This window comes from Setaria viridis, chromosome 8 (assembly GCF_005286985.2).
Source record: "Setaria viridis chromosome 8, Setaria_viridis_v4.0, whole genome shotgun sequence".
NCBI classification, from domain to species: domain Eukaryota; kingdom Viridiplantae; phylum Streptophyta; class Magnoliopsida; order Poales; family Poaceae; genus Setaria; species Setaria viridis.
In genome coordinates this window covers 27,762,621-27,834,709 of record NC_048270.2, presented here as the reverse complement: position 1 = coordinate 27,834,709, position 72,089 = coordinate 27,762,621, and the positions used below count along the sequence as shown (strand labels likewise).

The 72,089-nt window shown below is 46.0% G+C and overlaps 2 protein-coding genes and 3 pseudogenes across 2 annotated transcripts in view; 4 read left to right on the top strand and 1 right to left on the bottom strand.

Moving 5' to 3' along the window:
• The first annotated feature begins 15,471 nt into the window (after positions 1-15,471).
• Positions 15,472-19,963, top strand: LOC117834438 (bisdemethoxycurcumin synthase-like; annotated as a pseudogene).
• A 14,981-nt stretch (positions 19,964-34,944) lies between these two features.
• LOC117833629 (bisdemethoxycurcumin synthase) lies at positions 34,945-36,558 on the top strand. Its single transcript, XM_034713200.2, has 2 exons — positions 34,945-35,315; positions 35,421-36,558. The coding sequence occupies exons 1-2, from the start codon at positions 35,117-35,119 to the stop codon at positions 36,431-36,433; spliced, it is 1,212 nt and encodes a 403-aa protein (XP_034569091.1). The 5' UTR covers positions 34,945-35,116; the 3' UTR covers positions 36,434-36,558.
• A 24,821-nt stretch (positions 36,559-61,379) lies between these two features.
• LOC140220163 (uncharacterized) lies at positions 61,380-62,787 on the bottom strand (annotated as a pseudogene).
• A 5,014-nt stretch (positions 62,788-67,801) lies between these two features.
• Positions 67,802-69,475, top strand: LOC117834437 (uncharacterized; annotated as a pseudogene).
• Positions 69,476-70,899: 1,424 nt separating this feature from the next.
• Positions 70,900-72,089, top strand: part of LOC117834705 (bisdemethoxycurcumin synthase) — a 1,453-nt gene continuing 263 nt past the window's right edge. The window contains exons 1-2 of the mRNA XM_034714234.2: positions 70,900-71,275; positions 71,352-72,089. The exon at positions 71,352-72,089 is cut by the window's right edge and continues 263 nt beyond it. Of these exons, the coding sequence (XP_034570125.1) occupies positions 70,900-71,275; positions 71,352-72,089 (1,114 nt within the window). The remainder of the gene's footprint in view (positions 71,276-71,351) is intronic.

Sequence of the window (72,089 nt, the reverse complement as noted above, 5' to 3'; positions counted from 1 at the left end):
CCATTATTAAAATCTTTATCTAATACAAAGTGATGAGGACACCACGAGTACATCTACACCAGCAGCACCTCAGTCGCCTCCAGTTGCTCCTCCACCTCAGGCGCCTACAGTTGCTCATCCAGTTGGGCCAATCACTCGAGCTCGTGCGAGAGAATTAAACTTCATCATGCTGTTAAGGAACGAAGGCCCATCGGAATAAGAAGATGGCCCAACAGGGCAGCCCAGGTGGGGCGCCTAGGGTTGGGCGCGCGTGACCCCTTCGGACTCCAGGGGCTGCACCCCCTTTATTTAGTCCGAGTCCTTTTTGTTTACGACTTGAGTTTTGTTTTACATCTAGCTTTAGCTACTCTTGAACACGCGCAAATACGCGCTGTCCTTGTGTGATTCAGAACTCCACCTTCGAGTGATATTTAGATTGCTCGCCTCTTTTTCTTGTTCGTTCTTCGATTGCGGACAGGAATCGATCTTCGTGATCAGGCTGATCTCGCACCGGCGAGGTTGGTAACCATCGGGAGTTGGTTCAGCGATTGCATTGGCGCTTCGGGTTCGCTCGTCGTAGTCGGATCGTGAGGGTCTACTTCCACCAAGTCGAATTTATCTCCACTCACCGAAAGATCGGGCACTCCGACTCTATCAAGTGGTATCAGCTTTCCAGGTTGATCGGTGAGTTTTATCGAGTGTTTTTTCCTTCCTACAGTCCACAAAAACCAAAACAAAATTTTCAGGTTAGACCCTTGTCCCAACAACCGTTTAGCCTCGCACATTCTTTCAATAAGTGTCTTTGTTGAATTTGTGTGCCTCCTCGTTCAATTGTTGTTGGTTCCTTGTGTTTCATCTCTTGTTTCTCGTTTTTCCTCTAACCCTAGTTTTCGCCGCCGCCGCCGTTCCGCTGCTCGCCAACCACGCCGCGCCCACCGCGACAACCGCGCCGCGCCATCCCACCCTCCGATCGCCCCCTCCCCTGTCCACAAAAAAAAATGATAGAAAGCTATAAAAAAAACGAAAGTGCAAAAAAAAGGGAAAGAAGCAAAAAAAAAAAGAATCCAACAGGGAGAAGGAAGGTGATTCGGATTTGTTTCGGTGGAAACTCCCTTTGTGCGCGCCGTGACTCCCCCTGGGTCACGACTCTCTGGGGCAAATTCCCCCCCCCCACGCATTCCGTGCCAGCCTTTCATATCCGTATCTCTCTTTCTTGGTCCTTTTTTATTCTGAGGTCCGCCTTACTCTAGAGAGAGAGAGGTCCGCCATCTTTTTTTTACCGGAATACCCCTGTACTTTCGGAAAAAGTGTGTGCCACAATTTGCTGTTTGAGATCCTCTGTGTTCATATTATCAGTTTTGGGGCACCCTCTGTGAAAAAAAAATAGAAAAAAAAAGAGGTGCGCCCTCTCCACCTTTGCCTCTGTTCTTTCGATTTCCCTTGTTACCAGCAACTCTTGTTACGTGTTTGGCACTATCTTTCAACTTTGCATTATTGTTTGATTGTGCTAATCCTTCATTTGAGTGCAGCCTTCCCAGAACTCCACATAGTTCTACGACGAGCATATTTTGTTTCTCCAGGCAATCGCTCCTCCAATCTTTTGTGAGTTCCACCGGTTGGTTGCAGTTCGCCCCTGTGTGCGTGGTATGAACGGATAAGAATTTGATAACAGCACTAGTGTGAGCGCCTTGTGAGCCGTTACACCCCTGTTTTGTCATCACTTTGGTTCTTGTATTTGCGCTAACCATGGCAGATGATGTCGACGCGGGGGCTAACCAGCTGCAGGGCATACGGGCACAAGTTGAAGGGCTTGTCACCGACATTCAGACGATTCATGAACGGCTGGACTCGACGATCTCCTCGTCGACCGAGCGGTGTGATCAGCTCGACCTTGCACAGACGGCCGCTAAGGCCACACTCGACTCAGTTGTGGCAAGACTCGATGCATTGCACACAACAGTCGCAGAGTTGCAGCAGGGTTATGGTGGTGACTCGGACCAGGACGATGGCGACCGTCGAGGCCGTGCTTGCCGCGTGCCACGCCGTCCTGGTAATGATTCCTTTTCCAAGATTAAATTTAAAATTCCACCTTTTAATGGCAAATATGATCCTGCTGCATATCTTGATTGGGAATTAGAAGTTGAACAGAAATTTTCATGCCATGATATTCTTGCTAATTCTCAAGTTAAAGCTGCTATTAGTGAATTTACTGATTTTGCTTTAATTTGGTGGCGTGAATATAAACACAAACATCCCAATACCATTCCAACCACTTGGGAGCAATTAAAAACTGCTATGCGCCATAGATTTGTGCCTTCTTATTATGCCCGAGATTTGCTTAATAAAATGCAACGTTTTCAGCAACGTTCCAAATCTGTTGAGGAATATTTCCAGGAATTACAAATAGGCATGATTCGTTGTGGGTTATTGGAGGAAAATGATGCTGCTATGGCACGTTTTCGTGGTGGTTTGAACCGCGAAATTCAGGATATACTTGATTATAAGGACTACACAGATATGACAACATTATTTGAATATGCTTGCAAAGCTGAACGTGAAGTGCAGGGACGCCGCTCGAAGACATATTCTAACTCTTTTGCAGGAAGAAGCTCGACATCCAACTCCGCACCCGCTCTCCCTGCGCCACCCGCGCCCACCACTACACCGCGCGAGCGCACGGCCAAACCTGCAAGCGCTGCCCCTTCCACAGGCGCCGCCCCTCCCACAGGCCGTACACGGGATATTCAGTGCCATCGTTGCAAAGGATTTGGCCACGTGATTCGGGACTGTCCGAACAAGCGCACTTTGCTTCTTCGTGACGATGGTGAGTATTCTTCCGCTAGTGATTCTGAAGATACTCGACATGCGATGCTTGCCACTGACCATCCAGCTATGGAGGTACATGTCAACCCGGGCGACGCCGATAGGTATGAAAGTCTTGTTGTGCAGCGTGTTCTTAGTACACAGGTCGCCCCGTCCGAGAAGAATCAGCGACACACTCTTTTCCATACCAAGGGTGTTGTGCAGGAGCGGTCGATTCGCATCATCATCGACAGCGGCAGCTACAATAATTTGGCGAGTACCACGCTGGTTGAAAAGTTGTCTTTACCCACTCGTAAGCATCCACATCCATATCACATTCAATGGCTTAATGATGGTGGGAAAATTAGAATTACTCAATCAGTCCGTGTTCCTTTTTCCATGGGTGCTTATTCTGATTTTGTCGATTGTGATGTTATTCCCATGGAAGCATGCTCTCTGTTACTTGGGCGACCTTGGCAATATGATACTGATAGCTTGCATCATGGTCATTCAAATCACTATTCTTTCATGTTTAAGGGTCAGAAAATAATTATACATCCAATGACACCTGAACAAATTCTTAAAGATGATCTTGCTAGAGCGGCTAAAACTACTAAACAACTTGAACCATCGACATCTATTAATTCTGAAATCAAGTTGAATGCTCCTGTTTTGCTTGCCACACGTGCTGATTTTGATGAGTTACGCGATGCTCCTTTGCCATGCTATGCCCTTATATGCTCTAGTGTGCTCGTTTCACTTGATGATGCACCATCTTTGGATATTCCCCCTGCGGTTGCTAACATTTTGCAGGAGTACGCTGATGTCTTTCCAAAAGATTTGCCACCGGGACTTCCACCACTTCGTGGCATTGAGCACCAGATCGACCTCATTCCCGGCGCACAGCTTCCGAACCGCGCACCGTACCGTACAAATCCGGATGAGACGAAGGAAATCCAGCGCCAGGTACAGGCGTTGCTTGACAAGGGTTATATTCGTGAGTCTCTTAGCCCTTGCTCCGTTCCTGTGTTACTTGTTCCAAAGAAAGATGACTCATGGCGTATGTGTGTAGACTGTCGTGCTATTAATAACATTACCATTCGCTACCGATACCCTATACCACGCCTTGATGATATGCTAGATGAGCTTAGTGGTGCCATTATTTTCACTAAGATTGATTTGCGTAGTGGCTACCATCAGATTCGCATGAAATTAGGTGATGAATGGAAAACGGCTTTTAAAACGAAATTTGGGTTATATGAATGGTTGGTTATGCCGTTTGGTTTGACAAATGCTCCCAGCACATTTATGCGTTTGATGAATGAAGTTCTGAGGCCCTTCATAGGATTGTTTGTAGTTGTCTATTTTGATGATATCCTCATTTATAGCAAGTCTATGGAAGAGCATTTAGAACATTTGCGTGCTGTTTTTGATGCATTGCGTGCGGCCCATTTATTTGCTAACCTCGAAAAATGCATGTTTTGCACACAACGTGTCTCGTTTCTTGGCTATGTTGTTACTCCACAGGGCATTGAGGTGGATAGCAGCAAGATTGATGCCATTCGGGAGTGGCCTACACCGATGACGGTCACACAATTCGAAGCTTTCTTGGCCTTGCAGGTTTCTACCGCCGGTTTGTTCGTGATTTTAGCTCCATTGCAGCGCCTCTACATGAGCTTACAAAGAAGGATGTTCCCTTTGCTTGGAGTGATTCGCAAGAGGTTGCGTTCAGCACCTTGAAAGATAAGTTAACCAATGCTCCTCTTTTGCAGTTGCCTGATTTTACTAAAGTGTTTGAGCTTGAATGCGATGCTAGCGGTATTGGGCTAGGTGCTGTTTTGTTACAAGAAGGAAAACCGGTTGCTTACTTTAGCGAGAAATTAAGTGGTGCTAGCTTGAATTATTCTACTTATGATAAGGAGCTTTATGCTTTAGTGCGCACTTTGCATACTTGGCAGCACTACCTTTGGCATCGCGAGTTTATAATTCATTCTGATCATGAGGCTTTAAAACATATTCGTACCCAAACAAACCTGAACCGTCGTCATGCTAAATGGGTAGAATTCATTGAGTCTTTCCCTTACATTATTAAACACAAGAGCGGGAAGGAAAATGTCATTGCTGATGCTTTGTCTCGTCGCTATACCATGCTGTCACAGTTAGATTTTAAAATCTTTGGCTTGCAAACTGTGAAGGATCAATATGTGCATGATGCTGATTTTAAAGATGCTTTCGCCCACTGTATTCATGGCAAACCATGGGGCAAATTTCACATACAGGACGGGTTCCTGTTTCGCGCTAACAAGCTGTGTGTTCCAGCTAGCTCGGTTCGTCGTTTGTTGTTACAGGAAGCGCATGGAGGCGGTCTCATGGGGCACTTTGGCGTCTACAAGACGCGTGAAGTGCTGGCTGCCCACTTCTTTTGGCCCCGGATGCGCGCTGATGTTGAGCGCCTTGTTGCACGCTGCACTACTTGCCAGCAAGCTAAGTCCCGATTGAACAACCATGGTTTGTACATGCCTTTGCCTGTTCCTACTTCCCCTTGGCTTGATATTTCTATGGACTTTGTTTTGGGATTGCCTAGAACTAAGAAGGGGAGGGACAGTATTTTTGTGGTTGTTGATCGTTTCTCCAAAATGGCTCATTTTATACCTTGTCATAAGACTGATGATGCTAGCAATGTTGCTGAATTGTTCTTTCGCGAGATTATTCGTTTGCATGGTATTCCAAATACAATAGTCTCTGATCGTGATGCTAAGTTTCTTAGTCATTTTTGGAGATCACTGTGGAATAAAATGGGAACTAAATTGCTGTTTAGCACCACTTGTCACCCTCAGACTGATGGACAAACTGAGGTGGTTAATCGAACCTTGTCCACTATGCTTAGGGCTGTTTTAGATAAACACTTGAAACGTTGGGAAGATTGCTTGCCTCATGTTGAGTTTGCTTATAATCATGCAACGCATTCTTCTACAAAGATGTGTCCTTTTCAAGTTGTTTATGGTTATATTCCTCGGGCGCCTATTGATTTGTTTGCACTTGATGCCGAGGACACCCCACACCTAGATGCCGCTGCACATGTTGATCAAATGATTAGCTTGCATGAGCAAACTCAACAAAACATTGCTGCTGCTAATGCTAAATATCAGGTTGTGGGTAGTAAAGGGAGAAAACATGTTACTTTTGCACCGGGTGATCTGGTTTGGTTGCATTTGAGGAAGGATCGTTTTCCTACCTTACGTCGTTCTAAATTGATGCCACGTGCTACTGGTCCTTTTAAAGTGCTAACCAAGATTAATGATAATGCTTATATCCTTGACCTGCCTGCGGAGTTTGGTGTTTCCACGAGTTTTAATGTTGCAGATTTGAAACCGTATGTGGGCGAAGATGAGGAGTTGCCGTCGAGGACGACTTCAGTTCAAGAAGGGGAGGATGATGAGGACACCACGAGTACATCTACACCAGCAGCACCTCAGGCGCCTCCAGTTGCTCCTCCACCTCAGGCGCCTACAGTTGCTCATCCAGTTGGGCCAATCACTCGATGAAGATGAGTTTTTGTAGATACTACAATGGGCGAGACTGATGAAGATGAGTTTTTTGAAGACAGCCCTACTGATGATCTTGGTCAGGTGCTACGGGATGCACACAGAGATTGCAAAACTGAGAAGGAAGCAGAAAAGTTGCAACACATGATAGATGATCACAAAAAATTGTTGTACCCAGATTGCAAGAAGGGCCATAAAAAACTGGGTACCACACTAGAATTTATGCAATGGATGGCCAAAAATGGTGTCTCTGATAAGGCATTTTAAGGGATGTTGAAAATTGTCAAGAATATTCTTCCCAAGAATAGTGAAGCTAAACACATTGTTTGCCCTCTGGGATTGGAGGTTCAGAAGATACACGCATGCCCTAATGACTGTATCCTCTATTGTGGTGATGAATACGAGAAATTGGATGCTTGTCCTATGTGCGGAGCACTGCGGTATAAGATCAGGCGAGATGATCCTGGTGATGTTGAGGGGTAGCCTCCCAAGAAGAGAGTTCCCACGAAGGTGATGTGGTATTTCAATATTATGACGCACCTCCTGGTTCACCTAGTAAAAGAGATTACTATTCTCGATCTAGTATTTCTGCAACAATAATCCTTTGTGGCTTCGTATATCGTGCAACACAAGCAGATTCTATTTTCCGAACACCCGATGAAATCCAATACCTGGATTATATGTCATCACATGGATACTTTTCCCTCTTGGTTGTATCAACACCTTATGGGAAGGACATGTGCATCAAGTTTTCTATGATGAACTATTCGTCCTTACCGATGATGTGGATCAGGTTTTCTATGTGAAGGACATGTCTAACAAACCAAAGAAAAATTCACAAGAGCCATGGGAGCCAAAACACCACATAGTTCTTCCAGGTAAAAGAAAAATTGTGGGAGTCGAGGACAAAACAGACCAATTAGATGATTATGATTAGTTTGATGGCATGCCTCCATTTGCTATTGAAGTTGACCCAACCATCACGCTAGCCAAAGAAGAGGCTCCGTACTTACGCCGCAACCATGACAAAGGAACTTTCGTGAAGAAGTTTTTTAACGTTACATTGTAATGCACTAAATACGCTTCACCTTTATTTAAGGTTACATTGTAAAGTTCTATGATTTCATGTACTACTTGATACAATTTTTAATTTAACGTATGTATGATTTCATGTGTGTTTAAATTAGTTGAGGTGAAGATTTATTCGATCAATATGAACAATGTTAACCACATACATCAATTGAATTTTTTGTGTGTTGAAACTATTTAATTGAATAGTTTCTTCATGATAGTGATGCAGTAAAATAATTATTTTAGAGACTAAAAGAACTAGTATAGAATTAATGACTCATTCAAACTTATTGTAAATATACTTGCTAATTTAATATATTTTTGCATGTTCGAAAAATGTAAAGTTCTTATTTTTTCCCACCTAAAATCCAGTGAAAACATATATAAAATCTATTTGCAAAAAACATGCAGGAGACAAAAAATCAAAAAAGGGCCTTTGTCCCGGTTAAAAATTGCAACCCATACTAGAGGCCCCCACTTTAGTCCCGGTTGCAATTTGCAACCGGGACAAAAGGGTGCTTTTCGCCTCCCGCGCGCAATGCACCCTTTTTTACCGGTTGCAATTTGCACCCGGGACTAGGGGGGTGGTTAAAAGCAATAGTCGTCTTCTCCCCCTTTCCCTGTTCAACACTTGGCAAAATTTGACCGTCATCTCAAAAATTCCGCACCCGTCCGCCTCCGTCACCGCCCGTTGCCGGCTGACGTGCTCCTCGTCGCCTGCCGCCCCGGGAGCCGCCACCCCGGCTATCCGTGACGCCGCCTCGCCACCGCCCACCGCCTCCATCTCCGTCGCCCCGGTGCCGTCGTCGCCCACCGTCTCTGTCGCCGGCCGCCTCCGTCACCCACCCTGGCCGCCCCGTCCGCCTACGCCCCGGCCGTCCGCTGTCCGCTGCCATCTGTCGTTCGCCATCCGCCGTTCGCCATGCCCGCCCAGCATTGCCGCTACCGGACTCCGCCACTCCACCGTCACCCGCCCTGGCCGTCGTCCGCCTGCCGCCCCACCCCAACACCCGCCGGACTCGGTATGGTCGCCGCGCGCGGCGCGCCCTCTCCCGGTCGGGGCCCTTGCTGATGCAAGGACCCCTTTTTTTATTTTTAGTTAGAAAAATTGTTAGGAAATTACTTTGATTAGTAGAAATTAGTAGAAAATCAATAGGAAATTACTATGATAAGTAGAAAATCAGTACAAAATCAGTAGGAAATTACTAAGATTAGTATAAAATCAATATAATTTACTTCAAATGCTTAGTATAAGTCTGTATACATTTTGTATAATTTTAAGAAATTACTATGTTTTAGTATAATGTTTCAAAAATTAGTAGAAATTTGTAGAAATGTTTAGACTTATTTAGTATAAATGCTTAGTATAATTATGTATACATTTAGTATAATTTTTAGTACATTACTATGATTTAGTACAAATGCTTTGAAAATTAGTAGAAATTAGTAGGAAGTTGTAGAAATTCTTAGAAATTAGTAGAAATTTGGTAGAAATGCTTAGAAATTAGTAGAAATTTGGTAGATATTCTTAGAAATTAGTAGAAATTATTAGGAATTTGTAGAAACACTTCAAATTTGGTAGAAATGCTTAAAATTAGTAGGAATTAGTAGAAATTTGGTAGAAATTTTATAGAAATTTGTTGAAACACTTCAAATTTCGTGTAAGTTTCATTCAAGACTTTCATGTAACTTTCTTGTAAGTTTTCATATAAGTTTCATTCAAGACATTCATGTAAATTTCTTGTAAGTTTTCATGTAAGTTTCATTTCGTGTATGGTTTCATGTGTACATTTCAATCAGTTTTTTTCATGGTTGTTCTATGATTTAATGTATATACCTTAACATACATGTATCTATGATTTCATGTGTGTTTAAAGTAGTTGAGAAGGTAGACGACGAGATCGTAAGGTATATAATGGAGCAGATTATTGCTGGTGGTAGTGGCTCCAACCTGCCCGTAACGTACATCGATGAAGACGGTAGCCAGGCGGACATATTCCTCAACATGTCTGGCGATGTCAATGAAGAACCCGAGCCCGAGCAAAACCTTGCCGTGACGGAAGGTTCCGGCGAGGTATATATCATTTCCATTGTTTTGCCCCATCTATAATGTCTTATTCGTTATCACTATGTACTAATTAACTAATCTTGAACTGTTAACCCTCTGGATCAAGGAACCGTCAGAAGCCCTGAGGTTGTACAAATGTGATGGAGGGAAGGCTTATCATCACGGAAATCACAAAAAAGGGCAAGCCGGTTGCTCCCGAACATGTGGCAAGAAATCGTAAGGGACAACGTGCCTATCAGCATCAGGAAATGGAAGGGCAAAGGAAATGATCCATATGCGCTTCCGGATACACAAAAGAATATGCAGTGGTTGGATGTGAAAAAACACGTCACATTTTCTAAAGGATATGCTGAAGATAATGTGAAAGCGTGGACGCTGAAGAAGATGGTCACCCAATTCCAGACATTCAAGAAGATACTGGATGCCACCTTCATCAAGAAGGGTTGAGCTCCAAATTTTGATGAGTGGCCAAAGTTGAGGGACCAGTGGGAGTCATTTGTCGAATACAAGACAAGTGAAAATGGTGCGAGTAAGGTCAACATTGCAAATGCTAGCAAGAAGGAGTATTATCATCTTCTAGGGCGAGATGGTTGCAGCATTGCAGTTCCCAGATGGTGCAATATGGAACAAGGCTTGATCGATCAGGATATCATACCAGCAACTCCTGACTAGCCCGATCGATCGAAAAATTTGTATTACGCTCATGGAGGCAACCTGAGCCAAGAGGGCGGGACACTAGTCTTTAATGAGACAATACGTCAGAAGGCCAAAAGGCTTATCAAGAACATTGAAGATGCTAAGGCTAGGAGGTTCAAGGTGGATCGAGAGAACGATGAGCTCAAATTGGTCCTTGCGAATCCTAAGCACCCAGGACGTTGCCGAGGGTACGGGGTCGTTCCGTGAAAGTACGCTTTCCGAGGTGACATCGACTTGTACAGAGGCCACAAGCGAAGAAAGGAACAACAAGAGGAGAGCTGGCGACGCATGTTAGAATCCAAAGTGCATTCACAAGAAGTAAGAATGCTGGAGGAAATCAATCATTGAGTGGCCGTGGCAGTTTGGAGCACTACCGGATCCAAATGTCATCAGCCCTTCTCAACGCCTCAGGAGCAGCTGTGCTTCCACAGGGGTCCCCGAGGAGCAGACGCCAAGATTATACGTGGACGAGCAATGGTTCGCTGTGGATGTCATCAGGCAACGCACCTCATGTGAGCTGCATATACCGGTCGGCAACTTGACCATTAAGGTATAGTCTTATACATAATATTTATGCAATCTTCTCAATCCATCGATCCACGCCTCAGGATTGGAGTTTAATAACATCTTTATTTCTGCTATATGTATAAGTGGTATACGGTAGTGCCTTACAAATCCTGGTAGGACAGATAAGCCATGGCATAGAGATTCCACCTGGCTACACCAGCGTCGGCGTAGAGCAGCTCGCTGATAGCCAATATGAAGGCCTAGAGCTTGAGCTCTCGGGAGGCGATAGGGGAAGGACCCTAGGAGATGCGCTTCAAGCAGGCATAATTCTATGGCGCAAACACTACATCATCATCTTCAGCACGGAGGCATCACCGCTCCTCGCAGAACCCCAGCTGCAATCATCTCCTCAAAGGTCAAGACCGACTTCTCCACCACGGCCTACTCCAGGACCATCACCACCGGGACCGTCGCTTCCTGCTCGATCAAGGTCTCCATCTCCACCACATCCTGGCAACAACGACGAAAACAACACCCCTCCCCGATCACCGACACCAGGACTAAGAGCAGCCCCAAGCAAGAAACCTGCAGCACCATTTAAGAAGTCACGACCACCGCCTCCCAAGCCAACACAGAGAAAGAAGAAAACAAAGGAGCCTGAAGTGTCTCCTGAGGAATGCTAGGAGGCAATGACTCACAAGGAATGCTGGTCCGAAATCGAAGCAGTATACAAGGAGTTGTTCAGGAAAAGGGTTGATGAAAAAAAAGCAAGGAAGATGGAGCCACAGCCAGTAAATCCAAATAAAATATATTTTTTTATTAAGATGTCAGAATCAGTCAAGAAGATGATCAGAGGAAAAAAAAGGAAAGAAAAGTCATCTTCAAGTAGTGTTGTCCCCCGCCTCGGGCATCTACCATAAAATGATGCTAAAAGGATAGCAGCAATGCCCTTGGATCGACAAGAACAAGTATTGAAATTCATGGAAGATTCAGGTACAAGACTTGATGCATGTCTAGGGCAAGATGACCTGCCAGCTACACAGCCAATTCAACTGAAATGGACCTTTGAGCTAGGAAAGTCTCTAGTAAGGCTTGAGTTGGTAGGGAAGCTATCAACAAAGATGTATGAATTCCATGAATGGTACATGAAGACGTCCGCCGACCAGATGGTGATGTTCGGCCATAAGGTAAAACCGACAGATTTTTTCGACGAAAGTGAGAAATGCCTCTGGCTGGAATTCAATATACGAAGTGTACCATCATGATGCCCTAGATGTCTCTCTCATCATCGCCTGGGCTCTGTAAGTATCCGTTTATCTATATGTAAATTTTGGATCATATTATTATTTTTTCTGTGTGCGTCGCCCTACTAACTTCGTCTTCCATTTTATGTAGGATGCTAATTCAGAAGTACCGACGAGAAGGATACTTCCATGTTGGCTTCATGGATCCATCCCTAGTTTAACAAGACCAGATACGGGATTTTCTTGAGAGAACATTGATGGAAGTATTCAATTTCCTGGACAAACAAGCTTACAAGAGTTACATACTACTTCCATACAACTTCAAGTAAGTGTTTGTATACCATCTATTTTTGTTTTCTTTTCCTTACCTGATTAATATTAGTTAGATCTAATATATAAGAACATTTACGTACGTAGTTTCCACTAGATCCTCATAATAATTGAGCCTGATAGAAGCCACGTCCCTGTCCTCGATTTCTTGAGGAAACCACCGGTAGAGTACCAAGAGATTCAAGACATACTAAACTTGTAATAATTCTGGACCTTTATCTCAATGGAAAAGTTTGTTTCCTAAATTTTCACCTAACACTGTATCATTCATTATTTTAATCCGTAGCGCATGGAGACAATTCCTCAAGAAAGATAAAGGTGCATTCCAAGAAAAACTTACATGGAACACAGACTTCCCGGTACGTATGAAGTTTGCATATTTTCTACATTCTATATCATGAATATTTCATAACTTGTTTGTTTCCCCACTGAAGTGCTTAAGATAATAACCCGGGAATAATCTATGTGGCTACTACGTCTGTGAGAACATGCACAATTTTTTGTCACACAAGGCCAGGTTGACAGAGCATGGAAAAAAAGTACGTAAAATAAAACTATTAATAGTTAATTGTTTTCTTGCTCCTTATATTTAATTGTTCATGTAATAACTATTCACATATTGCCAAATTACAGATGCGTAATATTCAACATAGCATCTTGGAGAAGAAAAAAAATAGGGGCAATATGTGAAGGTCTCGTAGGATTCCTTGTGGACGAGGTGACAAATCCACAAGGAGAATTTCATTACGATGAATGAAATTAAGATGCACCAAGCAACACCTCGACGGGAAGATTGTAACGACCTTGGTTAAATTAGCCAAGTTGATCTCAAGAAAAATCCCAAATCTACAGTCTCCATCAGCCTGACCCCTGAAAACCCAAAAATCGCACTAACCCAGCAAACAACAACTCTTCTCTAAGTCCCGAAACCAGTGCTCCTCCAAAATCTTAGAGCTGTGGGAGAGCCAGAGACTGGATGGTGGACCCAAAACCAGATCCCACGGATCTCTCGAGTCAGACACGCCAGAGCCAGCGTGCGCCCCGCTTCAGAGCTTCTCCGCCGCGTGGCTCAACCTCCCCGACGCGTGCCACCTCGCCCAGTCGCCGGCCGCGACAAGATAGATCAGCGTGCCTCCTTCCCAATCACGCGCGGAAGCCCCTGCAGTCTTCTCTGCCTCGCCTTGTCTCGCTCGCACCCTCGCTAACCACTCCAAGGCACCCTGTCGTTGCCGCGATAGAGGATTTGCCGCGGCCGCACCAGGCCGCCTCGCATCCTGCACCCATCACCTCGCCCAAAATCCCCGGCCGCGCGCCCCGATGCCTTCCGGCTTTTCTGTCTTCCCCACAGTCACGCCGCCCACGCGCGCGCTCCACGACGATACCGCCCTCGCCAACCACGGTTCCAGCAGAGACAACTCCCTTTTCCGCCTCGCCAGTAACGTGCCCCGGCAAGCCACTGTTCTTCACTCGCTCGTGCCGCCGCTTGACGCGACCAGACCATGCTCGCCCTCGCCAACTTTTAATCCCGGCAAAACCGCGCCTACGCTGGCTTTGTCTCCAGTGCCCTATGACCAAAGGCCCTATCCCCGAACCTCCGCTTTGACCGGCCAATGGAGGCGCCGCCCAATCGCCGCCAAGGCAGAGCACTCCATCCTTTTCAACCCGATCTTCGCACTGCCTGAACTCTTTCTCTTCCGCGCAACTATAAAAGGGAGTACCAGAGCCCCTACCGGATTTTCCTTCGCCATCGCTGCCTCGCCGCACCTTACTCTGCTCGCACTTGAGCACTGCCGCTTAAGCTCTTGAGGAAGTTCCCCTCTCTGCTCAAACCCACTTCTCCCAACCCACCAGCCGCCTGTTTTCCTCCACACGGTGCTAGAGCTTGCTTGTTGTCCACAAGAAGCACCGCCGCCACTGGAGCACCATCAAACCTCGCCGCCATCCAAGCCTTAGCGCCTTAGTCCTTCCGCCTAAGTCTGTTCCTTCCTGACCCCAAGACTTCACCAGTAGGCCTAAAGGTAGGCTACTGACCCCTTCCCGGTTCACCCGACCCCCTTTTTCCGTCTTGCCCGACCCTGTCTGTTTCGCCGACCCTTATCTGCCTTGCCCGAGGGTTCAACTGTATCTTTTTTGTTTGACCCGAGGGTATCTGTGTAAAATTTTGGGGACTTCTCTGTGTTAAGTCTGAGGACCTTGGATATAGTTATTCCTCAGGTCTAAGGGTCAGATCATAAGTTTCTCCCAATCCGACCCTTTTGTCCTGTTCTCCATCAACTGAAGTTGGACTTCCCCACTTTTACTGTAGCTTTGCTACAAGTGTCTGAGCTAAAACGTGCAAGTGTTGTTGAAATAACCATCTAAATGTTTAACCCCTGCATTTGCACTTTCGTGTAGAGCTAAAACTCGCCGACGGCACATACGAGCTACATCCGGCGCCATAAGACGGAGCAGAAGCTGAGCCGCCCACCGCAGGAGCTGAAGCAGAACCCGAAGAGGACCAGTTTGCTTCCACCCCGCTCGAAGGCAAGCCCCGGAGCATGAACCCAACTTTCTAAACTTGCACAGGCCTTCCTTCGTATGTATGTGCATTTACGTTATAGGAGTTGTTTGAAACTGAGGACCAATGGTGGTCACCCTTGGATGATGAGTGATTGACAACGTTGTGTTAGTTTGATGTTTCTCTTGGCTTGTGATGTGCAGGTGTAGGATGCGACGTGACGGTCGACGGCGTGCGGTGAAGGTCAAGCGAAAGGTTCATGCCGATGGACCAAGGGCGGTGAAGGATGAACGTGAGTAGGCTTGGACCGATGGACCCGAGGAGTCCGGGCGAAGTCACGGCGATCCACATGGTGCACGGAATGGCGAGAGGGCATGACAGGTTGGAGATGACGTCGGTTTGAGTCAAGCGGGAGGCTTGGCGGAGGCCGGACACGCATCAATGGACGAATTGGGTGGTTTGGGCCTCAAAACCACCGCGCAGGCAGGTTTCCCGGTTTGGGCCTCAAAACCGGGGACGAGTCCGGTGCGGCCGGAGCTTCGAGAAGGAGGGCACGTGGCGTCATCGCGAAGCTTGCGTCGAGGCGAAGCAAAGTCGTGAAGGCGGCGTGTCCGTCCGATGCGCGGATAAAAACTTGGACCAAAATGCCCCTGCGTGGGTAGTTATCTTAGTTATAGCTGTAGGGGTAGTGTAGTCTTTCGTCCTGGACTATAAATAGGGATGGGGGGCTGGTTATTTCAGTACCTCTTGGCTTATCAACTCATTATCTTTTGGCTTAGAGGCTAGTCATGTGCTTAAGTGAGAGGAGAGAGGGAGATTAGAGAGTGATTACTCTTTTCTCTTGATTTCTTCATCTTTAGTGGGTGGATGAAGGGAGGAGGCTAGTCCTCATCTTGTATAGAAGATGTTCTCGTGATATAGCTTTGTTTGTTGTCTCAAATCGTGTTAAATCTTTGATTCCCGAGCGTTTTTCTATTTCGCTATTTTCGGAGCTATTTTTGGGGATTTATTGTTCTTCGTGTTTGAGCTCGAATCTCGTGAGATTGGTTGAAGGAAAATGTTGCTAGGACCTTAGGAAGCACCTTTGATATGATCCTCCTTCAAATCCCTCACGAATCCGGCTTGAATTTTGAATTTTCCCAAATCGTGTTCTTGAGTTAGGGTTTCGGTTTTCTCCGAAATTGGTGATGAATGCTTGAGCTTTTTTAAGATTTGTCTCATGGATCTATTTGCCCAAGGGGTATTGCATCCTTGTCTCAAGTTTCATCTTGATCCGCGGAATATCGAAGGAGTTCTTGTGATTTGAAGGGGAGCGTGTTCTTCTTTGTTCCTTGCTGTTCTTGCGTGCGTTATTTTTCTGTTCTTCGTTCCTTCTGTTCGTGTGCGCAGGTGACGGATTGCAAGGAAGCAGCGCTACACTCGCTGCCAGGCTGGCCCGATGCAGTAGACGCAGCAGCCCGGCAGTGCGCGACGCGGCCCAGGCAGTAGTGGAGCATTTGCGGCCCAACAGTGCTAGCGACAGCAGGCCGCCCATCAGCTGGCCTGAAGCCCATCGGCGAGCAGCTGCAGGTAAGCTAGCAGGCTCAGGAGCAAGTAAGTGACCAACGGCCCACATCAACAAGTCATCGCAGGACCAGGCCTTCAAGAAAATGAACAACAGGTGCACGCAGCCCAATAGCACAAGTCCAAGTGTAGCTAGTCGTGCAAACCAGTGAGCTAATTCCTTTTGTTTTTTTGTTAATTCCTTGCAATAATTAGCTCTCTATTAATTCCTTCACTTAGCTAAATTAATCTGTGTCCCCTTATTTAGCTACTTGTTTTTTATCTTACTAATCATGCGTAGTTTATTACTCATCCTTTGATGCCTAGATTAGTAAGTGGGTAGTAGTATCTTTGCTTTGCCTCATTTGTGCAAATTTGATAGAATCAATTCATGCTATGTTTCCGCTATGATTTGAGCGTTTCTTATCGTTCCTAGGGTGAGCTTGTCACGAGTTGACTTGCGTCATCTTGATGATAAAACGCGCGGTGTGGTGTGAGGTTGCATTTGGGACATAGGCCTTGTTCTCGTTGAGAATTTTTATAGGCTCCCATTCACCCCCCCTCTGGTCGCCCTTTCGGTCCTTCAGAAACCATAGATGCATGACTTAGTTCCCTTAATCTGAACACTAGCCTGATGAGTCCGAGTAGTTGCAATGCTTAATAGGGCTCGGTAAAAGTCGAGTGATTTCCTGTCACTCGTGAGTTATAGGAGTTGGTTGTTCTCCTTCTGGTTACAACTATAAGGACGGTGGACGGGGCAGGGCCTGGTAAACTCTTTGGTGGACGGTGGATCGCCCTATCTGTCTATAAGAAGTTGCTTAAGGTCGGAAAGTGTTGGTGTTCGTGATCAAGTATTTGGAAGTACTAATCTCATACCCAGTATGGGATGGGGAAGCCTAGTACCTGATTGAACCTGGACGTGAGCGGTTCGATCCCTTGTCTCTGGAACAGAGTTTCCCCTGCGGCCGCATGTGGTGGCAAGTGTGGTCACGGAACGGCAGAGGCCGGGTCTGTGCAACCTTGCACCAAGAGAGGTGAGCCCGACATGGGTTAGGGGATTGATGGGGACGGCCGACACAGGAAGCGACCCTCGGTGGTGCGCGGATGTCGTGAGGTTAGGTTCGCCATGCATGGTTAAGGAACTCGAATCGATTTGTCTGCCTCTCACAGTTTGAGACTGCTTGATCGCTATGCTACACTGAGTCAAGATGGAACATGATGATGATATGAGCTTGTTGAGCTATATACACATAATGTTGGATCTGTGTTGCTTAGCATAAGTTGCAAAAGTAGGCTGGTTAATGAACTTAGAACCGGAGCTAAAACATTGAAAGTAAGGACCTACTATAGTTGCTTTTGGCAAACAAAACTCCTAAGCCAAAGAGCCTTGCATGTCTAGAAGTGATGGAGTAGTTCCCCACCGGTCGGTTAAGTCTTGCTGAGCTTAGAAGCTTAGCCTTATTGCGGCATCTCTTTTCAGGTGAAGTTGAAGCTTCCGAGTGTGCTGCTGTTGGCACTTGGCCGCCCCAGCTTCCTCCTGGGTGGACGGTCGAGTGGAATCCCTCCTCGGACGGCGAGGAGCGGGATCATTGATGTCCTGATCGGCCTCATCAGGGACATCCGACCCCCGGCGCTAGCTTCCGCTATTTTATCTTTCCGCTGCTTTTGAACCTTGTAAAACTCTGATTTTCGAGCCAGTGTGTAATAAATCATTGGACTAATTATTTGATCCATTGTATTCTCTGGAACCACTCATCTTCGTGTGAGCTATGCCAACTCGGTCCTGTCTAAGTGATTTTATCGGATGAAATCTGACGGATCGTCGAGTTAACTTGATTAAAGCATGAGATTCGCATGTTAGGCGACTTAACCGTGCTTTAGCTAAGTTAATCCGAGGTATTCCACCACAAAGATCCTAGGAATTGTATATACTAGGAATTGTACATATACTAAGAATTGTACATATAGTAATTGTATATACTAGTTTGATTCGTTTAAATACTAGTTTGATTTCATTATAAAAAACTCTTAACTACTAAAAGTTAACTAAAGGGGTACGTGATGCCTGAAATTACAGGCGCCATATGGCGCATGGCGCATGCCTGAAATTTTGCGGATGCACTTTAATCCCGGCTGGAAAAACCAACCGGAACTAAAGAAGCCTGTCCCGCGCCTGGCGTGACAGCCCCTTTAGTCCCGGTTGGTTTAAAATGGTGTCTTTAATCCTGATTGAGTGACTTGAGATTAAAGACTTCCCTTTTTATCTCTATTGCTTTATCCCAGATGGTTTTTCGGGAGATTTGCTTCCTACCAAGGACTAAAAGTGAGTTCTCCACGAGTGAGTGCTAGGCATCGGCACGGGCCAACCCGGCGAACTGTCTACCTCGAGAACGAGTACCCCGAGTCCCCGACTCGTACTTAGTACGCGTCACCAAGAGCGACCGCCTCACCACGCTCAAGAACAAAATGAAGAGAATTTGTACTAACTACAACTAAAATTTATCAATTAATCCATATATAGGACTTCTCTAGTTTTGCATCATATCGATCCTGTCTTTATGTGCGTGCAGGTGACAAATCTGGTGTCAAGAAGCGTCATTTTCACTACACCGAGGAGACCCTCACCGGCCGGCCGGAGTTCCTGGACCACGCCCTGCCGTCGCTCAACGCACGGCTGGCCATCGCTGCGGACGCCGTGCCGGAGCTCGCCGCGTCCGCGGCGGCGAGGGCGATCGCGGAATGGGGCCGCCCGGCCACCAACACCACCCACCTCGTGGTGAGCACCAACTCCGGCGCCAGCTCGCCAGGCGCCGACCTCCGCCTCGCCGAGCTCCTCAGCCTGCGCCCGACCGTGCAGCGCACGCTGCTCTACCTCCACGGCTGCTTCGGCGGCTGCAGCGCGCTCCGCGTCGCCAGGGACCTGGTCGAGAACAACCGCGGCGCGCACGTGCTCGTGGCCGTCAGCGAGGTCAGCACGATGCTATCCTTCCGGGCCCCCGTGGAGGCCAACCCCGAGGCCCTCGTCGCTGCGGCGCTATTCGGCGACGGTGCCGGCCGGCGCCGTCATCGTCGGCGCCGGCCCTACGGACCCGGTGGAGCGCCGCATCTTCTACATGGCGTCCACCGCGCAGGCGACGTTGCCGGGGACAGAGCGCACCTTGTTTATGCCGCTCGGGAACGCTTGCTATGACATCGGCATATCCGCCAATACGCCAACGCTGGTCCGCGACAACATCGAGCGGTGCCTGTTGGACACGATTGCGCCGCCGGGCCTTGCCGTCGCCGGCGGCGGCCGCGGATGGAACGGCCTCTTCTGGGCGGTGCATTCCGTCGGCCGGGCGATCTTGGACAGCTGCCAGGCCGCGCTCACGCTGAACCCGGGAAGCTAGCCGCGTCCCGGCATGTTCTGTGCGAGTACGGCAACATGCTCGGCGCGACGATCATCTTTGTTCTGGACGAGATCCAACGGCGCCGCCGCCGCCAAGATGTTGCCCAGAAGGAAGCGGACATGTTTGGCTGCGAGTGGGGCCTCACGCTCGGCATCGGGCCGGGTGTAAACATTGAGATGATGTTATTACGTGACGCCGGCAATAACCAACACTCTTTTTACCCCTCAGTTATCAGTCTTCATACCTTTGCTACCAAACAAATCACGTACAAGAATAAAGGTCATGTAATATAATGGACGAGTGTTTGTCAGTTTATTTATCTCAAGATTTAGAAATCGGATGGTGAAATTTAGGACACATAGACTCGCTACGGGAACACTAAAGTTGCCGAGTGTAAAATGTTCGCCGAGTGTATTATCTCGGGCACTCGCCAAAGGCCGTGTTTGCCGAGTGTATTCGTGAAAATACTCGGCAAATATTTTACACTCGGCGAAAATACTATTTGCCGAGTGTTAAAAAAACACTCGGCAAACTCACGAGGGACACTCGGCAAACAACAGACACTCGGCAACCCTTAAGCACGTGATGGTCACGTGCGGCGTCCGTTAGGGGGTGTGCCGGACGTTAGTTGTTTGCCGAGTGTCCCCCGTCGACACTCGGCAAAGAAGAAGGTTTGCCGAGTGTTAAATGCGACACTCGGCAAAGATCAACGTTTGCCGAGTGTTTTGATGGGACACTCGGCAAAACTAAAATATTTTTTCCCTCGTCTACAGACTTTTAATTACTAAAACAGTGGTTTGCACATGGAATATAACTACTTATTTGCGGAGTGTCGCAATGAGGCACTCGGCAAAGCATTGGTTTGCCGAGTGTCACCCCTAGGACACTCGGCAAACATGTCCGCGGGTCCACTTTCCAGCGACGGTCCCGTTCCAAAATCCGAAAAAAAATAAAAAAGGCCTTTGCCGAGTGCCCCTGATCTAGCACTCGGCAAAGACTGGAAACTCCGAAAAAAATTAAAAAAGGCCTTTGCCGAGTGCGCGCGATCTAGCAGTCGGCAAAGCCTAGACATTAAGCCGGCCCACACCTCCGCCCTAACTCATGCACACGCACACACCCACACGCGCCGCACGCGCCGCCCACCGGACCCGCGCCGGCCCCTGTGCCGGCCCTCGGCCGGCCCCCTGCCGCCCGCCGCCGGCCCCCGCGCCCGCCCTGGCCGGCCCCGGACCCCCGGCCACCAGCGCGCTCCGCCCGCCCCACTGGCGGCGCCCCGGCCCCCGACGCGCCGCCCCCGGCCCCGGCACTAAGGTGAGTTGATTAAACTGAATATTATCTGCAATACTTGAATATTTGAAATATTATCATGCTTGAAATATTATCTTGCTTAAACTGAAATTTGCTGTTAACTTGTGCTAACAACAACTAATGATGTATTTGAAATATTATCATGCTTAAACTGCATTGTCTGAAGGAGTTATTCTAATACACCATCTTTGTGTGGCATACATGAAAATGAAATCTCAGGGAAGCTTATAACTGACTTGACACTTGGTGGTTTGCATTAAGTATCAGTGCTTGTTGTGGAGTCGGCCATCGTGCCATTGTGTTGTTGTAGATGTGATTGTCAGCCATTGAGCCATTTTATTTGATGCAGGTTATGGAAACCTCCCCGTGCAGGGGAGGTGCATTCGAAATTTTAACTTGACAGTAGTATGTTCTTTTTTTCAGGAGAGCCTACGTTACCATCCTCGAGTCGTCACTTTGCAGGATAGCAAGGTGAGGCATCCTACACCTCTCTTTCTGTATGATGTTCGTATATCACGTAATCTAGTTAGGCGTCTCCTGTTCGAAAGAGATACGGTTAGAAATATGCAGATCTTTGCATATCTATAACGAATTGTCCACGTTTTTTGGACAGCCCGAGGATGTGTAGGTGGGTTTAGTATCCATGGTCTATTCCGATCCGAGATAGAGTTTCGGCAGCACCTCCCTGTTATTCTTCGGATACACAATCTCCCATCAAGGACGTGTATTTGGAAAACAGCGGCGGTGCTGCCGAAATTCTATCTCGGGTCGGAGTAGACCATGGATACGAAACTCACCTACACATCCTCGGGTGGGATTAGGACCTATCTTCACATAATAGACAATATAGGAACGTGTATATGCAATGTGAATTTTGTATTACTCGCTTATATGCTAGAGGATGGAGGATCGTCAGTGGATGTACACGGGTCGCACTAGTCAGAATACGTTGACCAATGAATGGATTGACAAGACGGATGCTTTCTTGGAACAGGCATTTGCAAGTGTCAAAGGAGCTAGATCGACTTGGTGTCCGTGTAGCAAATGTGGAAATATGCGTCGGCAAACCAAGCTAGACATGGGCAAACATCTTGTGAAGAATGGTTTTACGTCAGACTACACCAGGTGGATCTACCATGGTGAATCTGATCGTGGGAGAGAGGAGGTCTTGAGACAACGCATCGAGGAATATGATGATGATGCCGGGGTGGGAGACATGTTAAATGACTATCATGAAGCACACTTCGATGAAGCATATAGGGAGGAGGAGCCAGAGGCTACCGCAAAGGCTTATTATGAAATGTTGTCTGCGGCTCAGCAACCCCTTCACGGCCATACCAAGGTTTCTCAACTAGATGCCATTGCACGCCTAATGGCTATGAAGTCTCAGTTTAGTTTGAATCGAGACGCGTTTGATATTATGTTGACAGTTTTTGGAAGCCTGCTCCCGGTTGGTCACATCTTGTCAAAGAGCATGTATGAGGCACAGAAACTCCTTTGTGCACTTAAGATGCCATACGAGCATATACATGCTTGCTCGAAGGGATGCATCTTATTTAGGAAAGAGTATGCGGAAGCAAAGTACTATGTGAAGTGCGAATCGTCTAGGTTTCTGGAGGTAGACTCTGGTGATGGTCAGAAAAAGCAGCTCGCAATTCCCGTGAAGGTTCTACGGTATCTTCCTTTCATACCGAGGATCCAACGGCTTTACATGACTGAAGAATCCGCGAAACAGATGACATGGCAAAAAAACGGACGTCGATATAATTCTGAGAAGCTGGTACACCCATCCGATGCTGAAGCCTCGAAAAGCTTTGATGCGATTTATCCTGCAAAAGCTCCAGAGGCCCGTAATGTACGCGTTGCGTTGGCAACAAATGGGTTCAATCCTTATGGAATGACGGCCGCCCCGTACACCTGTTGGCCCATTTTTGTTATCCCCGTGAATCTCCCCCCTGGCGTTCTCTTTCAATGACATAATATATTCTTATCGTTGATAATTCCAGAGCACCCAGGGAATAATATAAGTGTGTACATGGAGGCTCTGATTGATGATTTGCTCCGTGCTTGAGAGGAAGAGGTATGGACATATGACCGAGCTACAAAGACAAACTTCAAGATGCATGTTTGGTACCAGTACTCCCTGCATGACTTGCTGGCATATGGGATTTTCTACGGATGGTGTGTTCACGGGAAGTTCCCATGCCCAGTATGTAAAGCATCTTTGAAGTTCATTTGGTTGTCGAAAGGTGGCAAGTATTCTTTGTTTGACAAACATCGACAATTCCTCCCTCCTGACCATCCATTCAGACGAGACATCAAGAACTTTACGAAAGATGTCGTAGTTACAGACCCCGCACTGCCGATGATGATAGGGGCCGCAGTTCATGCTCAGTTAGACGCTCTCGAGGTCAATAATGAAGAAGGTGGTTTTTTGGGATATGGCGAGCAACATGCTTGGACGCAGAAGTCGTGCTTGTGGAACCTCCCCTATTTTGATGACCTTCTTGTTCCACATAACATTGATGTAATGCACACGGAAAAAAATGTCGCCGAGTCAATTTTTGGTACAATCATGGACATTCCTGACAAGACAAAGGATAACGTTAAGGCTAGAGTGGATCAAGCGAGGTTGTGCAACAGACCAAAGCTAAACATGGCGCCTCCAAGAGCTGGCAAGTCGTGGAGGAAGCCTAAGACTGATTTCATTCTGACGAGGGCCCAAAGGAGGGAGGTACTAGAATGGTTCCAAATGTTAATGTTCCCTGATGGCTATGCAGTGAATTTGAAGAGGGGAGTGAATTTAACAACTATGCGAATTAACGGGCTCAAGAGTCATGATTACCATATATGGCTTGAGCGCCTACTTCCAGTGATGGTTCGAGGCTATGTCCCTGAGCATGTGTGGCAGGTGCTAGTAGAGTTGAGCAATTTCTTCCGCCAACTTTGTGCGAAGGAGTTATCTCGTACCGTGGTTGCAGAAATGGAAACAATGGCGCTTGTGTTCCTCTGTAAGTTGGAGAAGATCTTTCCACCAGGCTTCTTCAATCCAATGCAGCATATGATTCTACACCTCCCGTATGAAGCACGAATAGGGGGGCCTGTGCAGGGTTGTTGGTGCTATTCAATTGAGAGATGGCAAAAGGTTCTTCGAACTAAATGTAAGAATAAGTGCAAAATTGAAGCATCCATTGCAGAGGCATACATTCTGGAGGAGGTGTCAAACTTCACATCAAAATACTATGCTGACAACCTTCCTAGCGTGCATAATCCACCTCCTCGTTACAATGCCAGTGAAGATGAATTGAGCCTTAGCATTTTCCGAGGGCAACTCGGAAGTGCAAGTGGTGCGACCCGTAAGACCTTGAACCATGAAGAGTGGCGCTCTATCATGCTGTATGTGTTGACCAACCTATCTGAGGTGGAGCCGTACATGATGTAAGTTCTCAACAAACTTGTTTTGAACTAGTCACCATTCTTTTGCCTGTGATCTTTATGAATAATGCTTCTAATGGTGGTTGTGAATTATGCCTATGACTGTTTATTACAAATGCCTGTGATGATGTGTATTGTGAATTGAGAGGGGTCCGTTATACGTGACAAAACGGGTAGAAAAGGGGAGTACTGACCACTTTGCCGAGTGTTACACTCAGCAAAGAGGGGCTTTACCGAGTGTTTTGGCCTTAACACTTGGCAAAGTGGGCGTTCCACCAACTGGTGCCACCTGTTTGCCGAGTGTTTTTGTCTTAACACGCGACAAAGGACACTTATTTGCCGAGTGTCAGGACCACGACACTCGGCAAACAGGCTATAGTTGCCGTGTGCTGGCACTCGGCAAATAGGCTATAGTTGCCGTGTGCTGGTACTCGGCAAATAGCCTGTAGTTGCCGTGTGCTGGCCGTCAGCAAAGTTTTCGAGTTTGCCGAGTGCCTGCCGTCTAGCACTCGGCAAACCTGCCGTTAGCCTCGACGCTGTCAAAGCCAATGTCGCTGAGTGTGTTTTTTCGCCGAGTGTGTTTTGGCTGTTGGCAAAATGTTTGCCGAGTGCACGAGTTTTGACACTTGGCAAAGCAGTGTTTGCCGACACAATATTTGCCGTGTGCTATATGCCGAGTGTTACACTCGGCAAAGCCTTTGCCGAGTGTTTTTGGGTCTTCGCCGAGTGCCTGTGGCACTCGGCAAATTTAGTGTTTCCCGTAGTGACAACATTTTCACGTGAAAAAAAACTCTTTATGAGAGAAAGACGAGGCAGCATGAAGCAATTTTAAAATTATTTTATCAGACATGCACCAAAAAATCTACTACTAATAAAACTAGGATGGCGACAAAACGTCGTCGTAGTCGTCGTACCAACGATCGCACGTTTTCGGTCCGCCGCTAGCAAACGTAGCTCATTAGGGCCATCGCTGAACCACGGCGGCAATAGCAGAGCTTTGGAAAAATAATCAAGTAAACTTATCGAATTTCTCACAAAAAAGCCAAATCAGTTTGTGCGGCTTGCCTGATAGAGTTAATCAGGGTTGACTCAAGCCTGATGGAGCTCATTAGTGTCATCGCTGAACCACGGCGGCAATAGCAGAGCTTTGGAAAAATAATGAAGTAAACTTATCAATTTCTCACAAAAAAGCCAAATCAGTTTGGTTTCTTTGATGAATCATCCTCTAAAGATGTAAAAATCATGGCTACTGTTATCTCTGTTTATGTCACTGTTGCTTTCAAGTTCAGGAACTACAGCTGTAGAATAGGATAAGCAATTAGCCCAGCTCTTTGGTTACGTGAGCAACACAATTTTTTTTCCTTCCAACATTATCCATACATACGCTTGGTGTCCTTAAACCAATCACTGGCTGCAAGCTCCATTAGATAGCTTGCAGCAGGTATCCGTAAATTGGATATGAGCTTATTAAAATTCTTTATATTATCTGACATGCTATAACATACAAATAAGAAGATTTAGATTTGTCATGTGGGATGTTCTTTCTACGAACTTTGAAAAGCTTGTTGTCAGGTGCTGCTGGTTTAGTCTTGGGGTCCATTTCATTAGGCTTCTCATCCTTTTGCGATCAAGACACATCAGCCATGCTCCTTTGCAGCATATTAATGTTATCCTACTATGACAATGTGTATGTTAAAATGGAAAAATGGCCTCTTTTTGCAGCCATGTCACTCTGTTCTTGATGGGAGGAAGAGCCAAATCATAGCAGGAAGGCATTATATTGTTTTGGTCAAGCAGCTCTAGGCCGTGGCATGCTTGTCTTTGAAAGCTCCGGTCTTGATCTCAGGTTATTTTAAAAAGCTCCTATCTTTTAGTTGTGCTAGGCTCCAGATTTAGACTCCTAACATCTACAGGTGTTTTTATAAACAGTAGACTCCAAATTTAGCGTTCTACGTTATGTTTATCTGTTAGTTATTTTATATAGCCAGCAAAAAAATATCTATTTGGCATGAATTAAAGCATTTTTAGTAGACTTGTTATAAATAATTTAAAACTTGTCTATCTTACAAGTTAGATTTTTCAAGGGAATGCCTAATTGACTTTTGAGGAGACACCTTATGTCTTATATTGGTACTATGCACTTTCTTTTGGAGTCAAAACTATCTGTGCTGCTTGTTTATTGTGATAGATTCCATTAATTTTCATTTCTAATCATATAATTTGGTAAAGGTGTTTACTAATGTTATATTTAAACAACTAATCAGTACATGAGGCTTGCTGTCTGTATTGTTTCAGGATATAGCATTGTCAATAGTATTGTGCTTTTGAATGGAGTGTATTGTATTCACTGGTTATTTTTTAGCACTTGATGCATGCCTCATCCAAAACTTCATTACGTGAATTAAAGTAAGTTTGAGCAACTTTTATCTATGTTTCACGGCCAACCTTTTGTAGGAAGGATACGGTTCTCCTACTACTTTTGTGTGTCCAATGAGATCGCGGAGATGGAAGTGTGTTCGTTGTGATTGATCCTTTGTAGGCATTTTGTCGAAGACATTCTACAGGTGGGACTGACATGTGGTTGGTTAGTGTCACATTTTTGCTCTATTTTGTGCCAAATTACTACGTCCTGATAGTCTCTAATTTGTTACCCCTTATTTTGTACAATTGCAGATGGAAAACGTGAAAGAAGAGCAATAATGGTAACATATATGATTTTGATTACTAAAAGGCATTGCAGGTTATAGAACTCCAAGAAGTAGTTTGCTAACTGGACTCTATGTTCTCAGTACTTGTTTTTCTTTTTCAGTCTTATATGTTGCACTCATAGTTAAATTCTACAGCTTACATTCCAGCAATGGTGCTTGCTAGAAAGGAAGATTAAGGTCATAACCTCTAATGGTTTCATTGAATTTATTTATCAGTAGCATATCTTGGTTTAATGTCTGACTATGGTTTTGTCCATGATGTTCTGTTGACAGACTCTCATGGCAATGCCAGCCCCTGACTTCACTCTGTGCTTATTCTTAATCCCACAACATGTGGTATGAAAAATTGCATCCTGTCCTTTTATTGAATATTATCAGATATGCTATGTAGGCCTGGGATATGCAATATTATCTCGATTGATCTGTTCCTCCTCTGCGTTTCCTAGCTGGGCACAGACTGCCGGGCTGGGGGTTTATCAGATTGGGGGAATTCGATTGCCCTGCAAGGTTTGTGATATTAAGTTGAGAGGGTTACGTTCTGATCGAATGGGTTCTGGATGAAGAGGTTGGAGCAGTGCTCATCCTCCTTTCTGTCAGAACTTTGAAACTTCTCTCCCCGTTCTTGATACACAATGTTACCTCGGGCCTCTGATTTCCTCTTTTGCTTCATCTTGTGAAGAGTGCCCACCTGATTAGAACTGTCCAAAGCTTGCTAATTCTGGGATGGCCCTGTTCTCTTATTGAATTGTATCGGTTACTGAATTAGGTCCTTAGAAGTGTATCAGACTAAAAAAAATCTACCTTTAGATTATAGCTTAGATAGGAAATTCAAGTGCAGACGTTCAAGACTCCACCTTCAGGTATTATTGTCAGAATTCAGCCTTCTTACATGATCAGTGCAACTGTTGTATAGGAGGCTGCACGGCAAGCTTGGAGAGGGGTTGACTTTAAGAGAAATAGGAGACTTTAGATTGGTAAGGTTTCTTTAATTTATATTCTTCTTATTTCATACTAATTCGTAGTGATTACTTGGTCTGAGCCTGTGAGGTAGCTTAGTCCCAATTGTGACAGATTTTCTTTTTTCTAAATCTTCAGACAAGAAGAGTTTGACAAGTCAGCAGCTAGATAAAACCCCAAATGAAAGCTATGAAGGAATCCAAGACATCAAACCAAGGAGAATCGGTTCTTATGGTACCACTGAGTTTCTACTTTTCGCTGACTTTTGAGCAAATGTTTAGACCTTGTAAAATACCATTTCTTTGTGCAATAACTCTCATATGTGTTTATTTGCATCCCTCAGCTTGTAAGTTTATGCAATCATGCTCAAATGCTTCCATTTCCATGATGTGAAGTGGTCCCTGAATTGTTACATAAATGTAGATCAGTCTTGGGCAAAAATTACGCCGCTTGATGGACTGTCTTAAGCATGTGCCTTGCTCACATTTTCACTGCTGAATTGGGTGTGTAAACGAGTACTGTGAAAATTCAAAATGTTAGTTAAACTGCATCATGATTTATTGTCCGGGCTGTAGAGCAGGCCTGTTCGCTTTAGCTTATTCAGCCGGCTTATCAGCCACCAAACAGTATTTTCCTCTCACAACAAATCAGCCGTTTCAGCTTTTCAGCCAGCTTATAAGTTGAAGCGAACAGGTACTATTGTGTTTGCACTTCTTTGCAATTATAATTGCATTCATTGTTTCGGCAAAAAATGCATTCATTACCACAAACAAAGGTCGGATTGAAGTTTAGTTCCCCTATTCTTCTTGGCGCACTTTCTTTCTTGTCGTAATAGATTGAAATATTTCAAGTCAAAATAAGTTCTTGCTTTGCTCATACTCAAACCAGGGGAAAGTTTTGAGTGTCGAGCCTTTTCAGTTTGGCCATTAAACGAGAACTTTGATGCTTCCCATTTCCAAGAGGATGCCACTACGCCAGAATCGATTTGTGCTAGCACAGAAAAATTAGCGTGTTGGCGGGCGCGATTGGCACCTACCAGCACATAGAATCGTTGGGCCAGCCGGGCTATGCTAGCCCTGTGTTGGCGGGTGACGCAAGCACCTGCTAGCACATGCATCCCATCTGTGCTTGCAGGTGGTTATATCACCGGCCAGCACAGAGAGCCACTATGCTAGTGGGCGACATAAGCCCACTGCCAGCAATACATATTCTCTCATGTTGGCCAGCTAACTGGTATGTATAGGTACAAGTACCGATTGATGAGGCAGATTAGGATGTGCAAGGATCTAAAGCACTTGATATATTACCGTTTCAACACTGGCCCTGTTGGAAAAGGACCTGGCTATGGGTTTTGGGCTCCAATGTGGAGAGTGTGGCTCTTCTTCCTTCGCAGTATTATCCCATTATTGGAGCGCTGGTTGGGTATGTTGGGATACGAGGTAGGCTACACTAGCGCAAATCAAAATTTCTACCACGTAAAACCAGGAAAAGCTGTCGTATAAGGATCACGGGATTACCACTCGACGCACTACTGGTGCGGAAGATGTAGATTTGCGTCGATGCAGCGAAGTCGATCAACGTAGTCGTACGTAGTCGATCAACGTAGTCGATCACGTCAACGTCCAGCAGCTCCTCAGCAGCTCGTCCACGTGCAGCAAGATTGCCCTCGTGCCGTGGCTCGTCGGCGGCTCGTCATGGCTCGTCGGCGGCTCGTCCATGTGCTGCAGGCACAACACCTCCAAGGTATCCACACGTGCAGGGAGGAAGCGTCACAAGCCGGACTGCTAGATCCGTGAGTTGCAACAGGCGAGGGCGTGGGAGGCGCGGCAGATGTGTTTCACCAAAAGGTGTGAACCCTAGGGCGCCCCACCCCTCTATTTATAGAGGTTCTTGACGGGCCTCTGGGTCCGAGGCCCATTAGTACTTCTAAACCTAATCCAACTCGGATCACATCTGAATTGGGCTTTCAGCCCCTTAAGTGTGTGACCCTATGGGTTCGGATACATATAGACATGGCCCGAGTACTCCTACTTGGCCCAATAGTCGGTAGCGGCCTCTAACAAGACTTGCCAACTCCTATATGCACACGAAGATCATATCAGACGAACCATCACAACATTATATACATGCTATTCCCTTTGCCTCACGATATTTGGTCTAGCTTCAAACCGACCGCTCTTTCTCGATCCTGTGATTCGGAATCCCTTTGTAGGTTAACTCTTAACCGTACGTATCATGACCATGCATTTTCGGATCCGATCACTCGAGGGGCCCAGAGATATCACTCTCAATCAAAGAGGGGCAAATCCCATCTTGATTGACCATGTCTCATAGCATGCTTCTTGACAAACCCGAAAATTACCTTTATAACTACGCTGTTACGGCGTAGCGTTTGATAGCCCCTAAGTAAGTCGATCCACATCTTGAGTACATGCGACAATCTCAAGTCTAAGGACAAAGCGTATATGTTGTGTAAAGATAGAACTACTTCTCGTGTTGGGTCAGTCCTAGCACGTGTCTCCACATGTGCCCACATTATTAGTTCAACATCTCCATGTCCATGACTTGTGAAACATAGTCATCAACTAATACATGTGCTAGTCTAATATTCATGTCTGTTCTCACATGAACTCCGACTAGGGACAACTTTAGAATAACCATACAAGTAAAGAGTTTCACATACAATTCACATAATTGCAAATCAATTCAAGTAGCCTTTAATGGATATTCAAGAAACACAATATAAATCATGGATACAAATGGAATATCATCATCTCTATGATTGCCTCTAGGGCATACCTCCAACAGGGTAATCTGTTGGCAAGATAGTTTTACGGTCGGCATTCAAAGGGAGTAGCCAAAATCGTAACGAAGCAACTTATTGAGTCTCATTTTGATTTGGAGCTTGGTGCTCCAATGAAGGCCATTGTGCTAGCGGGTGACCCAAGCACCCGCCAGCACAAGTCACCCCATCGGTGGGTGGTTATGTCACCTGCCACCACAGAGAGTCACTGTGTTGGCGGGCAACATAAGCCCACTGCCAGCATAGATGGGTGACTTGTGCTGGCCTTTGGCTTATGTCGCCCGTCAGCACAGAGCACAGTATAAAAGCTCCTGTTCATCTTTCTCCCCAGGTAACCTTCCATTTTTGGCGCTTGCCCAAGAGGAGCTCGGGAAAAGCCTAAAAACACCAAATCTAAGGGGAGAGGTTTTGCTCTTGATTTCTTTGGAGGAGTCCTTAGAGGAGGTGGCTATATAAGGTGAGTTTATGCCATTCCAACCTTTTAGCTTGTCATCTAGATCTAGAACTAGGAGAGAGAGAGAGAGAGAGAGAGGAGGCAAGAGAGAAATAAATAGAACTAAGTGTCCTTCATCTCCTTGTGACACTTAGTTCTAGAAACGACCTTAGCCTTTAAATTAAAGCACAATTCAATAACAAAATGCATGACAAGTAAGATAAGGAGAAGGTAAACAAGCATACAAGCAATAACATAAAGGTACAACCACACACATGAGTACACATGTCAACAATATAATCCAACACACACAAAAGCCAAATGACGTGTCTATTACATGAAGATCCACAAAATTACCAACAAACACCCCCCAAGCTCCCCCTATCTCTACTCCCCCTCAGGCGGTGAGGTAGAAGTGGCGGATCCGGAGGGCTGAACAACGTATGCCAAGGCGTCGGCATTGGAGCTCGAGTTGGAAATGCTGGGAGAACTCTCAGGAAGAGCTGGATCAACACGAGGGGAAGCGGGCATGCACGCTCGGGCAAAGGAGAGGAAACTGTCCCCTCAACCTCAAAAGCCATCTCTACCTGAATCTGCTGAGTGATAGTGGGAAGAGTGGCATATGACCCGTCAAGCCCCTCGGACTAAGGTGTCACAAAGGATAGAAGAGGAGAACTGGACCTCGACGCTATGAGAGAAGGCTACGGCGGTGTCTCCTCTGATAGAAGTGGAGCTGTAGAGAACGAAGTAGACACCTGAGTCGACATCGGACTCATGAACTCACCCTGTCGTGGCTGCTCGAGAGAAGAAGCCTGTGACTGTGTAAGCTGAGGCCCGGTCGTCTGTGGTAGTGACAACATCCCTATTTGCAGAAGAGATGAGACTGGGTCAGTGGCCAAGGGAGTTTGCACGAAACCAACAATCGGAGGAGCTGTGGAATTGTGCTGGAGCTGCTGAGTGGTAGGAAGTGGTGGTGGCTCCAGCCCAGTGTGACCATACAGCTATCCTAGGCATCCAAAGAGAAAAGAGAACATCTAACTGGTAACCATATGCTACTGTAGGATCTGCTGCCTCTGAGCCTCCTGCTGTTGTCTCATACCCTCAAGAATGACCTGCTGGGTCTCAAACTGATGGGCAATCTGAGACTGCATCTGTATCATCCTCTCCTCACTCACCCGCTGCGTGGCTGTCATAGACTGGAGTATAGCTGTGAGCGTGTTGGCCTGAGTTGGCGGCGGACGGATGCAAGCGTCTTCGTGCATGGACAATATAAGTCGCATATGGATGTATAGCTCTATTCCATTTGTTGAATTATGTGAATTATTTATTATTCAATTTTGATGAATAATGTGAATAATGCAATTTTTAGTAATGTGAATTATTTATTATTTAAGTTCATTATTATGTGGTTGGAGATACATATTTAAATTTGGCGGTTAAGAACTGGGAAAATAGAAATTATAAATAAATAATAGAAAATAATAAATAGGGTGGGTAGGGTGGGAAAATAAATATTCCTGGCGGGTGGCATAACCAACCGCCTGCATATAATTTCTCTGAGCTGGCGCGTGGTTAGGCCACCTGCCAGCACAGAATTTCACTGTGCTCGTGGGTGGTTATGTCACCCGCCAGTACAGGTATCCAATGTGTTGGCGGTTGGTTATGTCACCCGCCGGCACAGTGGTTCTCTGTGCTGGCGGGCGCCCGCCAGCCAGCATAGACCGCCATTTGTGCTGGCTCAAAGTTGCTGGCGGGCATGGTACCCGTCAGCACTGTGGGGTTTTACCTGCCAATAAAAACGTTTTCTGGCGTAGTGTGCAGCGGTACCTTCTTTTTAGTGATTTGTGTAGTTGTGCCAGTGAAGTGTACATCCGTTTACTCATTTGTTATACTGTACATGCGATTCATAGCCTGTCTCGACTTTGTAGTTACAAGTTTGTGTTGTATGTATGAACAATGTATATCTTTATCAGCAGTAGTAGTCTGATTGCATTTGCATAGAGTTTTTTTTAAACAAAAAACTTTTACCCCTCTTTGTAGTTTGCACTCGTGCCGCGACATGGGTATCTCTGGTGTAAATAATCCAATGAACTTATTTAATAATTTTTTTCTTATTTTCACATTATTATTATCATGTTGAATGCTATATGTATTGTAATATAAATGTTTTGTTACTCGTAGCAACCCACAGGAATGATCCTAATGTAATACCAAGCCTGGTGAATAGATTATATTAGAGCATCTACAGTAGTCTCTAAATAAATCTTTCCCAATAACTACCTAATGCGTATTTCCTAACATATCTTTCATTATTAACCTCATACCAATCCAACTACCATATTTGGAGAGAGCTGGGATGGATTATTGATTTATGGATTATTGATTTGTTATAATAATTTGGGAAAAGGGAAAAGTAAAGAGGATCTGCTGGAGTATTATTTTCACCAACTCTCCCAATGGGAATCAGAAATGAGAATCTGCTGAAAATCTCTTACGACTTGTTTGATAGAGCTCCACCTACTCCTAATTTTTAGTGGGAGCTGATTTTTGAACTAATAAACTTTCCAAAGCCAGCCTATGCTCCAATACGGACTAATAATTTTGAGAAGCATAAGTATTAAAAAATCATAAAAACTATTAACCGGTATCGTACGTACGTGGATGTACATAAACTGTTAACAATATGAATGGAGCGCTGCTCTTAAGAAGATGCATGCTAGGCATGAAAATGAACGGAGTTTTTGTGTGCGTCTCTTCACGTGAAAAGAATGCGGCATGAGCTGTTCCTTAGTACGACTAGTCCATTAAACCCTAACGCGCGCCTACATATTTAGTTAAGATGTATGACCAGTAATAGAGATTCGTCCGAAAATCATGTTTCGAGATTCAAACACATAAGATGGTGCAATAAAAAGTGAAAATAAAATTATGAATGTCAATGGAAAAGGTGCATAGAATAATTATTATTAACTAAAGTTCTATCACAGCCGGAAACTACGGGTACCTTTTGTGAATATTGTGATAGAATATTAAACAAAATAGACAGGCAAGGTAAATAGTTTTGATATTAGCTGTGGCATGTGGACAGGCCTGTTCGCTTCAGCTTATAAGCCGGCTGAAAAGCTGAAACGGCTGATTTGTTGTGAGAGGAAACACTGTTTGGTGGCTGATAAGCCGGCTGAATAAGCTGAAGCGAACGAGCCCGACCCACATGCCACAGCTAATATCAAAACTATTTACCTTGCCGGTCTATTTTGTTTAATATTCTATCACAATATTCACAAAAGGTAGCCGTAGTTTCCGGCTGTGATAGAACTTTAGTTAATAATAATTACTCTATGCACCTTTTCCATTCATATTCATAATTTTATTTTCACTTTTTATTGCACCATCTTATGTGTTTGAATCTCGAAACATGATTTTCGGACGAATCTCTATTACTGGTCATACATCTTAACTAAATATGTAGGCGCGCGTTAGGGTTTAATGGACTAGTCGTACTAAGGAACAGCTCATGCCGCATTCTTTTCACGTGAAGAGACGCACACAAAAACTCCGTTCATTTTCATGCCTAGCATGCATCTCCTTAAGAGCAGCGCTCCATTCATATTGTTAACAGTGTACGTACGATACCGGTTAATAGTTAGCAATTTGCCACCTAAACAAGCTTAGACGAAACCACGTCACGCACTACTATATATCCAAGAGCTTCGATAGCTTGCTCTGTCCCGTCTTCATACGACGACCGGCCTAGTACTTCTTCCACTGCTCTTTCCGCCGGCCGGCCGGAGCGAGATCAACCATGGCAGCAACGGGCAGTCCGGCCACGGTCATTCAGGATGCCCGGAGGCCGCGCAGCGCTGACGGGCACGCGGCCGTGCTCGCTATCGGCACGGCGAACCCATCGCACTTCCTGCTCCAGGATGAGTTTGCCGACTGGTACTTCCGGGTCACCAAGAGCGACCACCTCGCCATGCTCAAGGCAAAGATGAAGAGAATATGTAGAGATCAATCAGAAACCTTACAGAACCGTTTTGCCACATCACACACTCTAGTGGATTAATGCTTTTTTTCTGTTGCAATGCCTACACCATATCGCATTTCAGGCGAGAAATCCGGCATCAAGAAGCGCCATGGGCACCTCATCACCGAGGAGATGCTCGCCGCGCACCCGGAGATCCTGGACCGCGCGCTGCCTTCGCTCGACACGAGGATGCGCATCGCCGCGGGCTCCCTGCCCGACGTGGCCGCCGCGGCGGCGGCCAGGGCGATCGCCGAGTGGGGCCGGCCGGCCGCTGACATCACGCACCTCGTCGTCAGCACCACTACCGGCGGCGCCGCCGCTCCGGGGTTGGACCTCCACCTGGCGGTGCTCCTCGGCCTTCGCCAGGACGTGCAGCGCACGCTGCTCTACCTCTACGGCTGCACCGCCGGCACGAGCGCGCTCCGCGTCGCCAAGGACCTCGCCGAGAACACCCGCGGCGCGCGCGTCCTCGTGGTCAGCGCCGAGACCGGCCACACCTTCGTGCGCTCGCCCGACGAGGCCCAGTTCGAGGAGCTCGTCGCCGCGGCACTGTTCGCCGACGGCGCCGGCAGCGCCGTCGTCGGCGCTGGCCCGGTGAGCCCGGCCGAGCGCCCCATCTTCCACATGGTGTCCGCAACGCAGACCACCCTGCCTGCGACCGCCCGCGTCGTGGAGCTGAAGCTCGGTGAGCTTGGCATCGAGTACCGCCTGTCCGCAGCCCTGCCGGCGATGGTCTGCGGCGGCATCGAGCGGTGCCTGTCGGAGGCGCTGGCGCCGCATCTGCATGGCCTCGCCGGCGCCTGGAACGACCTCTTCTGGGCGGCGCACCCTGGCAGCCGCGCGATCTTGGACAGCTATGAGGCCGCTCTCGGGCTGCAGCCGGAGAAGCTGGCGGCCAGCCGCCGTGTACTGAGTGAGTACGGCAACATGCTTGGCGCGACCGTCTTCTTCGTCCTCGAGGAGATGTGGAGACGCCGGGGAGCTAACGAGGAGGAACGGGAGAAATGCGCGTGGGGGGTCATGTTGGGTCTCGGGCCGGGGATCACCGTGGAGACGATGCTGCTGCATGCTGCCGGCAGCCAGGACGAAGACTAGAATATCACCGTCGTCACACCTTCCTAAATATACATACGACAGTACGAGACCAAGTTGACATGTGCCTTGGTCTATTTGTAATAAGTGATTGATTGGATGATTTAAAACGTTTCCAGTTGAGTCTCGATGATTTGAAACTTTTCCGATTAAGTTAATATTTCATATGTGCATGTTTATGCTAACGGCTAATCAGAGGTGTTGTGTTGAGTACGTTGTGTTGTGGTATGTGTAAAACATATCTCGTGGGTTGTGTCTCTTGGCTTGTGATGTGCAGGTGTAGGATGCAATATGGTGGTCGACTATCAAGCGAAAAGTTCATTCCGATATACTAGGGCTGTGAAGGGTGGACACGAGTAGGCTTGGACCGAGGGACTCCAGGAGTCTAGGTGGAGTCATGAGCAATCCACATGGTGCACAGAAGAGAAAGAGTACACGGACGGGATGGAGACGGCATCAGTCGAGTCAAGAGGGACGGAGGCAGGCCGAGTAGGTGGCCCGGGAGCGGGAACGAAAGACTTTGAGGAGTCGAAGGCTTGGCGGAGGCTGGACACACGTCGACATCGGTGAGTCACGACTTGCGGGGCGTGCGAGAGGGTTTGATCAGTTTGGTCTCAAAACCGGGGATGAGTCACGCCTGCGGGGTGTGCAAGAGGGTTTGACTGGTTTGACCTCAAAACCGGGGGATGAGTCCAGTGTGGCTAGATAGCATCGAGTTGGAGGATGCATGGCACCATCGCGAAGCTTGCATCAAGGTGAAGTGAAGTCGTGAAGGCGCCTGGTCTGTCCGAGTTATGAGGAAAAAGTTGGACGATTTTACTCTTGGGGATATTTGGGTTGTATCTTAATGTAAGGGCATTTTGGATATTTTCCAAATGTCTATATATATGAGAAGTGGGGTGTTGGGCAGCTACATCTCTTTGGTGGGGGGCTTCTCTTTTATTTGTGAGAGCCTTTGGGTGTGAGAGAGGGAGAGAGAGGAGTGGATCTTTTTGTGTTGATTTTTTTTGCCATCCTAGCTTTGATTGTATTTAGGAGTGGCTTGTAACCGAACATGATAGAGTAATTCAAAGACCAATTTCATGTCGTCTTGTTCCATCCTCTTTGAATCTGAAATTTATCTTTTTTTCGATTTTTTGGAGGTATTTTTAGGGATTTTTCGTTCTTCGTGTTTGGCTTTGGTATGATCCCCTATCAAATCCCTCACGGATTCGGCGTGAATTTGAAGTTTTTATAAACCGTGTTCTTTGCAAGGCGTTCAGTTTTCTCCAAAATCCGTGGTGAATAGCCCTTAAGGAGCTGCTTCTATGGCTCAACTTTTGTTTTGAACCGTGGTGTTTCAAGAGAGGACGTTTCGTTTGAAGTTGGGAGCTTGTTCTTCGTGTTCTTGTGTGTTCTGTTCTCTGTTTGAGTGCAGGAGAAAGGAGCAGCGAGCAATACGCAGTGCACATGCTCACGCGCTGTGCACGCACGCGCTCTCGGCAGGCCGACGCCGGCAGCAGCTGCAAGGCCCACCTAATTTCCGGCGCGTGCAGTAGGCCCGTCTGGCTGCTGTCTGAAGCAGGCCATTGCGGGTGGAGCGGGCTGGCTTAGGGGGAGGCCCAGCGTGGGACCGCCAGCCCAGGGCGTGTGCGCACGCTCGTGGCCCAACACAAGGCAGGCCAGGCCAGAGCGATTGGCCCAAGGGAGGCAGCGTTTTTATTATTTTTATATTTTTTTATAATTTTGCAGAAATAAATAATCGAACAAAAAATTTACAGAAATAGACCTATGCTGCCGCTTGAAATGGCGGTAACAGGCTAACGCCATCTCAACCGGTGTTAGGGGAAGCTACCGCCGGGTGCAACGGCGGTAGCTCCACATACCGCTTACCGCCCCCATCCAGCGGGCTACACACGAAATCCAATGGTGTGGGGGACGAGGCACTTCCGCTGGCTCATTTTGCGGCAGCAGGTCCTGCCTTTTGAAATGGCGGAAACGGGAAGTTTCCGCCAAATGAGGTGGCGGTAGCTCCCCCCATATAAGCATCACCGTGGCCGCCCCAGGCACTTGGCCCATTTCATTTGCGCCTGCGCGTGTGCGAGAGCCAGAGCGCCAACCAGCGACAGAAGATAGATCTCGGGAGGCTTGGCCCGTTTCATTTGTGCCTACGCACGTGTGAGAGGCAGAGCGAGAGCGAACCAGAGTGCAAGCCAGCGAGAGAAGATAGATCTAGTAGTTAGAGGTATTTCTGCGCTTCGTTAGAGATATTTTTTCTAATCCTATAGTTTAGTTAGTTTAGTGGATAGATCTAGTAGTTAGTTTAGTTAGTTTAGTGGATTTGAGACATAGAAAAATGTACATTAGTTAGTTCAGTGGATTTGAGACATAAAAAAATGTAGCTTAGTCAGTTTAGTGGATTTAGCTTAGGTATTTAGTTGGCAGTAAAATTAGTCTATTGATTTATGTAGATTAATTTTAGATAAATATTATTTGCAATGGTAGGGTTATATTATGTATAGGTATTCAGAATGTAGTTGTTTCAGGGGTTGTTGGAATTATTAGATTTAATTAGAACTTTTGTTCTTGTTGTGTATATTTACCCGCTATTTAGGGTTAGATTAATGTAGTAACATTTAGTAATTGCCTATGCTAGTCTCGTGTACATTGACCCGGGTAAAATGAAATGTATTAGTTCATAATTTTTTATTACTCTAAAATGGTTATTACTGTCGATGAAGAAATTACATGTTTGTACTGTATATTGAAATGTAGGTGTCGTTGGAGTTAACTGATTTAAGTTATTGAGAGTAACTTCCACTGTTCGTATCATGTATATTGGCAGGCATGTCGGAAAGTTTATAATTCCAAGTATTCTATGGTTTGGGGAACGTTAGATATGGTCCAGAAGGGGTAGATTTGAGTGGATTTTAGTTGTTTTGCAAGTATTTACCAAGAGCAAGAGAGAGGACTTGGGGAGGCATATGCAAGTAGTTTTGTAAGGCTTTTGATCTTGATAGAGATCAAGTGGATCTATCTGTTAGGGCTGTAGTGAGGAGACAGGCTGGCATAAATTTTTGGGAGCTAATCCCGCTGGAAGGAACCCAGAACTACCGAGTTTATGTAAATGGTTGCACCAAGCGCGGTTTACCGCTCATATTGTATGTTCAAGTGTTCATGAAGGTTGGGTCTGGCAGTTAGATGGAAGAACAAGTAGGAGGTGCTAAAGTTGAAGCCATGGAAGGTGTGGAAGTACTGATGGGCAAAATGAAAAAGATGAGGAAGATGGGGTAGAAGAGGGAGATGCAGAGCCGTGAGCTAAATGGGGAGGCTGATGAGGGGGAAGACATCCCTGAGTTAGTTGAGCAGCTGGAGAGGGAAGGAGAAGAGGCTAACGGTGCCATGGATGATGACTCATCGAATGAGGAAGATGCTTACCCTATCCCGTGGAACTAGTCAACTTATGACCATTCCGCCCTACAGGTCAATGTAGGGGAAAATGTCCCTTGGGAGTACAAGGAAAATGAGGTTTGCGTGGATGTTTTGTACCCTAGTAGGGATGAGGTGAAGGCAGTTGTGAAGCGATGATCTACTTTATCTTTGCAACGGCAGTTCAGAGTGGTGAAGAGCAATCTGACGGTGTATGATGTCTGCTGTGTGAGAAGCAATTGCCCGTTTTGGGTGCACGCATACAAGGGGAAGTGGAAGGATTACTGGAAGGTAACTAGAGTGGTTGAGCACCAATGCTTGCTGGATGAATTGGATGGAATACACCGCAACCTCACTGCTGATTTTGTTGCTCAATACTTGTATCCTCAGATAGTGGAGAATCCCAGCTTCGAGCCCAAGTCAATTGTTTGTGCCATAGAGGAGAAGTTCAATTATAAGATTAGCTACCACAAAGCTTACCAAGCTAAGCAGAAGGCGTTGGAGATGAAGTGGGGTACATACGAAGTATCATATGACAACCTCCCTCTCCTGTTGCACACCATATGCCAGAGGAACCCAAAAAGCTACTACGACCTGAAAGCCTATCCATGTGCTCAGTTTCCAAGCAAATAGGTGTTGCAGTGGTCATTCTTGCCCTTGGGTCCTTACATTGAGGCTTTGCAGCGATGTTTCCCAATCAGTTGCATTGATGGCACATTTCTAACTGGAAGGTATAAAGGCACAATCTTGATAGCCGACGGTAACAATCAGGTGTTGTCGCTCGCAATCGCCTTTGTGGAGAAGGAGTCTGGAGATAGTTGATATTGGTTCCTTGAGAGAGTGAAGCAGATGATTCTGAAGGATGTGAAGGGTGTTTGTCTAATTTATGATCAGCACAAAGGCATTCTACAAGAAATCGAAGACCTACAGAATGGTAGTGTGGAGCGTTTCAAGGTTCCGATATGGCCGGACTTGAAGAGCAGGTGGCGCATGAGACATATGGGGGCAAACTTCCATAGTTAATTCAAGAACAAGACCCTTATGAAAATGTTCAAGCGGCTATGTACCCAGAATTAGGAGAGGAAATTCAACCTACTGTGGAAGAAATTTGATTAGCTTACAAAGAAACAATCCGAAGACCTAGGCAAGAGGCCAGAAAACAGTGAGGCCGAGCACCCTATGTCTCTGGAGGACGTCGTACTCAATGGTCTGAATATCAGGCAAAGATGGGAAAGGTCCATCAAGAGCTTCTCACAGTGGATTGAGCATGAGCCGAAGGAAAAGTGGGCATTACTCTATGACGAGGGAGGTGATCGGTGGGGTATAATGACTGCAAACCTAGCTGAGGTTTACAACTGGGTCCTGTGCGGTGTTTAGGGACTGCCCCTTGTTGGTATTGTGGAATTCTTTTTGCACTGCACCATGAAGTACTTCAAGGAAAGGTACAGGGTGGTTGATAACTCAGTGCGCGACAATCACAAAATTTATGGGTACAAGATGACAGAGTATATGGAGGAAGCAATTAAGAAGGCTCATAAGCAATGTGTTTATGAAGTGGGAGCCGTGGAATGGTGGTTTGAGGTTCTTTGTAGGGACAAAGATCGATTGGGGGGGAGGCGCGAGAAGCACACATAGGAGTGCATCATCACCAATGAAGGGTGTGTTTGCTCTTGCAAGAGGCCAAGGTTGCTGCACAGGCCTTGCACCCATGTCATTGCTTCATGTATCGAGGCAAGGGGACTTTAACCTCGTTTGTTCATGCTGCATTACTTCCTGAAGGAAACCGTATGGCACGTTTGGAGGAACAAAATTTATGGATATCGTTTACTAGGAAACTTCATAAACAATCCTGGTAATGCCACGCGCTACATTCCTGACCCTGATCCAGAAATGTTCCAAGGGGTCGGGCGATGCAAGAACAGACGCATCCGAAACAACATGGATCAATCTGAAGCCGGTCCTGATGTCCGCCTATGCTCCAAATGCCATGAAGCCGGTCACACCTACAAGAATTGCCTTGCAACAACATATGGAGCTGGGAGTAGCCAAGCTGGACCATCAAGCGGTGACGCATATGCTGCAGCGCATGGTCGGGGTTGTCGTGCATGTAGCAACAATGATGGGCTTCTGTGATTCATGTGTTGTATGTTTGTGAACTCGTTGTGTTGTATGTTTGTGAACTCGTACGTTAGGCAGACCTTGTCATATGTAATGTTATTCGTGACATTTGTTGTATGTGGAGAGACTCCTGTATTTCTTAGTTGTAGTAGTAAGACATTATAATATTAGCGTATCATGTACTATTTCATTTATGTTGCCTTTGCAATATCTCATGTCTAGTGCATTTTATTTCATTTATGTTTTTCCTCTGTTATTATTTTGGGCGCGTACTTATATTTTTCGTGTTACAGGTATGGTGCAGGAGGTTCTAGAGGGGTATTAGACCCCAGAGTTGCTCAACCCTACCTTGGACGGCCTTCACAGGTCATTCATGTCTACCGTACGGGGTGCAAACCTCGCCATGCTTCGGGCACGTGTCCCGCTTCCGACAATGCCGATCGATGCCCGTTGGATTCCGAGGTATGTTGTACTTAGTTAAATAAATGGTAAGTTCTAACATTGCGTTGTTTGAACTAATAAATGGTATGCATGGTACAGGTTACGCGTTGCGGGCCTCATCTCTCTAGCGAGGTTGGTTGAGGGAGACATGGTCAACGCCAGCGCGCGGGGTGTAGAGAAGTAGACACGCTTCCACTTTGACATGGGACTGCTAGCAGCTCTTCTGGACCATTGGCGGCCCGAGATGCACACGTTCCAACTCACAGTAGGTGAGATGGCCCCAACACTTGAGGATGTCTCCCTCCTACTTGGGCTTCCTTGTGCCGGGAGGGCCGTTGCGGTGGTGGACGTGCTAGTTAGCTAGCGTGAGGAGCTGTTGGCCCGGTTTGCCCATGTTTAGCGGAACGATCAGGCTGAGCCGTATCGGACCTTCAGCACGACACATGGGCCCATGAAGAAGTGGCTCATGCAGTTCAGTGTGAGTACTTAGTTACCTGACTTTTCATATCATTTTCTCTAACTTTTGTGAATTTGTCAACTATCTTTTATTGTTGTTCAGGCCGACTACATGACAGACACCACCGCCGATGCCATAGTTGCGCGGCACTTGGAGGCGTACCTGCTATGGCTCTTTAGGTGGATCATGTTTTGCAAGTCCCAGGGGAACTCTGTGCCTAAGCACCTACTTCCTTACGCGAGGGCCATAGCAGAGGCCCTGCTGGATGAGGTTCTGCAGTACAGCTGGGGTTCAGCTGTATTGGTAGCGACCTACAGGGGGCCTTTGCACGGGCTGCTGCAAGGTAGCCTTGATGGAGCCCATCTTCGTTGGCTGCCCATTGCTGCTTCAGATGTTGTCGTACGAGCGCTTCTCGATAGGTTGGCCCCGGATTGACATGGCCCCCTACCCGAAGCTGCCTTTCGAGCACGATGACATCGACAGACCCACGATGGGGTCATTCTGGTGCTTGAGGAAGGTACGGTACTAGACCTACAATTACTCAATTCATATGATGCATGATTTCATGTTTCGATTAGTGAACCTTTTCGTGACTTTATTTTTTGTAGGGATCATGGGTTGGGGTGTAGACGAAGAAGTCATACCCTAACTTTGTCGGTCAGTTCAACGCTCTTGTCGACACCAACGTGAGGTGGAGACCCTACACCACAGCGGAGGTGCACGCTCGTGCCCCCCATGGGCTCTCTTCGTTGTGCCTTCGGGACATGCAGTACTGGATGATGATGAGGCCACTGGTCTACGACATCCACATCAAGGAGTACGCGGTGCACCGTGTGATGAGGCAGTTCAACCGGTACCAGCACTCCCCAGTCCCTTTTACTCACGTCGTCCTGGCCGCCGTTTACAGGTACACCCCACCCAATCATTCTCCTTGTAATAGAGATTTTTTGTTGCTCTAACCCGTTGCACGATGGTTATGTTAGGTGAACCCATCAGGGTGGTGGTAGGCTTGAGACCCTGTGGGGTTCAAGGATGGTTCCATGGATCGAGATGTAGGTGGCAGCTTCAGAGGTGGTGGAGCATGAGGACCGTCCACACGACAATGACGCTTTCGCAGCATACCTTCGGTGGTTCTTGCCAAGGACCAGGACGTGGGTCAAGTACATTTCGAGGTAGCCACCGAGGGAGACCGCGCCTATGATGCAGACATACCCGCTTTCGAGGGATGTGAACTTCGACATTGCGGTAAGCTTCTGCATCATTTCTTACTCAAACTGCATCATGTGGTGTGCCAAAAGTATGACATTCTTGCAGAGGTCGACACGGCATTGAGGTACGGCGTCGAGAACATTTACGACATGACTATGAGGGACCATGAGATGCTGTACAGGAGCGCATTGGGCTTCTGTAGTAGGTTCTTGAGGGCCGTCAGCTGTCGTGGTGGTCGCACGGATGTCGTGATTCCACCACGGGCTGCCTACCCCCGTTCGTTCTCTCTAGCTCCTACTCACCAGCCCGGTACATCTTCTCAGCCACCCATTTGTCTGCTGTACCCCGGCCCCTCTTCTGCACCACAAGCACATGCACCCACCCCCAGGCCATCGACTGTCCCACCAACACCGTGTTGGTATGCCCCCCCAGCACGTCGACTATTTTGTAGTACGTGACCTCAACAGGTACGTGTTTGTTACTTTCTCATTTTCCATTGATAAAATGTTGTCCGATTCCTCGTACTAACTTATAATTTCGTAACACAGCTCTACAACAGTACCGAGCTTACAGTGCAGCCAGACCGTCTTCAGCTCCACCGGGTACAGAGCTACGCCACCTCAATGTGTCATGAATACATGCTTTCTATTCCATTTTAAATACGGAACGAAACTGACAATAACATTTATTTGGTTCCATAATAGGGTACACAGACCATGGTGGGACCGATGAGGACTCCATCAAGGGTGAGGTCCAGAGGTCGAGCTCGGCACAGGTGGACTCCCTTTTCAGATATGACCCTGACAAGCTCGGTGCTTCACAGTTGGGTGACGCCCTCGTGCCTCCGACACAGGGAGCCACCTAGAAATTCGCGACACCACCTACGGCCGCAACTACACGTCCGCCTTGCGAGGTTGCCCCATCGGAGCCCTTCACGTATGATCAGTACCAGATCAGAACAGCACAACTGGCAGCGAGGTGTGGTTGTGGTCAAGGTGAGCCTTGTTTCAAGTGAGAACGCATTAGTGCATAGGACCTCCTTTATCTTTTGTAGGCCAGTGCAGACTATCACGTGTATGATTCTATAGACTACGATGTGTGCTCAATCACAAACTACTTTATGTAGGCCGGTGCAGGATACGATGTTATCCAGTGTGTGGTGTGTACGTTTTGATGCTTGCAACACCAAATTGTAAACGATGCCCAGGCTACTAATTTGGTAGAGTGTAGAGTACTCCGTAGGCTATTCAGTATGATAGCGGATGTGGTCGCCCTCTCCTCTATCTTCTCAGCAAAGCAAAGGTGAGCATGACAAAAATGGATGAAGAGAATCCGTCGTACCCTACCTCAGCAGTGACCATGACAAAGCTGAGTGCCGCTTGCATCGCAGATGGCTTGTCTGGTCGAGACGTCACATCACCCAAGTCGGGCCCCGCCTCTCCCAAGTAGGCCGGTGCAAAGACTTTGATAGCTACGCCGGTGTAGGCTATGATGTCCATGCATGTCCTTTTCCATTTGCCATTATGGACATGGTCCATGGACCATCTCAGTAGAGTTCTATATATGAGATGTTCAAGCAACATTCAAACGCACTACTAACACTACCCAACTCGAATCAACTGTTTCCAGTAAGGTTGCATCGCCCTTTAAGAAATGTCATCGTGGAGGCAGGAGCGAAATGGGGTTCCACCATGGAATGAGCGCATACCTAGGGGGAAGAAGGGGTGTAGGTATTTCAAGTGTCCTGACATTAACGATGATTTCAAGGTTAGTCTGTTCGTAAACATTTTAAATACGTGTTCTACGTATCGGTACCTTGAACTAATCAGTAATAAACATGCAGGCATGCACATCATGGAATGGATCAATACTAGGCCTTTAGGGGAGGTGCCCATAATCCTAGTGGTGCAGAGACCAAAGCCCGATACTATGGTAGGATGGAATCGGCTCGAGACACGGCACGTGCTGCTCGGCTTAAGGAAGAACGCGCATCCGCCAACAACAAATCCATTTGAAGGGCAAAAAGGATGAACTGCAGAGACAGCGCCAGCAGTTAGGTGCTCGAGAGGCAGCACTAAAATGGCAGGAGGAAAAATTTGAAGATCGTCAGGCTCAGCTCCTCCAGGAAGAAGAACAACAGAAGAAGATGAATAAGCAGGAGGCAGAATGTTCCTCCAAAATAGTAAGGAAGGGGAAACTTCCCTGGTTCACCCAGTAGAACATTACTTGTCCTCCAACGATTGACATTACCTAAGGCATTTTATCCTAGGGAAGGTGCTCTTTTAGGTTTGTCATGTTGAGTGCCTCGGATACCATTGTACTGTTGCTTGTACTGTTTTAATATTTTGTCTTCATGCTTCGAGTACTGAGATTCCACACTATTCCCATTACACTGCTCTACGGGTACAATACTTAAACAATAGTTTCCATTGTTGACGTGAACCCTCACTGAAAAACCTACACTATAGACTATTGATGTGAACCCTCACTTAAAAGCCTACACTATAGACTGTAAGGAACCTGAACATGAAGCCTTCTAAGGCAGATGGGACTCCACACTTACACCTACATCCCTGCACCTGCAAAGCCTATATGTACCATTTCTCAGGATGATTGAACACGACGGGGTACTGAGCACATGGGGGTGCAGTGTATCTCCATCTCAGCACTCCTTATATTGAACCCCCCTCTCCCATATCCTTCACTGAGAACGGTAAGACTCCCATATACTTCCACGCCACTGAGCACGAGTAAGAACTATGGCATCCGCAAGAGGGAGAGGTCATGGGAGGAGGGGAAGAGGAGGGGGTGCTCCTATTCCAACCATCAATTGGCTAGGGTCTTTTGGCCCAACGGAGTATAAGGCACCCCTCGACGAGTTCCCTCTAGAGGATAGGGCTAACTACGCCCCTCCAAACTCCCTTAGGTCTTATAACGACCGCCACGATGTGTTACCAATGTGTCACCATGGTGTGGCTTGTGTCGTCCAGCTCTATGACAGCTACGGTGATGGAAGCTGCCATTTCTTTCGATGCTCGTATGGGTTGGTGAGTCAAGTTATTACTTGATTACTCTACCTAAGCTTCTTGTGCTACAAACTAACATCACATTCAGACTTATCTTGATGAAGGAAACTGCCGCTATGCTAAGTGGGTCGATCCACCACTTCCTAAGCTAACACAGGAGTACATACACTACCTCAAGTGCAAGATCTTTGACCTAGAGCGTAAGGTCGAGGACCTTCAATCCGAAGTTGACGCAAATCCTTGGGCGGTTGACATTGCAGGTGACTTGATTTGTACCGATCCATGGTGCAAGTGCTCCTACCACCACAACAAGGATCGCCCCCCGTCTCCGCCATCCTCTGGGTATGCTGGCTACTATGGAGCTGGGCCATCGCAGTCCTCGCAGAGCCATTTCTACTAGAAAGTAGACATGTCTCTTTCCCCAGCTATTTCAATTACCTAAGGCATGCTAGGTTTAGGAACGGCATCGGTTTAGGATAGCACCCGTGCCGCACATGCTACTGCAATCTATAATTATTTTTCCACCCTAGAGTCGTTGTTGTTCGTATGTTATGCATAAATTTCGTTTGTATCCGTTGCAATCTCGCTGGAAACCGCTATGTATGTAATGGTCGGGAGTTAAATCATTTTCAATTATTTCATTCAATCACTCTAGCTCTCTCAAATTATGAAGTTACATATTGCAATGAAACTACATATTTCACTTTTAAAAATATCATACAAAATTACAAAAAAAACTACTTAAAATTAAAACAGAGTTATAGCCATTTCAACTGGCTATAGCATCCACCTCCTAAATAAACTAAAATAAACCTGGTTAAACCAAAATAAACCCGGCGAAACTAAAATAAACCAAGCTGGAGCATGTTGCCGCTTGAAAGGACAATACCCCAGCTACCGCCATTCGAAACGGCGGTAACAGCCTACCGCTGTTTCACACGGCGGTAGATGGCTATGCAGCGCTCCGTCCCTCCTACCGCTGTTTCAACTGCCTGTGGCGGAGTTACCGCCGTTTCGTACGGCGGCATAGGTCTACTTCTGCAAATTTTTTTGTTCGTTTCTGCAAAATTGTAAAAACATTATAAAAAAGAAAAAAATTCGTGCAGGAATAGCAGCCGCTCTCGTTCTGTCTGCAAGCCTGCAAGCTTCTGTAACAGCAACAACAGCAGTGCAGCTTGTAGCTTCTGAATGCAGCAGACCAAGCCAAGGAACTCAGGTAAAGATCAGGTGCACGAACTGAATACTTGAAGTGTCATTGTCTGTGAATAGTGGAGAAATCATTGCTTTGGAAAGTTAATTGCTTTGTCTCTGAAGTGGCAGCTCCTTTGCTTGTGTCGACAGTAACTAGCTTCCTTTTTAAATTAGTAATCTTTGCTCTGTCTTTTTGTTACCCCAGTAATATATATGCTTATGTGTTTGGCAGTAGCATTTGTTCAATAGTAGCTTGCTGTATCGCTCAATAGCTTTGCTCAACTAATGTCTCGCATGCTTAACCGGAGCTCTTGTTTTAGTTGATAATTAGTGAGCAGCTCTTTTCAATTTGCTTCCGCTATACTTTGAGCTCTTTCCAATTTGCTTCCGCTACGCTTTGAGCATTTCTAATCGTTTCTAGGATGAACTTTTCATGAATTGACTTGTATCGTCTTGACGATTAGAAGTAAGGTATGTTTGGAATGACAATCGGAATATAGGATTTATTCTTTGAAAGAATTATTGAAGGCTTCCATTCACCCCTTCTAGTTGCCTGTTCCGGTCCTTCATAGTAAATAAAGGAACATGTCCTTCATAGTAAATAAAGGAACATGCGTTGCCATATGTTAGCTTATCACAGCCTTTGGTGGTAAATAAAATGTTTGAACAGAGGTTCGTTCGCGCGTCTCACATTTGTTTTCTTGTAAAAAAAAGCTAAATCGCAAAAAACTGTAAGCTCTCCGTTAATGGACTGTTTGAGATTATATATAGGTTTTCCATTTCAAAACACCTATACACATGTTTCTACTTGACTATTCTATATATATATTCTGTTGCCCATGATATTAGTGCAAGTTCGTTTTTCCTTTTTAATAGAAGAACTTTATAGAATTTCTGCAGCGAAACCATCACTACTACAGAAGACTTCATCACCGCCGGCTCCAAACCGGCCTTTACCGCCGGTTTCGGATCCGTCGTATGACTTTCGACGGTGACGGGTACCTCCGGTTCCAGAATCGGCGGTGATGCCTATTAACAAAATTAAAAAAAATCCCCAACCCGCTAGCCCCACCGGCTGCATCCCGCCGCCGCGCCTCCCCTGCCACCCACCGGCCTCCGCCGCATGCCCGTTCGCTCGCCGCTGGAGCCCTGTTGTGACCCGGAGAGAGGGGGGGAGGGAGTGAGGCTTACCTACATCTGCTCCCGCCGCCGCAGCTGCCCCTGGATTTGCTCCCTACGCCGTTGAGCTGCCACCCCTGGATCTGCTCCCCACCACCGCTCCTCAATGCACACCACCTCTGCAGCTTGCGCCAACGCTCCCCTACTCATGCGCTGTCGCCGCTCCTCGCCCCGCCGCTGCTCCTCACTGTCGCGAGTGGCGGGGGGGGGGGGGGGAGGCGAGCGAAGGGGGGAGGTGAGGGGCACCCGAGAGAGGGAGGGCCAGAGAGTGGCACGCTGGCGGAGGGAGGGAGGCCATAGAGAGGTGCCGGCGGAGGGAGAGAGAGGGGAGGCAAGCAGACGGGGGAGGGCGGAGGAGAAGCCGAGGAAGGAGAGGGAGCATTATCCGCTCAGGGGAGGACGGAGGGCCATGGGTGTGGTCGTGTGGGGGGTAGGGGTGGGGGACTAGGGGTGGGCCGTGGACGTCAAAGTTTCTCAAAATTGAATCACACAAAAATTTCAGGTCCAGCTCCCCCTTCACCACCGGTTTGTTATACAAGCTGGTGGTGATAGTTATCACCGTAAGCTTGTATAACAAACCGGCGGTGATGGATTTTTCATTACCAGTTTTGATGTCCTATAGCTTAATTTGTTGTAGAATCGCTATAAACCGGCGGTGATAAGCCGGCAGTAATAGCGAGACCTGTAGTAGTGCATGATGAGCAGAACCATGTTAGGGCTGATCTTGAAGAGCTGCCGATGTTTAATGCGCCACATGATGCTTATTACAGCAATTATTTGAGCATCTTAATGACTTCAGATTTAAAAACTCAAAACTGAATATTTGTTCATCTCGTCTGGAAAAATATGATTTTTTCAAGGTTCTCTAATATCTACACCCTGGATGATGATGTGACAAGATAGTAGCAATTGAAACATTGATGGCCACTCCGAAGAGTTCAGGTTTTGATCGTTGTTTCGCCTGGTTTGTGCCATGCATAGAGACCTTGGCATCACTAGCAGCAGCCTTAGATTTATATATGGAGACATGGAGTGCTCCCTCACACTGCTATTTTGAGCCTTTCACTGCATATAACAATCCTCCATCTTGAATGCTATTCTAAAAAGTATCTTAGAAGTACCTAACACTGCTATTGGAAAAGTTCTTTAGGCAAGTTGATCCTAATAGATCTTATGCCTGGCACTCGATGCCCTCAAAAGGTAGATCTGGAGGGATCCTCTGTGGTGTGAAGGTAGAGATATTTGACATAATCAAACTTGAAGAATAACAATTTTCAGTTTCTGCTCAAGTTTTTGATAAAAAGAATAAAAAAGCTTTTGTTGGTCATGGTGTATGGGCCGGCACATGATGACAAGACGGAGCAGTTCCTTACTTAACTGTCCAACATTTGTGTAGCCAGGAAGCTACCTATGTTAATAAGATGATATTTTAACATTCTAAGATATAGTGAGGAAAAAAATAAAAGCTTTTGTGGAAACAGGTTCACAGACATGTTTAACTGTATCGTTAACTCCTATAAATTAAGAGATATAGTACTGAATGCAGGAATGTACACATATAGCAATAATCACATAGACCTCACTCTAGAAAAACTGTATAGGGTCCTTATAAGTGAAGATTGGGAGCCTGAATTCCCCTAGAAAAAATTAAGAAAAATTCCTAGATATATGTCATATCACAACCCGATGTTGTTGCGTACTGATCAAGAGAAAGTTAGAAAAACAAAACATTTCTGCTTTGAGACTTCATGGATTAATCACATATAATACTTACCTAAAATTCAAAAGATTTGGGGAGAAAGGGTGGTTGCTAAGAATGACGTAGAAAAATGGTACATCGAACCTAACATAGTCAAGAAATTTCTGAAAGGCTGGGACATAAACCTGAGAGGCCAAACCAAGAGATACAAACATATTCTTCGAGCTGAGCTAGCAGATTTAGAAAAGAAAGAAGTAGAGGGCATGTTGCCTAGAGAGCTACTGAGCAGGAAAACATTCATCCAAACTGAACTTTTGAGATTGCTGGAAGAAGAGGAGTTATACAGGCACAAAAGATGCAACACAAAGTGGCTTCTGATGGGGAAGGACAATACTGATTTCTTCCACATGGTAGCTAATGGGAAAAAAAGGAAAAATGCAATATATTGTTCGCAACATAATGGCACAAACATTGAGGGTGATGAAGACATCACTAAACATGCTACTCAATACTACAAAAAATTACTTGGACCCTCTGATAGTCCAACCTTCAAATTAGACCCAGAGTGCTGGGATCAATCTGAGAAAGTAACCAGTAAGGAAAATTAGATGCTTACTAGACCATCTACAGAGGAAGAAATAAAAAAGGTGATTTTCTCAATAGAGAAAAACACAGCTCCAGGCCCAGTGGAATTTTATCAATCTACCTAGGAGATTATCAAAAAAGATATGATGGATATGATTATGGAATTTGGAGAACATAAGCTGGATATTGGGAGACTAAACTATGGAATCATTACTCTAATCCCAAAGTCAAAGGAACCTAACAAGATTCAACAATATAGACCAATCTGCCTGCTCAATAGGAGCTTCAAAATCATAACCAAAGTGTTGATGCTATGATTCGAAGACAGCATGGGCAGGATTATCAATAGATGACAGATAGCTTCTATAAAAGGAAGGAATATAATGGATGGGGTATTTAGTTTACATGAAATTTTACATGATACAAAAATCAAGAAAAAGGATGGGGTGGTACTAAAACTGGACTTTGAAAAATATAGTGATAAAATAAGCATGAAGCAAAGAAGTTTTTGTGAGACCTGGTGTAAATGGATCAGAGAAGTAGTCACTTGTGGAACACTAAGTGTGAAAGCAAATGATATGATAGGAGGATACTTTCAAAGTGGCAAAGGAGTCAGACAAGGGGACCCTTTGTCTCCCCTTCTTTTTAACCTGGCAGCTAACTCCTTAGCCAAAATGATTACCAAAGCTCAAGAAAATGGACTGATAAAAGGATTGTTCCCTGAATATATACCCAATGGGGTAACTCCTTAGCCAAAATGATTACCAAAGCTCAAGAAAATGGACTGATAAAGGATTGTTCCCTGAATATATACCCAATGGGGTGGCGATATTACAGTACGACGGTGACACAATTCTATGCATGCAAGATGATGAAGAGACTGCGCAAAACATGAAATTTCTGCTCTTCATATATGAAAAGATGTCAGGTCTTAAAATAAATTTCAATAAAAGTGAAATCATCATGATTACACAGGAGGAGCATAAATCAATGATGTACTCAGAAATGATGAACTGTGCTATAGGATCTTGGCCAATAAAATACCTTGGTGTCCCGGTATCTGGTGCTAGACTCCATATAATGGATTGGCTCTTACCGGACTAGAAGTTGCTGAAGAGATTAGATGGATGGTAGGGGAGCTCTATGTCAATTTGGGGAAGATTAACCCTCATAAACTCTTGTTTAAGCAGCATTCCAACATATAGCATGTCGATGTACTTACTACCAAAAATAATTCTGAAAAGAATGGATAGAACTAAAAAGAGATTCTTCTGGCAAGGAGGGGGAACTAAAAGGAAATACCATTTCATTAAATGGATCAAAATTACTAAACCAAAGAAAAAAGGGGGGCTGGGGATCAAAGATTAGAGGAAAATGAATGTGAGCCTGCTATGCAGATGGTGGTGGAAACTGGAAATAGGAGAAGGGCTCTGGCAGGAAGTTGTGAGGAAGAAATATATGAATGAAGGGGGTGTCACACAACTGAAAACAAAGCCAATCAATTCCCCTGTGCGGAATGATCTATTAAAAGTCAAGAATATATATCTGAAAGATAGAATAGTTTTAATTGGAGATGGGAAAAATACTGACTTTTTGAGGGACCCTTGGTGTGGCTCTGTTTCACTTAAAGATAAATTCCAGGAGCTGTTTGATATCTGTAATGAACAAACAGGGAATGTAGCAAGTGGGGCTAATAAAGGGTGGAGATTAACATTCCGAAGATGGCTAGATGAGAGAGCACAAACTAGTCTAAGGCAGCTGAGGGACATGCTCTCTGTATGTGCTCTATCATCCAATGACAGGCCGAAATGGATATGGAAAAAATAAAGAACCTTTTAAGTCAAATCCGTATACTCCCACTTATGCAGTTTCGAGGTAGAAGAACCTCACAAGAGGATTTGGAAGTCAAAACTTCACTTAAAAATCAAAATCTTTATGTGGTTAACTCATCAAAATGCCATCCTCACAAAAGACAACCTTTTAAAGCGAAATTGGCAAGGTGATAAAAGATGCAGTTGTTGTCCTTTGGATGAATCTGTAGATCATATCTTCTTTCATTGTTCTTTAGCCAGATACTCTGGAACCTAGCAGCCATGGTAATAGGACCTCCCTGTAGACCAAACTCTTTTGATCAATATTGGGAGTGGGCAAAAAGATACATAGCAAATGGTGGAAAGATATATACAGTAGGCCTCTCAGCAATCTGTTGGGCCCTATATATGGAAATCAAGGAATTCAGTCTGTTTTGATGGGAAAAAGATTAAATCCCTTAGGCCCTGTTTGGGTCCCTTCATTTTGAAGGAATTGGAATCTATTTAATGGAGTAGGCTAATTTATGTTGGAATGTGGCATTCCACAACTTTCCAAAGTTTAGATATAAGCCTATCTTAAATTCATGGGGTGGAAGATGGAAATTGATTCTATAGATTATGGTTATTAGAATGGAATTCAATTCTTATAGCACGCTCTTAGACTCGCTTCTCTATAGTAGAAGTGCAGCATATAAGTATCTCTCCCATACCACCAACTATAATATACAACTATATTCCACATACAATTATATTAGCTTAATTAATTTGTGTCTAAATTATGATTATTAGGATGGAATTCAATTCCAATGATCCAAACGGGGCCTTACTGAAATTATTTGCCTGGCAACTTCTTTTATCACATATTGGCAGATCTCCAGAAGCCGAAGGACAAGCTGAACTTAGATTGGAGATGGGCGGAGAAGCACTAAAGGAAATGACACTGCATTGCCCCCCTCGTGAAGCGTCGCCAGGTGACGCAGGAACGGTACTACTTCAGTAGATGTCTGCCCGATGAAGCTTAAATCAGAGGGAGAAAAGAAGGATTTTGCTAATAGGATCTCGTAGACAGTTAAGCTGGTTACCATTTAGTTGCTGGTTCTGGTTGATGTAATAGCTGAATCTCTGTTTTTCATCCCCAGTTAGCAGGCCCTCTGTTCCTCCTATCTGGAGGATTTTTACCCTTCAGTAGCTTTGTCTGGGTTACAAATGACTTGAACCATGTTTGTAATTTCGTTGCTTTGGTAATGAAATTCGGGCGGAGCCTTTAATGGAAAAAGAAGTACCTATTGGATTTTGCTTCGCGATGGCTATGGCTGACTAAACTTCTAGCTCCGAGAGCTCTCTACATAATGTAGATGGTTCTGCATGCTAGCTGTAAATTGTCTGGTTCACGACAACTCTAAATCTCTAATGCATGCCTTCCGCAATAATTAAAAGCCGACGATGTTTTTGCAAGTTATGTTCTGCAAAACATTTTTGTTGAAACCTCTCGCTTCTCTTTGTTCGATAAAGCTGATGTTAAAATGAATAAGTTATAAATAGATTGAAAGGACGGAGTAGGCGTTTATTAGTTCTATGTGCTGTTTTTTCCCGACGCCTATGAAACTATTATCTTTCATTGCACATATCTTATTTGTCCCTCTACAATAAAATGCTAGGGTGGCTATAAAAAACATTTAAATAACTTACCTAACAAAAATTTTCAAAATATTTTTTAGAATTTTTTGAAAATGTTATCATGAATATTCAAGAAAAAAGTTAGTCCCAAGTTTTTACACAAAACAATTAAATAAAATAATATAAAAATGTCAAAAAATGAAGTAAAGTCAGGGATAGAATAAATGAGGCTTTAGCATGTTGTATATGTGCAAACTGATCCAAGAGGAGGTAAAATCATCTAAGAGACAATGGAGGACATGATGGCGCACCCCGCACCTTGCTGGACTTTGGACACGAAATGGTGACATGCTCATCTGCCAAATCGTGAGTAGAGGAAGGGTGAGCAAACTGATGGGAGATATCATCTAGAGCAAAGGGAGCAATTTTGGTCTTTTTGATGCTGGAGAAATCAACTAGATCAGCAAAGGGAACGATATGGAGCTCGAAAAAGGAATTTCACGGCCATCTGCTGTAAGAGTTTCCTTGTAGGGAAGTCATAATGTTCAATTCTGCAACTTTAGGTCTAGAGTTGTAAGGTATATCCATGTGTTATTGGATCTGACTACTCCTGAATTTTTGTCTATGTTTAAATTATAATTAACATACACTGCTCCAAACTTTGAGAATCGTATATAAGTATTAGATATTTATAAAAAAATAAGGTGCCATATATAATAATAAAAGATGAACACCATGCTCCTTTAACATAATACTCATATAGATATGTTTTTCATCCACATTCATAGTTTGAGCTATGTGTTGGACATCTGTTGATTTTGTTAGTTTGAGCTATGTGTTTAACATGAAATAGATATTCTCATCACTTCCTAAATTTATATGTGGTCTACATGGTGACAAACATGCATGTGTATATGTTAGTATTTTCTATCTTAACAATGGTAGTAGGTATTTGAGAATCATATATATCGTGGGATGTCTTTACAAAGATAGAAATAAGGTAATTTGGTTACTTTAGTTTATATTTTCAATAATAATGGAAGATTGGTTAATTTGATGCAAGTTTAGGAGGTCACATAATTGTTTTTACAATGGTATAGGTAGGTAATTTAGATGAAAATTAGAGGGTTAGTTTAGGTTATTTTTCATAATGGTATATATCGATACGTAATCTAAATATTGATTTTTTGGTTATTTTAGAATTTAGACTATTTTTATTATAGAGCCAATGGTTGTTACTATCAATGACATTAGATCTATGGGCCTAGATTGATGGCTCACTACCGGAAACAGTAACTTTGTCGAGTGCCTGGGGCACTCGGCGAAGGCCCAATTACACTCGGCAAAGGGTTTGCCGAGTGTAACACTCGGCGACGTTTACTCGGCAAAGTTTGCTACGGCAAACAGTGAGTTTGCCGAGTGTCGATCATCAGGCACTCGGCAAACTTATTGCCGAGTGCCACAATACACTTGGCAAAGTATAACACTCGGCAAAAAGATGGTAACGGTCAGCAACGGTGACGGCTCCTTTGCCGAGTGTCAGACGGCGGACACTCGGCGAACCTATAATGTTTGCCGAGTGTATTGAAGATGGCACTCGGCGAACCTTTAACCTTTGCCGAGTGTATTTTCACATTGCACTCGGCGAAGCTTTAACCTTTGCCGAGTGTATTTCTACATTGCACTCGGCGAATATTTAACCTTTGCCGAGTGTACTTCCACAATACACTCGGCGAAGCTTTACCCTTTGCCGAGTGTATTCTATGCGGCACTCGGCAAAGGAGCCCCGCCCGCCAGATTAGTTTAGCCATTTGCCGAGTGTTTGCCTGCGGCACTCAGCAAAGTTGCATGTTTTGCCGAGTGCCGTCCCTTGGCACTCGGCAAAGGGCCCTTCTGCAAAAATTTTTTGGCACCTTTGCCGAGTGCCAAGACAATGGCACTCGGCAAAGACGTCGATACAACAGAAAATGGGCTATTTGCCGAGTGTTAACACTCGGCAAAGTGCCCGAGCTCCCCCTACAAAACAAAAATGTTACGTATAAAAGACCCCTCTCAAAAAAACAACCAGAGAAGCACATGCATATAAATTACACCACAGGCATATAAATTGCAGCACAAGCATCACAAGCACACAAATAACATTCACAAGTTCTCGTCGAAACAGGTAATTCACAAGTTTTACCACAGCTAACACCTCTAGTTCACAAGTCACTGAGGAGGATGAGGAGGATGAGGTGGATGAGGAGGCTGAGGAGTATGTGCAGGTGGCCACTGCCCCCAAGAAGATTCTGCATTGGACGCCGCCCATTGATTCTGCACAAAGTTATAGAGATTGTATTAGTCACTTTTCTAGTGTAAGTCTGTAGTGCCTGTAGTTTCTAGTTTAACTCTAGATTGATTGTAAGGTTGAGAGTGACTCACAGGAGTAGCTGCAGGAGGTGGTGGAGGTGGCGGGAATAGGTTCGGTGGCATAGGTGGTGGAGTCTGACCTAAACTGTGAAAAACACTCTGCATGTATTGGAACATCTGCTCCGTCCTCTGCCTTTCTAGCTGCCGATCCGCCTCGATCCTCGCCTCTAGTTCCTCCCGGCGCTTCCGTTCTACCTCCACCTGGGCCTACAATATTTCATCCCAATGTCTTATTGCCAATGCCAAGATATGAACAAAATGAATGAAAAATTAAAGAAACAGGAATAACCTGCAGAGCCTGCATCTGTAACTGTGCAGCGGTAGGCCGTGCCCGTATCGCGGGGCTCGAGTCAGTGCTCCTTGCTCGGATCTGGGAGAGGGTGGGAGTACTGGCAGTGTCGATCACGCTATCTCCAATCCAGTACCTGCCATGCTTCTTCCCTCCTCCCACCCTCATCACAATTTCAGGATCTATATCCTGAGAGCTCGGATCGAACTCTGGCCCATGAACCTCCCTCGCCATTGCTGTGTACTCGGTGACGCGGCTGTGGATGCTGGGATGGCTGTATGCCTCGGGGGGGTCCTCCGGGTTGAAGTCGATGTCTGCCGAGGCCTTGCCCTTTTTGGACATAACCCATGCCTTTAACCGGGAGCACTCCTGGCCTTCATGCGATGACGTCTGCGGCAAAAATACAAAAGGATTACAAAATATGCAGTATTATGTGCATTATGTGTGATAATAAAGAAATGAATTCACGTACCCATTTTTCCTTGTATTCATCAAGGCTCAGGCTGCCTTGATGGTGTGGTGCATATGGCATCTGCAGACGCCGCTCCCGGCAAGCAATGTGGTTCTCCAACCACCCGGGCTGCAACCACACGTCCACCATTTGTTCCCAGCACCGGGTAAAGGATCGGCACCACCACGGAGGCACCTACATCATCAAGTGTGTGACATATAACAAAAGAAGTGAAGTGTAATTAATCTCAAAAATACTAAATATTAACTTTTTGTACGTACCATCATGAATTCTTCCTTCGTCAGGTTCATTGTCCTGGCCTCTTCTTTTTTGACCCTCATCCTTTTGTATTCAGCATAGAAGTCGATGATGGCCTGAACTCGCGCCTCGTAGTGCATGTCCTTAACGAGCTTCTTTGCGGCTAGTTCAATGACGGAGGCCACCCTAGCCTTGAATCCCTCTTGGCATCTATAAAAGTCCTGCGTATAGACACATTGCAAACAAGTATTTTTTCAAGAATGTCTAGCGAAACTTGTGTATTAAGCAATCTAGTGCTTCGAATACTTACCCACAGCTCGGCCTTCACCCGCTCCACCTTGTTCGCAAATTGCCTGTGGTCACGATCACCGACGTCGGCGGCGGCGACATAGTGGTCCCACGTGTAGGCCGGCTCCTCCTGTCCGGCGAAGACCACTAGACCGGGAAAGTGTAGCCTACACAAAAGACCGATGATGCCGTTGACCTTGCGGTTGTGGGAACCCCCACTGAGCTTAGTCCAACTCCTACACAAGTGAGTAATATACATTATTAGTTTCTATTGTAAATTTGAACATATCAAAAGTACTAAGAATATGTAAAGGAACTTACTTTGCCCCGGTGGGTTGAATCAGTGGGCGTAAATGAAGAGGGATCGGTCGCCTCGGGAGGGACGAGGGACCTCGCAACCAGATCTTGGACTGCGAATCCCCTGCCTCCTCCCCTGCCTCCCTCTCCTGCTCCTGCTCCTGCTCCTGCTCCTGCTCCACCTCCGCCTCGTCACTAGAGGCGTGCGCGGAAGGTACCTCGTCCTCCGACGACAACGAAGGCGCAGGCGAGGGGGGCCTCACCCCTTTACCCTTTCCTCGACCCCTGCCCCGACCCCTGCCTCTAGCAAGGACCTGTGCCCCCTCCGTTTCCTCGGCCTGTGCATCACCCCTGCCTCCACCCCTCCCTCGACGCCTCCCTCGACCTCTCGATGCGTCTGACCTTGTACCTGACCCTGAAGCTGCAGCTTTTAATTTTTCGTAAAGCGCTGCAATCTTCCTCGTACCGCCCACCATTGTTGAGTCACCTGCATTTGCCAAGAGTTAACCAATTAGCACAGATAGTGTATAAGATGTGCAAAATAAAGTAAACATACTTAATAAATAACATGGTATGACAAATATTAAATAAATTTGTACAGCCCATACATGTCTTAGAAATAATCGTCATGATTAGGATTAGCTGGATCATAAGTCTCATCATCATCGCTGTCACGCGTGTCAATAAAATCATTCTCGTGCTCCGAAGGATGGTTGTCATCATCAATCTCCTATCCTAACTGTAACCGCTGAAGTAATTCTAACTCCTTCATATTATGAACCTCCTCTCCAGCATCATCGTCAGCAACCATTTCATTGTCCACTTCCATTCTCATACCGTCGGTTAAATCAATCTCAAAATTCCCTTCGAGCCCATCTTCTTGAAAAAAATCTCCGTCATATGTGTTGGGGTCAATGTTGTAATCTTCATTGTTTGGTACAGGTAATTTACCGTGCGGCGATACCTTGTACACAACATCCCAACCTTTAAGACGGTCGTCCGATTGGCACGGGTATGACAAATAATAAACTTGCGTGGCCTGTTGAGCCACAATGTATACATCGTCTCCTTCTAAGATGGATGATTGGCGAATTTCGACTAACCCAAGATTAGGTGCCCGTCTCACGACTGATGGATCAAACCAATGGCATTTGAATATGACTGGATTAAGCACTTTGCAACCATGAAAAGTTAGTTCGTATATCTCTTCAATTCTTCCGTAGTACTCTACACCATCAAAGCCTGGCGTAAAAACTCCGCTATTTGTCGTTTTTCGATTGGGCCGACTATGCTCATGGCTTGTTGTGTGAAAGCGATATCCATTTACATCATAACCGGTAAAAGATTTGACCCTGTAGGCACAGCCATCGGCAACCTGTCTCAACTCGGCATTCATAGACGAATCGGTTTGAGCCTGCAAGTTGAAGTAGGGTGGTTCGTTATATTATTCGCATATACGATCAACTTCTAATCAAGCTATGTACGTTCTAAAATCGACTGTACCTTATGTTTGAACCAAGAAATAAAATTGGGCATTCCATTTCCTGCACCCTCTTTGAGAAGAGTCTCGGCTTCGTGTGGGGTAGGTTCCCTTGAATTACGCCAGAACTTACGATGGAATTCCCTGTACCAACGAGAAACATGATAGTATGTCGAAGAATACTGACAATTTCAGAAAAGACTAGTTTGTTCAGAACTTACAGTATGTACGGCTCCACCTCGGATAGGTTGGTCAATACATACAACATGATAGTGTGCCACTCTTTATGTTTCAATTTTTTTTGTGTCGCACCACTTGCACTTCCATGTTGTCCTCGAAAAAGACTAAGGCTCGATTCAACTTCGCTGTCATTGTAACGAGGCGGTGGATTCTGCACGTTAGGAAGGTTGTCAGCATAGTATTTTGTTGTGAAGTTTGACATCTCCTCCAGAATGTATGCCTCTGCAATGGAGGCTTCAATTTTGCATTTGTTTTTACATTTAGTTCGAAGAACCTTTTGACACCTCTCAATTGAATAGCACCAACGGCCCTGCACAGGCCCCCCCATTCGTGCTTCATAAGAGAGGTGTAAAATCATATGCTGCATCGGATTGAAGAAGCCAGGAGGAAAGATCTTCTCCAACTTACAGAGCAACACAGGCGCTATTCTTTCCATTTCGTCAACCACGGTCCGAGATAACTCCTTAGCACAAAGCTGGCAGAAGAAATTACTCAACTACGCTAGCACCTACCACACATGCTCAGGGACATAACCTTGAACCATCACCGGAAGTAGGCGCTCAATCCATATGTGATAATCATGACTTTTGAGCCCGTTGATTCGCATAGTAGCTAAGTTCACTCCCCTCTTCAGATTTGCTGCATACCCATCAGGGAACATTAACATTTCGAACCATTCTAATACCTCCCTCCTTTGGGCCCTCGTCAGGACGAAATCAGCCTTAGGCTTTCTCCACGACTTGCCTGCTCTGGGAGGCGCCATGTCTAACTTTGGTCTGCTGCATAACATTGCTTGATCCACTGTAGCCTTAACGTTATCTTTTGTCTTGTCAGGAATGTCCATAATTGTACCAAAAATTGCCTCGGCAATGTTCTTTTCAGTGTGCATAACATCAATGTTGTGTGGGAGAAGAAGATCATCAAAATAGGGGAGGTTCCACAAGCACGATCTCTGAGTCTAAGCATGTTGCTCGCCATATCCCACAAAACCACCATCTTGATTGTTGACCTCAAGAGCGTCTAACTGAGCACGAACCGCGGCTAAGGTAAGCATCTGCGGTGGAGGGTCGTTAACTACGACATCTTTTGTAAAATTTCTAATATCTCGTCTGAAAGGATGGTCAGGAGGAAGGAATTGTCGATGTTTGTCGAATGAAGAATATTTGCCACCCTTCGTCAACCAAATGAATTTCAAAGAAGCCTTGCATACTGGGCATGGGAACTTCCCGTGAACACACCAACCACAGAAAATACCATATGCTGGCAAGTCATGCAAGGAGTAGTGGTACCAAACATGCATCTTGAAGTTTGTCCTTGTAGCACGGTCGTATGTCCATACCCCTTCATCCCATGCACGGATCAAATCATCAATCAAAGGCTCCATGTACACACTCATATTATTTCCTGGATGTTCTGGAATTAGCAACGATAAAAATATGTTCTGTCGCTGAAAGAGAACACCAGGGGGGAGATTGAGGGGGATAACGAACATAGGCCAACAGGTGTACGGGGCGGTAGCCATTCCATAAGGATTGAACCCATCTGTTGCGAGCGCAACCCGTACATTACGAGCCTCTCGAGCTTTCTCATGATAAATCGCATCAAACTTTGTCCATGCTTCGCCATCGGATGGGTGTACCAGCTTCTCAGCATTGTATCGACGTCCGGTTTTGTGCCATGTCATTTGTTTTGCGGATTCTTCACACATGTATAGCCGTTGGATCCTCGGTATGAAGGGAAGGTACCGAAGGATCTTCATAGGAATTGCAAGCTGCTTCTTCTGACCTTCACCAGAGTCTACCTCCAGTAACCTAGACGATTCGCACTTCACACAGTACTTTGATTCCGCATATTCCTTTCTAAATAAGATACATCCCTTCGGACAAGCATGTATCTGCTCGTACGGCATCTTAAGTGCACGAAGAAGTTTTTGTGCCTCATACATAGACTTTGGCAAGATGTGATCCTCCGGGAGCAGACTCCCAAAAACTGTCAAAATAACATCGAAGGCGTTTCGACTCAAGCTAAACTGGGACTTCACAGCCATTAGACGTGCAATGGCATCCAATTGAGAGACCTTGGTATGCCCGTGAAGGGGTTGCTGTGCCGCACACAACATGTCGTAATATGCCTTTGCGGTAGCCTCGGTTTCCTCCTCCCTACGAGCTTCATGATAGTCATCTAACATGTCTCCCACCCCGGCGTCATCATCATATTGCTCGATCCGTTGTCTGATGACCTCGTCCCTCCCACGATCGAATTCACCATGGTAGATCCAGATGGTATAGTCTGGGGTAAAACCGTGCCTAACAAGATGTTTACCCATTTCTAACTTGGTTTGCCGACGCAGATTTCCACATTTGCTACACGGACACCAAGTATCTCTTCCTCCTTTGATCCTTGCAAATGCCCGTTCCAAGAAAGCATCGGTCTTGTTTATCCATTCATCGGTCAACGAATTCTGACTAGATCGGCCCGTGTACATCCACTGACGATCCTCCATCCTCTAGCATATCAGCGAGTAATATAAAAACTCACGTTGCATCTACACGTTCCTATATTATCTATTAGGTGAAGATAGGTCCTAATCCCACACGAGGATGTGTAGGTGGGATTAGTTTCCATGGTCTACTGCAATCCGAGATAGAATTTCGGCAGCACCTCCCCGCTGTTCTCCAAATACACGTCCTGGAATGGAGATTGTGTATCCGGAGAACAATTGGGAGGTGCTGCCGAAATTCTAACTCGGATCGGAGTAGACTATGGAAACTAAACCCACCTACACATCCTCGTGCTGTCCAAAGTGACGTGGACAATTCGAAACAGATACGGTTATAAATATGCAAACATCTACATATTTCCAACCGTATCTCTTTCGAACGGGAGACGCCTAACTAGGTTACGTGATATACGAACATCATACGGAAATAGAGGTATAGGATAACTCACCTTGCTATCGTACAAAGTGACGACTCGAGGACGGTAACGTAGCCTCTCCTGAAAAAAAAAACATACAACTGTCAACTACAATTTTCGGCAGCACCTCCCCTGCACGTGGAGGTTTCCATAACCTGCATCAAATGAAACAGCACGATGGCCGACAACCACATGTACAAAACAAGGAACGGCACGATGGCCGACTTCCACAAACATTCTTATACCTTAGATTCTCAAGAAAAACATCATTTTCTAATTTCTACAACTACAGCCCTACAATATCTAATTTCTAATTTCTAATTTTAACCTACTTCCTAATTCTGAATTTGTAACTTGAAAAAGAAATATTCATTACCGGAAGGGTGAGGGACGCCGGCCTAGAAAGTCGATGGGACGTCCGGCGGCGGCGGGAGCGTCAGGGGCGGGGCACCAGGGTCCAGGACGCCGGTGGCAGGGGGGCACGGGCCGGGGAAGAGGTGCCGGGGCCGGGGACGCCGGTGCCAGGCCGGGGGCGGCCCTTGGGGTGGGCTGCCGGACAGGGGGCGCCGGGGCCGGCCGGTGGGGCGGGCCGTGGGGAAGGGGCGCCGGGGCCGCCGGGGCTGGGCGGTGGGGCGGCGGGGCGGCGGGGAGTCGGGGCGGCGCCGGGGCGCCGGGGTGGGGCGGTGGGGTGGCGGGGCGTCGGGGCGGGGCACCGGGGCGTCGGGGTGGGGCGGTGGGGCGCCGGGGCCGGGGGCGGGGGCGCCGGGGCGCCGGGGTGGGGCGGTGGGGCGGCGGGGCGGCCGGCGGTGGCGGACAGCGGGTGGCGGCGGCGGGTTGCACAGGCGACTCGAAGATTTTGGGATAGAGGCCAGGCCGCGCGCGGCGGTTCGGGAATAGCATAAGTCCGGTTCTTTGCCGAGTGCCTGCGATCTGGCACTCGGCAAAGTAAAGAAATTCGAACGGCAACATGTGTTTGCCGAGTGCCTTGGATGTGGCACTCGGCAAACCTTCTTCCTTTGCCGAGTGCCAGATCCAAGGCACTCGGCAAACACACGTTTTTCTTTTTGAAAGCAGGACGAGAACACTGCCAGTGGGCCCGTGTACTCTTTTTGCCGAGTGCCTGCGATCTAACACTCGGCAAAAACTACCTTTACCGAGTGTTTTCTTTTATGCACTCGGTAAAATACACTAATATTTCATGTACCTTCTTGAACAACATGTTTTACAGATCTTTTCCTAATATACTTGGGCAAAATCGTGTCAACATCACTCAACAATGTTTAAATTATTTTTCTACTGATAATGTTCTATTATTTCATGCAGTTATAGCGAAAATTGCATTTATATCTACTAAAATTCTATAATTGCATTTAATCAATAAAAAATAGTAAACGCATCCAAAAAATTTCCAAATTTTGACACGAACCAATCTGTGTTGCATGTTGCCTATGCAAAAAGATTTGAAGCCAAACGTTAACTCAAGTGTCACTTGGACTCCAAATCTTATTGTGTCCTCTCTAACTTCTATGAATCCTTCGAGGAGATGCGTCGGCTTCTAAGCATCATATGTCAGAAATTGGGCAAAACCTTCTCAATTTTTTACCACAGCCTCCACACATAATATCATGACATCTTGACAAATCTTGTGATTTTCAGATTTCGTTTGCTTTTTTTAGAATTTAACCACCATTCAACCACACGTTCGTGGTCGCGTTTTTTAAAAACAATGTTGACAATTTCTTTTCATTTCCTGGTTGAGAACTCAATCCGGACTCCATAATATGGATATAATTTTTCCACTGATTAAAAACCATCATTTCATGTACATGCAGTTAAAATCTGACATGAATAAAAAAATTCTTATTAATGCAATCATTTCATTAAAAATAGCAAACAGACCACAAAATATACCAACTTTTCTTATGGATTACAAAATCTCCTACGTGGGGAGTAGAAAAAGTGTGGAGGCCAGGGGAGGATTTTTTTTTTGTTCGCCGAGTGCCAACATTTTACACTCGGCGAAGTACTATGTTTGCCGAGTGTCCAGGCCTAGGCACTCGGCGAATGGACACCTTTGCCGAGTGTCTTGTGCTGCCACTCGGCGACATTCTCTATTTGCCGAGTGTCGGAGGGCGGCACTCGGCGAAGGGCCTCTTTGCCGAGTGTCGGAGTCCAACACTCGGCAAAGAACTAACGGCCGCCCCAGTCCGGTGACGGACAGCGCACGTGCGATGCACGCGCCGTTGATTTACCGAGTGTCGGAATTTTGCCGAGTGTCACTGAGAGGTTTGCCGAGTGTCGGATTTATGGCACTCGGCAAACGACCTCATTGCCGAGTGTAAAAATTTTGCCGAGTGCCGAGTTAAATACACTCGGCAAAATTTTTACACTCGGCGAATTTACTGTTTCCGGTAGTGGCTGGATGATTCTAATTTATGTGAGAACAAAGATTTATCTTTTTTTCTATCAAGTCTCCTTGAGATTGATGTGAAGGCTCTAAAAAGAGTTTCCAACCTAATAGTAAAGTTATAGTTATACTTAGTTTTTTTGTGTTTTTTAATATAATGGCTCGTTTGTTTTAGCTCATGGTTGTGAAAATCTACATAATTACAAGTGGAAACAAACACCTACATCCATTATCAGACATATTGTAACAATCCTAGCCCTCCCATTATGCAGCGTTCCATAGAGTCCCATCTTTTAAGGCCTCCTTTGGCAGCCCAGTTCCCCATGCGGACGTTTCCCCACCCCAGCAGCCCACGTGGAATAGTTCCACACGACGTCGGGCTCGTGCGTTTGGCAGCCTGTTGCACAGGGGACTCCAGCCCAACCGAGCCCAATTACCCTGCAGAAAGATGCCCGGCCTAAAGACATCGGGGGCCCTTCCCCATCTCCCTGTCCCTCTCGTCTCCTCCACTCGCCGACTCGAGCGGGCGAGAGGCACCACCTACTCCTGCAGGAAACCACCGCCACTGCCAACCGCCGCCATTGCTCCTGGCTACCCGTCTCTAAGAATCTAGGTCCAAGTGTGCCTCCTCCATCCCTTCTCCCTAATCCCCATCTTTGAATCGTCCCATTCCTCTTCTTACGTCACTTTCCTTTCTTTCTAAGGTTCTACTCCAGTGACGGCTTGATTCCTATGGCGGCGAACTTGCCAGATCTGGACTCCCCTGCCACCTCTGCCTCCCCATCACCCATAAGGTGATTCCACCTCAGCCTACATCTCCCTGGCCCTTGCTAGGGTTTCATGTCTTTTTATGGAGATTCCTGTTGTGTTATGCAATGCTTGGCCTTTGCAATTGAACTGAATACCTCTTATCTGCAAAATGTTTGTGAATTGCAATGCTCGAGTTAAACTGCTGATAGATGGGTACAAATCCACTGCATGGCCAAAGACCAACATATAACTGTGTTTTCTTTCATGTACTTTGTGACAAGTACCTTGCGACAATTATGTTAAATACTTTGTGATAAATGCTTAGTGCCCATCAAGGCTCAAATAATTTTGTAGTTATTCTATATCACAAGTAGTAACAGTACAAGTTGATGGGTTGTAAGTGACAATGGAACTGTGATGTGCCATGATAACCCATTGCTAAACAAAAGCGCACCCCGTTTTCTATGAGGACCTGCGATGATTTGTTTGTTTTCCTATCATTGGATGTGTTCTTTTCTAAAAAAAAGTGTGGTCAAAATAATACTGTCGCTTTCAATTTATATCTCTCAAATTTCTATGGATGTATAGAACTACATGATTGTGGATGGTACTGTGATTGGTGCATATTTCAATTAGAATAGAAACAAGAAAGAACACAAGCAAAAGACTGCCTTGAACCTGATATCTGCATACTGCATGCATTCAGTCATGGTGTATGTGCTACCTGATGCATCAAAACTATCTAATGTTTGATTGTTGGTTTAATTTTTTATATTAGGTATATCATAAATGATTAGATCATTGTGCTAATTAAGAATATGATTTATATATACATACACTAGATAATGGGATCTTGGGAGGAGCAAGTTAGGAAGTTCTTGTTGAAGGAGGAGGAAGATGATGATGAGCTATTTTTTGTACTTGTGCCTGCCATAATTCCATACCTACAAAAAGAGAAAATGCATGTGCACACATCTTCTCTTCCTGGTACCAAAAAGGTTAAGGAAATCCTTGAAGGGCACCCAAGTTGGTGTAAAGTTAAGTTCTAAATGGAGCCTGAAATATTTAGAGCCACAGTAGACTTGACTCATGAGGTGTTGCTATTGACACATGAGGTGTTGCTGTTGAGGAGCATCTTGGGATGTTCATGTTCATGCTCTCACATAATGCTAGCAACCAAAAGCTACAAAAAGCTTTTCAACACAACGAGGAGATGATCCATCGGAAAATAATAGAAGTTTTCGATATAATTCCTGCCTTAACTCATCAATTCGTGAGACTTCCCAGTCCAGTCCAAACTCATATCAAAATTGCAATAGATCCTCATTTTATGCCCTTCTTTTCCGGTGGGCCAATAACACTACTAGACATATACCTTTCCTCATTGTTTTGTTTCCTTGCAAGTCCTTAATTTCTTTCCTTCTGTGCAGAATTGCATTGGTGCAATCGATGGCACTCATATACCAATCACCATTGCAGAAGACAAGGCCCCTCCCTACAAAAATAGGAAAGGAACCCTATCATAGATTGTTATGTTAGCCTGCAACTTCAACCTTAACTTCACATTCATTTTAGGTGGATGGGAAGGGTCAGCATCAGATGGAGGAGTCCTTAGATCTGCTATTAGCAAAGGATGTAGTGTGCCATAAGGGAAATTCTATCTTGTAGATGGTGGGTGCGCAAATATATCATCATTTATTGCCCCATATTGAGGAGTTCAGTGACTATAGAAGGCGTCGTTTATCTCAAAGTGGTTATGCAAACTACGAAGAACTATTTAACCATCTATATTGAGGGCCATTGGTGTTCTAAAGAAGAGGTTCCCGATTCTTAAAGTAGGCACTTTCCATCCCGTAGAAAATCAAATCAAGATTGCAACTCTAACAGTAGCATTTCACAATATAATTAGAGGGCAAAATGGTCAAGAGGGGTGGCTAGATGACCAACCAGAGTATATCCCAACAAATAAATATGTTGACATGCTAGAGAGGGACAACAACTATCCAAGTGAGGTAATACTCTTAGAGATCAGATCGTACACCAAATGTGGGCTGCTTATAATAATAATAGTTAGTTTAGAATAATATCTTTTAGAGGAGTATGATTCATCTAGTTTGTGTATGATTTGCTTATGTAATTTATGGAACTTTCTACTGCAAACATTATTATAATTAGTGCTTTTATTTAATGCAATTGATATCTTTGTACTTGAATTTTTTAGACACCTTGATTGTGCATTCATGTTTCTGTCAATTTCATTTTAACATGTTTTAGGAAATGTTTCTATCAATTTCATTTTAACATGTTTTAGGAAATGTAGCCATGGCAAGAAAAGGGCTGCTTGGAACTCTGCTTATGAGAAAGATCTTTTTGAAATATTACATGACTACAAAGATAACCCCAAATATAATGGTCAAAATGGTTGGGTATCGAAGGGCTCGAGGATTATCACCAACAAGTTCGATGAGATGTTTCCCGTAGCTCATTTCACCAACAAGTTCAATGAGAAATTTCCCTAAGATGTACTGTTGGAAGAGAATGCTTCACCAGGGGTTTGTTTATTAGTTAGTCCTAAATGAATCACTGCTGACTCCTGAGTTTTGATTCCTCATATAGAAAGTTAACTAAATCTGAATAATTAATATTGGCAGAATCATAGTATTTGTCAAATTGAGAAGCTTGTGATTTGCTTTTCCAGTACTGTCAATAGTTGTTCCGGAAGCAATGTTTTGCCAGCTCTTTAGCTCAGCATCTGTTAGTGTCAAAGGTCCGTTAGCTCAAAGAATGGTTCTCCATCTATTAGCATTCAGAATCATATATAAATTTTTGTTTCTAGCTCAGTATTCTGCATTACATTTTCTACATACATTCAGTATTCAACATTCAGGTTATGAGTTTTTTTTTTACTTGCAGATCACTTGGCGGAAGCAATGCATAGAAGCTAGAACCTATTTTGTGACAGGAGTACTCGAGTAGTGCAAGTGCAGATTGGTCACAGTTGATTATTGCCTAGCTAGTAATCTATCACGATGGCCTGTCTTCACAGGGTGATTCGGTCATTCAAACGTTTGCAGCTCTTCCAACTGTGGATTCACACAATTTTAATTATATTTATGTAATGATGAGAAATGACCATGTTTTTAGAATTTTTAAAATGTATGTAAGGATGGATTGCTCCTGTGTGCATCTGATGAAGTTTTGCATGCGAATAAAATTTCTGTTATTTTTTTCTCGATTTTTTCTGATTGTTTTGAGCATTTTTTTTTTTGCAGCTAGGGTTGTGCCCCTTGTCTGCCAAACTTATGCAGGGTATAAATCCCAAGCGGGGATTCCTTCCCATGGAAATGACGGGGATCTCAAGTGCCGATAATATCCCCCTGGGTTTTGCTCCCCTCGTTGCCAAATTAGCCCTAAAAGCATATAATATGCAGCCGGTTTCCGCAATCACAAAAACAAACATGCTGGCGCTACGAGCTGTGTGTAAATTATAAATTTTCTGTGTTTGAACTATTCAATATCACCCAATGTTTTTGTTACAAATCTACAACCAGCTTGTTTTTGCTGTTATTAACCGGCAAAGGTTTTCTGTGGTACATGTTTTTTTTTTCTTGCCGTTACAAAAACGACAAGTAACTAAATCGTTAACTCAATTGTACGTGCCCACATTTAGAAGGGTTTGCTGTTTGTTATCGATGGGAAGCAAGTATTAAAGGCACCTGTCTCTGATCAACCGCATAATTAAGCTGCGTTCACAAGCTTAAAGGCCGGCTGAAAGCCTGAAATATGCATGTTTCACAAGCTGCATCATCCTTTCACAGCGCACGTCTCGTACATCGTGTAAAGACCGGGCTCCCCAACGCTCAAGGAGTAGCGAGTAGTAGCGACCCCATGTCTCAAGCCAGGGCAGCCCTCCATTCGGCTCCGCACGTCGGCCTCCACCGACATGATCGTCGCCGCCCTAAGGCCTACCCGGCGGCGGCCGCCAGACACGCTTTATCAGCCGGCGTTTCCACCGGCGGCGGCCACTGCAACCCTTCTGGCAGGGTGGCCAGAAGGAAAGCGAGCCCGTTTTGTCACAACTGACTTGCGCCGCCATTTTGGATTATTAACCGTACCATTGCTTCTGCCGTTGCCTCCAAGAACTCGCTGTTATGCGACCGCCGTAGACGAGGCCCGGCAGGCGCCGCGCGTGGCGGTGCTCGGTATTGGCACCGCGAACCCGGCCAACTGTGTGCCGCAGAACGAGTACGCCGACTGGTACTTCCGCGTCACCAAGAGCGACCACCTCGCCAAGCTGAAGGCCAAGATGAAAAGGATTTGTGAGACATAGTCGATTCTTTCCCGTTTCATGGTGCGTTTCAGTGGTCGCAACATCATGTAGAATTCAATTCTTAGGTTATAACTCGGGAATCAAGAAGAGGTACTTCCACCACACGACCGACACGTTCCGCGACCATCCGGAGATCGTCGACCGCGCGCTGCCGTCGCTGGACGCGCGGCAGGCCATCCTGGCGCCGGCCGTGCCGGAGATCGCCGCCACCGCGGCGGCGAAGGCGATCGCGGCATGGGGCCGCCCCGCGAGGGACGTCACCCACCTCGTCCTCGCCACCTACTCGGGCGCGCACATGCCCGGCGCCGACCTCCGGCTGGCGTCGCTCCTCGGCCTCCGCCGCTCCACGCAGCGCACCATGTTCTACCTTGGCGGCTGCGCCGCGGGCTCCGCGGCGCTCCGCGTCGCCAGGGACGTCGCCGAGAACAACCCTGGCGCGCGCGTCCTCGCTGTCTGCGCCGAGCTGAGCCTTGTCCTGTTCCGCGCGCCGCGCGTGGCCGACCCCGGCACACTCGTCATGCAGGCGCTGTTCGGCGACGGCGCGAGTGCCGTCGTCGTCGGCGCCGGCGCCGGCCCCGAGGGATCCGGCGGCGTCGAGTGCCCGATGTTCGAGATAATGTCCGCCTCGCAGACGGTGATACCGGGCAGCGAGGACGCCGCCGCCGGGCACCTCGGCGAGGGCGGCCTCGCGTTCTGCCCGTCTCCGAGGATGCCAAATCTGGTGCGCCAGCACGTCGAGGAATGCCTCCTCGACGCCGTTTCGCCGCTCGGCCTTGGCGGCGGCTGGAACGACCTGTTCTGGG

Excerpts from the sequence above, each read along its gene's own strand:
- LOC117833629 (XM_034713200.2), top strand. The coding sequence starts at position 35,117 with ATGGCAGCAACGGGCAGTCCGGCCACGGTCATTCAGGATGCCCGGAGG. Across the intron at positions 35,316-35,420 it reads GGCAAAGATGAAGAGAATAT|GCGAGAAATCCGGCATCAAG; the intron begins GTAGAGATCAAT and ends ATCGCATTTCAG.